At 43.5% G+C, this 72,089-nt stretch overlaps 2 protein-coding genes across 3 annotated transcripts in view; both read left to right on the forward strand.

Moving 5' to 3' along the window:
- Positions 1 to 24,505: 24,505 nt before the first annotated feature.
- On the forward strand, positions 24,506 to 57,021 carry LOC141110014 (phospholipase A2 inhibitor gamma subunit B-like). The gene is made up of 5 exons (XM_073601261.1): positions 24,506 to 24,664; positions 29,504 to 29,626; positions 39,141 to 39,290; positions 42,279 to 42,425; positions 56,457 to 57,021. Exons 1-5 carry the CDS (start codon positions 24,613 to 24,615, stop codon positions 56,588 to 56,590), a joined length of 606 nt encoding a protein of 201 aa, XP_073457362.1. The 5' UTR covers positions 24,506 to 24,612; the 3' UTR covers positions 56,591 to 57,021.
- A 6,487-nt stretch (positions 57,022 to 63,508) lies between these two features.
- LOC141110557 (phospholipase A2 inhibitor and Ly6/PLAUR domain-containing protein-like) overlaps positions 63,509 to 72,089 on the forward strand; it is a 22,304-nt gene continuing 13,723 nt past the window's right edge. Inside the window, exons 1-2 of one of the 2 annotated variants that reach the window (XM_073601956.1) lie at positions 63,509 to 63,716; positions 71,568 to 71,687. In XM_073601956.1, the coding sequence (XP_073458057.1) occupies positions 63,665 to 63,716; positions 71,568 to 71,687 (172 nt within the window). In that variant the 5' untranslated portion in view covers positions 63,509 to 63,664. The remainder of the gene's footprint in view (positions 63,717 to 71,567; positions 71,688 to 72,089) is intronic. The other variant, XM_073601955.1, reaches the window with a different exon arrangement.

Raw genomic sequence — 72,089 nt, forward strand, 5'->3', positions numbered from 1 at the left:
TTATTAAAATTACAACTTTGTGAAAACAAAAACAAATTGTATTTAAATTTCTTTATTTTCCAAAAAATGTTTACAAAATATTACTGTGACACACCAACTCACTATGCCTCTTACTAAATACCTTGAACTGTCTACTTTCCAAAAAATGGGGTACGTGCGGGGGGTATTTGTACTGTCCTGGCGTTATAGGGCCTCAAGAAATGAGATAGGCAGTCAGTACATCACAGCTGATCAATTTTCAAACATATATATACACCATAGTTTGTAGACTGTATAACTTTCAAACAAACTAAATAATATACACACATTTTTGATTAATTTTACCAAAGAAATGCAGCAGGACACATTTTGGCCTAAATTTATATTTATTTACAAAATTGTATAACAAAAAACATTTTTTTTTTTCAAAATGTTCTATCTTTTTTGGTTCATTTATATAGCATAAAATAAAAACTCAGTGATGCCTAAATACTGACAAAAAAAAAAATGAAAGAATAACTCCAGGTTTTCACACAATTTACATAGCTGGCCCAAAGAAACTATGTCCCACACTTACCTGTGAGGCCTACATACAGCATACCGCACTACGTTCTGGGTGTGAGCGGAGACTTTCCTGTCTCATACCTGGAACACAGGAGACTCTATAGCAGCGGCGCTCAGCCATTCACAGGGAATGATGTATTCTATCAATAAATTCAAATCTTCCTTTTATTTGATTTGAGTCAGAGGTGTGACATCATCAGCCCGCCTCTCTGACTCAGCCAATCAGAGGAAGCTTTGTAATTTAAATTATGTGAAAACCTGGAGTTCTTCTTTAATAAATAAAATTCAATTGGGTACAGTGTTCCATGACTGAGTAATTGTCATTCAAAGTATGACAGCATTGAAAACTAAAAAATGGCCTGGGCAGAAAGAGGGTGAAACAGTCTGGTCATGAGTAGGGATGAGCCGAACACCCCCCTGTTCGGTTCGCACCAGAACATGCGAACAGGAAAAAAGTTCGCTCGAACACGCGAACACCGTTAAAGTCTATGGGACACGAACATGAATAATCAAAAGTGCTAATTTTAAAGGCTTATATGCAAGTTATTGTCATAAAAAGTGTTTGGGGACCTGGGTCCTGCCCCAGGGGACATGGATCAATGCAAAAAAAAGTTTTAAAAACGGCCGTTTTTTCAGGAGCAGTGATTTTAATAATGCTTAAAGTCAAACAATAAAAGTGTAATATCCCTTTAAATTTCGTACCTGGGGGGTGTCTATAGTATGCCTGTAAAGGGGCGCATGTTTCCTGTGTTTAGAACAGTCTGACAGCAAAATGACATTTTGAAGGAAAAAACTCATTTAAAACTACCCGCGGCTATTGCATTGCCGACAATACACATAGAAGTTCATTGATAAAAACGGCATGGGAATTCCCCAAAGGGGAACCCCGAACCAAAATTTAAAAAAAAAAAATGACGTGGGGGTCCCCCTAAATTCCATACCAGGCCCTTCAGGTCTGGTATGGATATTAAGGGGAACCCCGACCAAAATTTAAAAAAAAAAATGACGTGGGGTTCCCCCTAAATTCCATACCAGACCTGAAGGGGTCTGGTATGGATTTTAAGGGGAACCCCGCGCCAAAAAAAAAAAAAAAAACGGCGTGGGGTCCCCCCAAAAATCCATACCAGACCCTTATCCGAGCACGCAACCTGGCAGGCCGCAGGAAAAGAGGGGGGGACAAGAGTGCGGCCCCCCCTCCCTCCTGAACCGTACCAGGCCACATGCCCTCAACATTGGGAGGGTGCTTTGGGGTAGCCCCCCAAAACACCTTGTCCCCATGTTGATGAGGACAAGGGCCTCATCCCCACAACCGTGGCCGGTGGTTGTGGGCGTCTGCGGGCGGGGGGCTTATCGGAATCTGGAAGCCCCCTTTAACAAGGGGACCCCCAGATCCCGGCCCCCCCCCTGTGTGAAATGGTAAGGGGGTACTTACCCCTACCATTTCACTAAAAAACTGTCAAAATAGTTAAAAATGACAAGAGACAGTTTTTGACAATTCCTTTATTTAAATGCTTCTTCTATCTTCCTTCATCTTCTTCTTCTTCTGGTTCTTCTGACTCTTCTGGTTCTTCCTCCGGCGTTCTCGTCCAGCATCTTCTCCGCGGCGTCTTCTATCTTCTTCTCCTCGGGCCGCTCCGCACCCATGGCATTGGGGGGGAGGCTCCCGCTCTTCTCTTCATCTTCTTCTTCATCCTCTTCTCTTCTTCATCTTCTTCATCTTCATCTTCTCTTCTTTTCTTCTGCGGGCCGCTCCGCATCCATGCATGGAGGGAGGCTCCCGCTGTGTGACGGCGTCTCCTCGTCTGACGGTACTTAAATAACGGGGGGCGGGGCCACCCGGTGACCCCGCCCCCCTCTGACGCACGGTGACTTGACGGGACTTCCCTGTGACGTCACGGGGAATGCCACAGGGAAGTCCCGTCATGTCCAGAAGATGAAGGAAGATAGAAGAAGCATTTAAATAAAGGAATTGTCAAAAACTGTCTCTTGTCATTTTTAACTATTTTGACAGTTTTTTAGTGAAATGGTAGGGGTAAGTACCCCCTTACCATTTCACACAGGGGGGGGCCGGGATCTGGGGGTCCCCTTGTTAAAGGGGGCTTCCAGATTCCGATAAGCCCCCCGCCCGCAGACCCCCACAACCACCGGCCACGGTTGTGGGGATGAGGCCCTTGTCCTCATCAACATGGGGACAAGGTGTTTTGGGGGGCTACCCCAAAGCACCCTCCCAATGTTGAGGGCATGTGGCCTGGTACGGTTCAGGAGGGGGGGGGGGCCGCACTCTCGTCCCCCCCTCTTTTCCTGCGGCCTGCCAGGTTGCGTGCTCGGATAAGGGTCTGGTATGGATTTTTGGGGGAACCCCACGCCGTTTTTTTTTTTTTTTTTTTGGCGCGGGGTTCCCCTTAAAATCCATACCAGACCTGAAGGGTCTGGTATGGAATTTAGGGGGAACCCCACGTCATTTTTTTTTTTTAATTTTGGCCGGGGTTCCCCTTAATATCCATACCAGACCTGAAGGGCCTGGTATGGAATTTAGGGGGACCCCCCCACGTCATTTTTTTTTTTTTTAATTTTGGTTCGGGGTTTCCCTGGGGGGAATTCCCATGCCGTTTTTATCAATGAACTTCTATGTGTATTGTCGGCAACTACGCGGGTAGTTTTAAATGTGTTTTTTCCTTCCAAATGTCATTTTGCTGTCAGACTGTTCTAAACACGGGAAACATGCGCCCCTTTACAGGCATACTATAGACACCCCCCAGGTACGAAATTTAAAGGGATATTACACTTTTATTGTTTGACTTTAAGCATTATTAAAATCACTGCTCCTGAAAAAACGTCCGTTTTTAAAACTTTTTCTTGCATTGATACATGTCCCCTGGGGCAGGACCCAGGTCCCCAAACACTTTTTATGACAATAACTTGCATATAAGCCTTTAAAATTAGCACTTTTGATTTCTCCCATAGACTTTTAAAGGGTGTTCCGCGGCATTCGAATTTGCCGCGAACACCCCAAATTGTTCGGTGTTCGGCGAACTTGCGAACAGCTAATGTTCGAGTCGAACATGAGTTCGACTCGAACTCGAAGCTCATCCCTAGTCATGAGGTAGTTAAAGATACAACGTAACATGTACAGAGGACAGTGGGAAAGATTATAGTCTGTAAGAAGGAAGATAAATCTCTGTTCTTTATATTGCATGTTCTCTGTTCATTTTGTGTTCATCTCTCTAAAGCATATGTTAGTAAAATATAGTGTATCAAAGTCGATAAAATCTTCCATTTCTTCCACAGCTCCTGCATACTCCATGATCACTTGTAATATTGATATTATTGGTCACATTATAAATCACTAACATTTTTCAATGTCTCCACAGCTCCTTTATTAATGCATGGTCTTCCTTATATTACAGAGGCTCTGATCTGCCATTTCTGTGAGAATCTCTCAGGACCGGACTGTAAACCCACGAAAAGTGAGATCTGCCACAAGGATGTCAAAAAATGCTACACAAACCTTATGATGGAGAAATTTGGTAAGCTAGAGAATAGTTCTTTTTAACATCCACATCAGCTTAATCCACAGGCAGCTTAAATAGGGTTGCCACCTGTCCGGGATTCCCTCCGGACAGCCCGGGTTTTGAATCATGTGTCCGGGTTTCAGTCCGCCTGAACCCGGACACAATATTCAGACAAGAATGTAGCTTGCAACAGGGTCTGACAGGCGCGTGAGGGGGCACTATGTGCACCCCATTACTATTACCTTTGGAGCACCCATAGGTGTCCCAGGTCTGTTACAATCCTACAGTGTATGCTAAAAATAAAAAAAGTGTTCAGGTTTGGCTTGAAGAAAAAGTGACAACCCTAAGCTTAACATTTCAATGAGACAGAAGTTGAATCTAATGCAATTTTACTCCAGCTAATTGAAGTACAGAGGATGTTTTTTCCAGTCTTTTGAAGTGTAAGATGACAATGACTTTCCCAAGCTTCGTCTCAGCAAATAATGAACACCGACTAAAGGAGCATGGAAGAAGTGGGGAGGTTCTAGCTAGAGGAGGGGAGGACAAAGGGGGCTGCTAAAATCCCATCGGTAAACAGGTTGCAGTGGGTCAAAGCTGCCACTAGATGTCAGCATATTGCAAAATAATAACAACCTCGTGCAGTTCAATACAACACAGAAAAATGACATGAAAGCGGGACAGAACATGCTCACTCTTGAGATTGGCTAGGGACAATGAACGATGGCATGTGCTGTGTACATGATCACAATTAACGTGTACTGCTCATTCAAAACAAATGGGAGTAGGATGGAAAAGGAGAAGTTTGGGCGCTCACAGAGGGTGTAACAAAGAGGCAGAAAATAAAAATTCATTAGGTGATCTTACAATTTTTTTTTTTTACAAGTAGGATTTTACGATCTTTTACAATAAATCAATACTTTCATCTAGAAAATTAATCATCTGCACTCCTGCTGTAGATAATTATCCAGTGGCGGTGCGTTCATTAAGGGCACATGGGCGCCGCCCCCTCTCTCCAGCCACCCCCCTATATGAATAATGGATAGATTCATGCATAGCAGGAATCCATCCATGGCCGCCACCCTCACCCCCCAATGAGGCGTTCGTTCCCTTTTCAAACGCCGGGCACCTGAATTCCAGCAGCGGGGAGGGGGGTGTATTTTTGAAGCACCTGATTAGAGCCATAGGCTCTAATAGGCTTCAAAAAAGGTGAACTGCGAGCACAGAGCATTGCGTTCGGACTCCACCCAGGTGTGTTAGAAAAGTGAACGAATATTCGCTTTTCTAACACTGAACTGCCTCTCTGCCAATCAGGAAGCGTGGGTGTGTTACCCGTCACCTGCACAGTGACAGCATTTGATGGGTACAATAACAGCATTTGATGGGCACAGTGGCAGCGATTGATGGGCACAGTGGTTGCAAATGATGGGCACAGTGGTTGCAAATGATGGGCACAGTGGTTGCAATTGATGGGCACAGTGACTGCGTTTGATAGCACAGTGGCTGCATTGATGGGGCATAGTGGCTGCATCTGATGGTACAGTGGCTGCAATTGATGGGTACAGTGGCTGCCTTTAATGGCACAGTGGCTGCAATTAATGGGCACAGTGGCTGCAACTGATGGGCACAGTGGCTGCGTTTGATGGCACAGTGGCTGCAATTGATGGGCACAGTGACTGCATTTGATGGGCACAGTGATTGCAATTGATGGGCACAGTGGCTGCGTTTGATGACACAGTGGCTGCTTTTGATGGGGCACAGTGGCTGTGTTTAATGGTACAGTTACTGCAATTGATGGGCACAGTGAGGCTGCAAATGATGGGTTTTTTTCTGAATTTTTCAGTTTGCGCCCACCCAAACATTCTGAGCACCAGCCGCCACTGTAATTATCCAACCATAAATCACCAATCAATCAATCAATCCTTATGTGGCTCCATTGTGTTCCTAGTACATTTATGTGCTTGGGGGTCTATTTTTTTAAAAAAATACGCACAGCATTTCACCCAGTTAGCATGCACATACATTCGTTCTATGCAAATGGGGCAAAAGATAAGTGTATTTTATTTGTACTGTCTACCCTCACGTTATGAAGCGCTGCGTAAACTGTCGGCGCTAAATAAATCCTGTATAATAATAATAATAGTAATCTAATGTTGAATAGAAATTGCAACTTATATTCAGTATGACTTAGGACTTCCACCTTTTTGCTGGCTGTTTTGGTTTTGTATTAGCACAGTCTCTTATGATTTTATGTTTTAAAAAAAAAAATAATGTTATTAGGCTATTTCCTGTGTTGATTCAATGTATTCCACTGAATTTTATAAAAAAAAAAAAAATTACTGCATTGGCCACTAGATGGTGCCAAGTACCATATAGGAAATTCTTATACTACTTAGCTCCATCTGTTGGTCAGATGTGGTATTTTCTGTTTTATGTTTATGAAAAACATTATTTCAGCCCATGAAATAGCCTAATGACATTCGTTTTCCCCCATTCACACAGACAGAATATGCACTTTCACTGAATAGATTGCTATCCATTTTTTTATGTTATTTATTTATTTATTTTTAGAAATAGACCCCTTGGTGTTTGTTCTAGGTGTGGGGGGATATAGCACTGTACTGAGCATTTATGCAACCGCATTCAGCTCTTTTATATGATTTTTTTATATTAAAAATATTAAATTATATATAGGTTCTGGTGCTAGCAGAGTGCTAATTTCCTGTTGTCTGTGGGCTTTTTTCCTTTTTGTTGGAGTATTTATGGATGATGAAGCACCCACCTAATATCCACTTGCCGTCCACCCACAGTACATTCACTGCAGGTGGGCGGCAACTCCAGGCTACATAATGTACGGGTACGTCACACCTTACACCCTGGTTTTTGGGCACGCAGTTCGCGCCCCTTGCTGATCTGTGCTGTGATTAGCCACAGCCCGACTCTGTCAGCAGGTTGCAGCCAATGATTTTGGCTGTATACCTGCTGATTGTGGCCAATCACAGCACAGACCTCTGTGTGTTTGTAAACAGAACACACAGGATCTGGCTGGCTCTATTCGTTCAGGGAGAGATGCCAGCCCAATTCTATGTGAGTACAAGCAGCACATATACACTTGTTGGGCACATTTAACCCCTTGATTGACTTCCACAGTTAACCCTTTGATTGAGCAGTCATACAGCCAGTGTCATTAGTACAGTGACAGTGTCCAGTATTATCACTGATTACTGCATTATTATCACTAGCAACTTCAGTGTCAGCTAGTCAGCTAGAGTCCCTCCCAGCCAGTGTCAGATAGCACCAGATTGCACGCCACACTATCACACGCCATCAAGCTATAAGTTACTGATCACCGCTATTACTGTATAGTGCCTGTATGGTCAGAACTAGTGTCCCCAATATAGTATAGTGTCCCCAAAAGCGCAGTGTTAATTTTTTTTTTATACCATGTAGCAGAATACATTTTGGTCTAAATTTATGAAGAAATTTGATTTTTATTGGATATGTTTTATAACAGAAAGTAGAAAAGATTTTTTCAAAATTTTTGGTCTTTTTTTCATTTATATAATACACAATATAAAAAAAAAACAGTGGTGGTCAAATAGCACCATGAGAAAGCTCTATTTGTGGGGAAAAAAATTATTTGCATACAGTGTTGCATAACCTAGCAATTGCCCTACTTTAGTAGGGCAGTGCCGAGTAGCAAAAAATGCCCTGGTCATGAAGGGGGTAAATCCTTCCAGAGGTCAAGTGGTTAAGGTGAGTCCAAACTGGTTCCTAAAAAAAAAATAAAAGGACTCAAGGTATATTTTTAGCTTTAATAAAAAGAATAGCAAGCAAAATCTAAAACAAAATCTTCACATTTCCCTCCTTAACCATTTCAGCCCCGGAAGATTTTACCCCCTTCCTGACCAGAGTACTTTTTGCGATTCGGCACTGCGTCACTTTAACTGACAATTGCGTGGTCATGCGATGTTGCACCCAAACAAAATTGACGTCCTTTTTTTCCCACTTTCTTTTGGTGGTATTTGATCACCTCTGCGGTTTTTATTTTTTGCGCTATAAACAAAAAAAGAGCGACAATTTTGAAAAAAAACGCAATATTTTTTACTTTTTGCTATGATAAATACCCCCACAAATATTTTTTAAAAAATTATTTTTTTCCTCAGTTTAGGCCGATATGTATTCTTCTACATATTTTTGGTAAAAAAAAATCGCAATAAGCGTATATTCATTGGTTTTCGCAAAATAGGGGATAGTTTTATGGCATTTTTATTATTAATTTTTTTTTTACTAGTAATGGCGGCGATCTGCGATTTTTATCGGGACTACGACATTATGGCGGATACATCGGACAATTTTGACGCATTTTTGAGACCATTGGCATGAGTACAGCGATCATTGCTATAAAAATGCACTGATTACTGTAAAAATGTCACTGGCAGGGAAGGGGTTAACACTAGGGGGCGATCAAGGGGTTAATTGTGTTCCCTGTCTGTGTTTCTATCTTAAAGGGGGGAGGGGACTGTGTAGGGGAAGAGATAGATCGCTGTTCATACTCTGTATGAACAGACGATCTGTCACTTCTCCCCTCAGAGAACCGGAAACTGTGTTTACACACACAGATCCTGGTTCTCAGTGTCTCAGCGGCGATCTCGGGAGCCTGGCGGTGATCGTGACTGCCGGGCACTCGCAACGGATCAGGGGGCGTGCAGTGGGCATGCAGCAGGCGCACGCACGCCCCTAGTGGCCACAGGGCGAAGCGACTTAACATAACGTCGTTTCGCCCAGCTGTGCCATTTTGCCGCAGTAAAGCTGCGGCGGCTGGTCGGCAAGTGGTTAAAGGTGCCCACAATAGTAAAAATCAGTCTGTCTATGCAGTAAAGCATGCTTGTTATACTCCTGTGGAACGTAAGGGGTTAATCCTCCGCAAAAAGTAAAAAAATGGTGCTTGATCCTGTCTTCTCTAATCCTCCTACTTCCACTGTCCCCAACCCATCTCCTTATATGATAGAGCCTTCGGAGTCACTTGGCACATGCTCAGTTTGGTGTGTATAGTTAGAGAGTTTTTCTTTTTTTTTTTTTCTTGGGAGGGTGCATGTGATCAGCACAGGGCCAATCAGCACTGTCCAGACAGAGGGTCAGGGGTCCTGCAGCCTCATAGGACAGTCAGAGGAGAATGAAAACTCCTCCTATAAGCTTTAACCAGACACTGATGGAAGTCACAAGACTGCTACATACTGCTGATGAGAAAAGGTATTTAGCAGTTTATATTTACTAAAAGAATTGCATTTCCATGTTCTGTGTACTGTGGGAGACCAGATATAGAGAATGCAGAGTCCAGGGTTTAATAGCACTTTAAGATCGTAATATATCGTATTAATACGTATTGCTTACTTGCTTCTCCACCAGGATCTCTTTCCGTTTACCAGACTACAAGAGGATGTCAAAAGGGAAAAGATTTGTGCGCTGGTACCTTTAACATGAGCTCGGGGAAAGCGGAGGTACATAGCGTGACTAAGTGCTGCGAGGGAGACCACTGCAATACTGACCAGCTGAAAAGTAAGTTGGAAAACCACAGGGAAAAAATAAAGTACATACAAGGGTGCAACCAATGAAAAATGGAAATCAGACAAAACCTTTTTAAAGGGAGTCTAAATAAATAACATAAATAAACGTTAAAGCTGAAGTTTAATCTTCTTAATTTTTGCCTTTTATTGGTCCCGCCTTTCTAGCCACATCAACACACTAATTATTTAAAAAAAAAAAAAAACTTCCCCTGTTGAGTGCATGTTATTTATTTATTTTTTTATAGCGTGTGTTTCTTTATATACAGTACATATCCACATTTATTTTAACAGTGATAAATGTTTGCTTTTCTCTTTATACATTATTCAGTGTACTATTTTACTATTCTCCTTAATGGTTTTGGTCATGGGTTTTGATTAAATCTTTTTTATTCATTTTAAATAGTTAACAAACAAATATCCAAAAACACAGATTTGTATAACCATTAAAAACTCGTGCTCGCCACACAGAGGAAAATAAAAACAAAACAACAAAAACAAACAAACATATAAAAAAGGTGTATATCCCAAATCCCCATTCTATTTTCATAATCCCCCACCTCGTTCCCCTTACCCGCTTCCATACCGGGCCATTTCTGGCATTCCTCTCTTACATGTAAAAATCATCATTGCTAGAAAATTACTCAGAACCCCCAAATATTATATGTATATATATATATATATATATATATATATATATATATATATATATATATATATATATATATATTTTAGTGAGGGCCCAAGGGAATAAAATGGCAGCCATTGCAATTTTTTATGTCACATGGTATTTGCGCATCAATTTTTCAAATATGATTTTTTGGGAAAAACACACTTTCATGAATAAAAAAAAAAAATAGAAACACTAAAGTTACCGTTGCCTAATTTTTTTGTATAATGTGAAAGCTGGTGTTACGCCCAGTAAATAGATACCTAACATGTCACGCTTTAAAATTGTGCACACTTGTGGAATGGCGCCAAACTTCGGTACTTAAAAATCTCCATAGACTAAATGTTTACAGGTTACATTTTTAGAGTTAGGTCTTGTCCTAGAATTATTGCTCTTGTTTTAACATTCGTGGTGATACCTCACATGTGTGGTTAGAACGTCGTTTACATATGCAGACACGACCTACGTATGCGTTTGCTTCTGCGCGTGAGGACGAGGGGATGGTGGCAATTTAATGGGTTCTTTTTTATTGTTTATTTTATTTACTTTTTTTTTTTTACACTTTCCCTTAATTTTTGATCACATTTATTTATTTATTTTTTAATCACATTTATTTAATTACATCCTACCCAGTAGACTTGTGCACAACGGGAAATTTTGTTTAGTTTCGGTGAGTTGTCATTCATAAAATACATAATTTCGTTCTGTTATGTTAATTAGTTTTCGGATAATTCGTTCTTATTCGTAGAGTGTCGATATTCGTTATACTGAATCTCGAATCATGTCAAATTCATTTGTTATATCTGCTATAATTTCTTTCGTATTAGTTGAAATTCGATACTTATGTTTATATATTCGTGATGATCCGTAGTTTGGAAAGTCGTTTGTGTGTGTTAATAGATTCAATAAACAATGACAATATCTCTTCTCCTCTGCTCAAATACAATTCAACACCCTTCTCACTCAGTTCTCAGGAATGCACTTTGCCAGTAATCCAACCTCCAGCATAAAAGTAATCAGCTGATTGGACTGTAAGATTTACTTTGAGTTGACCTTTTGTTTCATTAGATCTTTACCGAAATACCGAATCATGTCGAATTCATTTGTTATATTCGCTATAATTTCTTTCGTATTAGTTGAAATTCGTTATTTTTTTTAAGACATTCGGATGCATCCGAATGTCCGAAGGATGCAAAATTCGGCCGAATTTTGATTCATTACAAAACGGATTGCACATGTCTACTACCCAGCTAATCAAGGGGGAAAGACAAAGGAGAGCTTCAGCTCTCATGCACATTGCTGAATCAAGATGAGGCTTAGATAGTATTAGGTGGGCTGAGGGGGGAACTGCACACATAGAATGCATGAAGTTAAAAAACCTTGAACCTTTACAACCACTTTAAAGTACATCTAAAGCCAAAACTTTTTTATTATTAGTTTGGATTGGGTAGTGAATACTTAGAACCCCGTCATGTTTTTATATGGGGGAAATCAGTATCTGGATGCCCAATTACTAAAGAGGGATTCTGGATTCTGATAAGCCCCATGCCCACAGACCCCCACAACCACCGGCCAGGGTTGTGTGGAAGAGGCCTTTGTCCTCATCAACATGACCCTCCTATGTTGAGGGAATGGGGTCTGGTATGGTTCAGGAGAGTGAGGAGACTTCTGAACTGGACTTACTTTCTTCTTAATGTGGTGGCCCATGCCTGGGGAACTGTAAGTAGTAGGCCTCTTGATCCTTCAGAAGAGGGGCGGAAGGTATTGGTGCTTTTACTTTGCTGGCTGGTGCGTTATAAGAGGGCTGGCTACTCCCTCTGGGAGTGTAGGCTCACATTAGAGCACATTGGGCCTGAAACTGGCTAAAGGAGCCCAGAAATCTAAATGTTATGCCAACTTTCACCTTACCCCACTTACACTGTCTTGCTTGTGTTTTAAGATATAAGCTAGCTGGGGCAATGATAAATCTTGGAGGGCATGTCTTTCAAATCCAGTAACCATGCTGGCCAGTAGTTATAGTGCAAGCTATAGCAATATTTCAAAACAGCTGGAAAACATGGGGAAGATCTAATCAGTGTTGATCCTGTCATACTTCAAGGCTGCAAAAAATAAAAAAATATCCTTGTACATAACTTAAAACCTAAATTGTATCTCTAGCCAAAACATTTTTTGATATGAAGAGAGTAGCGAATGGTCAGGAACTTTGTCAATTTTTTGGTATTTTAGATTAGGAAGAGAGATTCTTGGGCTTTTGAAATGCTTGAGAACAATGGTATTGTGTGGGATTTGCCCTTAATATTTTTCATGTAAAATATATTTGCTGTAAAGAGAGTACATCTTTTATAATGCACCAAATATTCTGTCCTCATAGTTGTGACCCCGGTAGACTTAAAGGAGAATAAGGTGGAGTGTCCGGCGTGTGCCGAGAAGGAAAAGAAATGCAAACCAGAGATCTACAAATGCACAGGAACTCAGAATCGATGCTTCGAATTCTCTGGTGGACTCTATAATGGACGTAAGAAGTGACCTTTAATTATTCATTAGCTAAAAATAATATTAATTATGGATGAGCAAAATTGATAGCTTTTTTAAAATTTTTCCTAAATTTGGGTGGAAATTGTGTGATTTGGGCCTAGTTTCACTATTTTGGGTAAATTCATTGTTTCCTAAGGTCAGGGTGAAATTGAAGGGGGATTTGGTGCATTTTAGGGGTGCAATTGGCTTCAAATTGTTCCTCTGGATTACAAAAGCTCCTTTCAGCTATTCTGCCAAGAAGATTCCCCCTGGAAAGCTACCCCCCCATGTGGCCTGCTTAAATCAAGACGAGGCAACGCGTTTGTCTTCCTCCTATACTGGCCTGTCAAGCTGAATGCTGTGGCAAAGGTCATATGGATATTGGGTGGGACCCCACACAACAAAAATAGGAAATTAGAAGCATGGAGTCCCCCTAAAAAGACTCAAAGAGGTTGATTTACTAAAACTGGGGAGTGCAAAATCTGGAGCAGCTGTGCATACAAAAAAATCAGCTTCTATTTTTTTCTGTCAAAGTTTAACCAGCTCACGCAAAACGACGCACCCGTACGTCGGTACTTTGACGCTAAATACCGGGGTTATGGCAGCAGCTAGATCACTTTTATTAGTGGTGGAAGAGGAGCACACCCCCCTCCCGCTGCGCTCCGGTTGTCTCCGCCACTTACCCAACCCGCCGGTAGCAGCGGAGATGAACGCGTCCTTTTCCGTGGATGCCTGACTGCCAACTGAGGGGAAGATGGCCCCCACTCGGCTCCATAGCATGGGAGGGCGGAAGCGACGTCAAACGTCACTTCAGCCCATAGCTCTTAGGAGACATTTTGACCCCAGATCTCATATTTAAGAGGTCCTGTCATGCTTTTTTTTCTATTACGAGGGATGTTTACATTCCTTGTAATTGAAATAAAAGTGACCTGAACATTTTTTTTAAAAAAGACAATGTCAAAATAAAAAAGAAAAAGAAATAAGAGAAAACAAATAAAAAAAATTTCAAAGCGCCCCTTCCCAACAAGCTCACGTGCAGAAGCGAATGCATACGTGAGTAGCGCCCACATTTGAAAACGATCATTAGAGCGAAAGTAATAATTCTAGCCCTGGACCTCCTCTATAACTCAAAACTGGTAACCTGTAGACATTTTTAAACGTCGCCTATGGAGGTTTTTAGGTGTAAAAGTTTGTCGCCATTCAACGAGCGGGCGCAATTTTAAAGCGTGACATGTTGGGTATCAATTTACTCGGTGTAACATTATCTTTCACAATATAAAAAAAATTGGGCTAAATTTACTGTGGTCTTAATTTTTAATGCGCAAGTGCGCTTGTAAGACCGCTGCGCAAATACGTTGTGACAGAGCCATTTTAATCTCTAGGGTGTTAGAAAAAAAATATATAATGTTTGGGGGTTCTAAGTAATTTTCTAGCAAAAAAAAATGATTTTAACTTGTAAACAACAAGTGTCAAAAAGAGGCTCTGTCCTTAAGTGGTTAATTGAACAAGATGATGTTACGAGCTGATCGGTAGACGGTTGCTATGCACAGCTGTACCAGATTTTGCACTTTCCAGTCTTAGTAAATCCACCCCAAAGGGTCTGGTATTGAATTTGGGTCTTTTTTTTTTGTTTTTTATCTTATTCTTGTGCCCCTCTCTACTACACCTGAAGGATCTGGCGTAAATTTTGAAAAAGGAGGGGGGGAGGGTTACACTATTCCCACCCTTTCTTTACAATTCTTTGTCAATTGGGAATCCCAGGCTGACATATGGGCCGTTTGGAGATGATACCTATAGTTGCCAACAGTCCTGGTATGCCTGGTACATTCATGGAAATCAGACCGATGTCCCGGTCTGAGCCTGTCTCGGGCAAAATCCCTAAAAATAGCCTTTGTCATGGGCAGAGGCCTAGAGACTGTACCAAGGGGGGGGGGGGGGGGGTGTCTGATCCCCCATACAAAGCCTGCAGCACTACCCCGTATGGTGCATGGGCATGGTCGGATGGTTGCCAAAGGTGTCATCCCAGCCCGCCCACATAGTAAGCTGGGTGGGCTGGAAGTCAAGACTCGGGAGATTCTGGATCATGTAAAAATGGAGGGATGTAACCACAAACTTCAGCTTCCTATCAGCTGAGGAGGTAGCAGGACCCACGGAAGACTGGTGTGCATGGTGTATGTGTCCACTACTGCGGGAGTACCAGCAAGGGAGTGGAGGTTGTTCTTGCTCCTGTGACCACTGGAGAGAGGAAGGAAGGGATCCCCGATTCCGCACATCCATGTGAGTGGTGCGATGGTAGGAAAGATAATCTCAGCCTGGGCTCCCACCAGGCCACGTCTCCAACGCGTTTCGCTACGCCCCTCGGAGCTCAGTCATGGGGAATTTAGTCATCGGCTGAGGCGGGCTGCCCCGCTTTCCACCCCGCTTTCCATTACTTTCAGCTGGCTTCCTGTGCTGTGGCATGGAGCTGCTTGGCAAAGAAGCTACATTAGTGATTGAGGTGAGGAAGGAGAAAGAGTATAATGCCAAACTGCCATGTACTCAGAAACTGTGCCTGTCCCCTCCACTGTTCTGTCCCAGTGGCTTCCCTCCCAGCAGATAGGAACAGCCCAGCTCTGATCATAACCCCCCCTCTACTTCATCCCCACCCCAACTCTGCTCAACCCCCCTCTTCTCCTTCCCCCCAACTCAGTTTAACCCCCTCTTCTCCATCCCCACCCCAACTCTGCTCACCCCCCTCTTCTCCATCCCCACTCCAACTCTGCTCACCCCCCTCTTCTCCATCCACACCCCAACTCTCTCTCTCTCTTCCCCCCTATAGTTTTTTTCTTCCTCTCTTCCCGTATCTTTTTTCCTTTCTCTCTCCCTCCATCTTTTTTCTTTCTCTCTCTCCCTTTCTCTTTCTTTCTTCCTCCCTCCATCTTTCTCTCTTCCTCTCTTTCTCCCTCCCTCCATCCCTAGTTTTCTCTTTTCTTTCCCTATATATTACCACATTCTCCACTATGTAAGTAATCTCAGACTCTATTTAACCACACCATCTTTAAGCCACGCCCAATATTTAACGTGATTTAAACCACGCCCATTTTTCAGCACATCGCACTTCACATGCCGCATTTTTCCTCTCCTGCTAGACCATGCCTGCAAACGAATACCCCACCCGCTAATTAAAATAATACTCCGCTTACAGAAAAAAAGTGTCCCTAAAAAATTTTTGAGAATGTTGGCAAGTATGTAATACCTATAATTTAATTTTACAGATGGATATGATGACTGGACATTCAAGGGATGTACCACCAAACAAGTCTGCGATTATCTTAAGACCCATGGTGGATATGAAGTACATTTCATGAAGAAAGGCTCCGAGTTAAAATGTACTAACCCTAGGCACTAAAGGCCACATACAGGAGATGTGCTAAAATGATGTCATTAAAGGAGAATTCAGATTAAGGAAAAATTGCCTTATCTCTACTTGTCTCTTAAACAGCATTGTAAGAGTGGGATACTGTTCACTCCCATTGAATACCTGTGTTTGCCAGATAAAATTTCCATCCAAGATACACATTTTTTGTAGTGAAATTTCCGTGTGTGTGTTTAAAAAAAAAATATGTGCATGAATTTAAATCAGGGGTACATGGCAGTAAGGTTACGTCTGTGGGTGCAGGTATAAAGGTAATTGGTCCAGAAGGGCTGTGTTATGGCTGCAGGAGTCCAGAGGTAAAAATTAAAATGTATCAGTTCAAGCAGGTGGGTAAGGCTTAAATATGTAACTATTGAACTATATAACATTACCAGGTAAGTAGCATAATATATAAATATATATCGTAGAAATGGGCAAACTGTTCGGGCCGAGCATTGGTTTGGCCCCGAACAGCACCCATTTTGCAGGGCACTCGGTGGGATATTGGCCTGCCGAGCCCCCCACAATGCACTGCGTGCTGCACAGTGCATTCTAGGGCCCTGATTGGCTGAAGCAATGGTGCAAGGCTTTGCCCAATCAGGAAACAGAGCACAGTGAATAGCTGGGTGTTAAGGAGCAGGCCGGGAAACCACTGCGTCTTTACCAACGGATGAGCCATCAGCTGTCAGCGGACTTCCCCGCTGACAGCTGAGTGAATAAAAAATAAAAACGTTGCCAGCAATACAAAAATGTGAAAAAAAAAAGATGTGCGGGTCCCCCCAATCTATACATGTTGATGGGGACAAGGGCCTCTTCCCCACAACCCTGGGTAGTGGTTGTGGGGGTCTGCGGGCAGGGGGCTTTTTGGAATCTGGAAGCCCCCTTTAACAAGAGGACCCCCAAATTCTGCCCGCCATGTGGTGAAGATGGGGTGAAGACACGGTGAAGAGGACTTGCTGCAGGTGACTTGCTGAAGTTCAAACATCAGATTGGGGAAGAAAGGGGATTTAAGTGACTTTGAACGTGGCATGGTTGTTAGTGCCAGACGGGCTGGTCTGAGTATTTAAAAACTGCTGATCTACTGGGATTTTCAGACACAACCAACTCTCGGGTTTACAGAGAATGGTCCGAAAAAGAGAAAATATCCAGTGAGCGGAAGTTGTGTGGATAAAAATGCATGGTTTATGTCAGAGGTCATAGGATATAGGGCAGACTGGTTTGAGATGATAGAAAGGCAACAGTAACTCAAATAGCCACTTGCTACATCCAAGGTATGCAGAATACCATCTCTGAACGCACCACACATTGAATCTTGAAGCAGATGGGCTACAGCAGCAGAAGACCACATCGGGTGCCACTCCTGTCAGCTAAGAACAGGAAACTGAGGCTACAATTTGCACAGGATCACCATAATTGGATTTAAACAAAATGGTGCAACACTTAACAAGTATCACAAAGAGAGTGCAAATAAAGTCCTTGCCAAGTAAAAATTATCCTTAATTGAGTGAAAAAAAACACAGATGTGTAGAAAAAGTTCCAAACAAAATGAAATCCAGGTAACTGGTAATGAATCCATATGGTGAATCCCAAAAGGGACAAACATACAAATCCCAGTGGATCCCAGTGAATCACCACAGTGAGGACAAAATGGAAGCTTACCAGATGAAAATGACCCCCATTACAGAAAAGTCATAAAGGCTTTTGCAGATATAAGCTGGTTCCATAAAACCTCCAGTTTTCTCAGTACAGCCTCAGCAGGTCATAGTGTATGAAACATGAAAGAATGGATCCATCCTGCCTTGTATCAATGGTTCCGGCTGGTGGTGGTGTAATGGTGTGGGGGATATTTTCATGGCAAACTTTGGACCCCTTAGTACCAATTGAGCATTGTTTAAACTCCATGGCCTACCTGAGTATTGTTGATGACCATGTTCATCCCTTTATGACTACAGTGTACCCATCTTCTGATGGCTCCTTCCAGCAGGATAATGCACCATGTCACAAAGCTCCAATTATCTCACCACTGGTTTCTTGAACATGACAATGAGGTCACTGTACTCCAATGGCCTCCACAGTCACCAGATCTCAATCCAATATATTTTATTCTATCTTTTCATGTGACAACACTGAAGTAATGACACTTTGCTACAATGTAAAGTAGTGAGTGTACAGCTTGTATAACAGTGTAAATTTGCTGTCCCCTCAAAATAACTCAACACACAGCCATTAATGTCTAAACCGCGGACAACAAAAGTGAGTACACCCCTAAGTGAAAATATCCAAATTGGGCCCAAAGTGTCAATATTTTGTGTGGCCACCATTATTTTCCAGCACTGCCTTAACCCTCTTGGGCATGGAGTTCACCAGAGCTTCACAGTTTGCCACTAGAGTCCTCTTCCACTCCTCCATGATGACATCACAGAGCTGGTGGATGTTAGAGACCTTGCGCTCCTCCACCTTCCATTTGCCCCAGAGATGCTCAATAGGGTTTAGGCCTGGAGACATTCTTGGCCAGTCCATCACAGTTTTCACACACATAGGTTGGACTTGATGGTCTTGTGTCTTTTTTCAACCTCACCTATTATGTAACTATGTAACTATATATCACCTTTACCCTCAGCTTATTTAGCAAGGCAGTGGTCATCTTGGAGGTGTGTTTGGGGTCGTTAATATGTTGGAATACTGCCCTGCAGCACAAGTCTCTGGTGTCTCAAGGTCTCTAACATTCACCAGCTCTGTGATGTCGTCATGGAGGAGTGGAAGAGGACTCCAGTGGCAACCTGTGAAGCTCTGGTGAACTCCATGCCCAAGAGAGTTAAGGAAGTGCTGGAAAATAATGGTGGCCACACAAAATGTTGACACTTTGGGCCCAATTTGGACATTTTCACTTAGGGATATACTGACTTTTGTTTGCCCGCGGTTTAGACATTAATGGCTGTGTGTTGAGTTATTTTGAGGGGACAGCAAATTTACACTGTTTTCCAAGCTGTACACTCACTACTTTACATTGCAGCAAAGTGTTATTTCTTCAGTGTTGTCACATGAAAAGATAGAATAAAATATATTGGATTGAGATCTGGTGACTGTGGAGACCATTGCAGTACAGTTACCTCATTGTTATGTTCAAGAAACCAGTGGTGAGATGATTGGAGCTTTGTGACATGGTGCATTATCCTGCTGGATGGAGCCATCAGAAGATGGGTACACTGTCACTGTCACAGTCATAAAGGGATGGACATGGTCGGCAACAATACTCAGGTAGGCCGTGCCATTTAAATGATGGTCAGTTGGTACTAAGGGGCCCAAAGAAAATATCCCCCCACACCATTACACCACCACCACCAGACTGAACCGTTGATACAAGGCAGGATGGAGCCATGCTTTCATGTTTCATACACTATGACCTGCTGAGACTGTAGTGAGAAAAGTGTAGTGTAGTGTTTTTTATTTCTGTTTAGTGTCGTATAACACCTCTAGTCATAGCTTATTACATTGTACACTCCATAGCGCAGTTTTTCTCCTTTTACTTTTAAATCACAATTAATAAATGAGGGCAAATAAAGTCAAGTCATATTAAGTGTGATCATTTATTTAAAGGGTTGGTTCACCTTTATCAAAAAATTGCCTATACAGGTAATAGGCACCTGTAGATAAAAATAACCTCTGCAGCTTTAACTTGCGTAGGATAATGCCCTTGCTATATTTGTAGGCCATTAACCAAAATGCCCCTCTTACAGCTATTGGTATAGACCTTTTATCTACCTCACGAAGCCTGACTGGAAAACGCCCAGAGATGGCATCACCCCATCCTGCCTTATTGCTAGAATTTTGTCAAGACACCCCCAGCTGATTCAAACCCCTGTGCATGTGTTTTCTCCCCTCCTTCGCAATAGCTCTGAACTCAGTAATGCCACAATGGATGAGAAGGTGAACCACCTGCATGCAATTGTTTAAGAGCTCGCTCCTGTGATGGTGGATGTGAGCAGTATAGGCTGGGAGAGTCTTCACAACATCATAGCAACAAAACAGGACAGGATAATACCATCTCTGGGAGATTTCCAGCCCTTCAGGAGGTAGTTAAAAGGCCTACACCGACAGCAAGGCCATTATCCAACGTCAGTCAAAGCTGCACTGTTTGTTTTTATCTATAGGCACCTCCTACCTGCATAGGAACTTTATTGGTTAAAGTGAACTAAACCTTTAAATATATATATTCATTTCAAAGTCGCCCTACAGGAAGCTCCCCATTGCAACAGAAAAAAAAATTGTATTCATTCCAGATATGGAAAATGGGGGATGCTATTGGTTTGACAAAGGGGCGGGTTCCTAAAACGCAAAACCACACCCCATTTACAGAGTTATGCCATCACCGAGTGGAGCCAATTGTTGCCGAGTGGGCAGAGGAGACCCAGAAGCCATCACACAAGCCGGACAGCTTGCTTTCTAGCTCCCAGCACAACGACGGTTCTCTCCTTCATCCATTCAGCAGCTTCCCAGCCAAACTCTTTTATGCCCATCAACAGTTCACACTCAGATGGAGGTACCCTCTCCCTCTTGTTCTTATATGTGCATTAGGTTGACTCAGGACCTTTTCTAGGGGAGCTGCTACCATTTTCATTAGTGACTTTTTCTCTAGACTGCCACTCTCTATTTGCTACCTACTCTTGGCATCAGAGGGGTCACATCAGTGCTGGTTTGGACAAGTCAGGTCATTGAGGGGCTGATTTACTAAACTCAAGTAGATTATCCACTTTGCAAGGGAAGTTTCCCTGTCCAGGCAAATAGCATGCACTGTTCTCGTTGTGCCTCCTGGGATATGCACGTCACATATCACAGGAGCATAGTCTTTCATTCACAAGAGAGGAGGGGGTAGACCTAGCAGCACATCGTCAGGAGGCCTACTGACTGAACCTGGAAGAGCCAGCAGCCTCCCGATTATGTCACAAAGAACATAGCAGTGCAGGACCAAACTGTGGCAGAAGACAAGAGGATCTCAGCAGAGGCGTAACTAGAACCATCCTGGCCCCAGTGCAAGAAACCATGTATGGCCCCCCTGACCTCTGGTTCTAGGGCCTTTCCCACTGATCCCGGGGTCCTTTTCTTCCATAACAGGGCCCTTTATTATGGTCCTGCAGCGGGACCCCTTCCTACCATCTTGAGTAGGGTTGCCACCTTTTCTTCAAACCTAACCCGAAGTGGCACACAGCAAATTCTTTTTAGTAGTATACACTATACATATATTTTGTGATTAAATAACCATTGTAATTATATTTATTCACAAGAAATCCCCCCCCCCTTACACCAGAGTCCACAGAGTTCCATTTTACATCTGAATACGCAAAGTTTCCCATTTACGCCTGAATCCACAGAGTTCCTCTATACATCTGAACTTGCAGAGTTCCTTTACACTGTAAGAAGGGACTGTAAGGGGGGATTTCTGCAGACCCTGATATAAGGAAGAACTCTGGGGACTTTGATTTAAGGAAGAACCCTGAGAACTCTGATGTAAGGGGGAACACTGAAGACTGTGGTATAAAGAGTAACTCTGATATAAGGGGGTCTCTGATAACTGGAATGTGGATGGGGCCACAGACACACACAAGAGGAGAGGGGCAGGAGGAGGAGGAGCAGATCCTTCTCTCTCTCTTTCCTCTCCTGTCCATGCGAGGAGGGGGGTGGGCTGTCAGCGCTGGGTCTGGGCAGTGTGAGAGAGAGTGTAATAGACACACTTTGCTCATCACTCGTCATCAACTTCAGCAAGCAACCCTGGAGCAGATTTCAAAAGGGTCCTGTGCGTGTTTGGGTCCGGTTCAAGTGCAAATTCAGGCAAAAATGCGGACCTGAATCGCACCTGAACTGGTGAACAGACACTCACTGGACCCCAGACACGAACCCACGGCTGCACATATGTGAACCCGACCTAAGTATGACGTGTTTGTTTGTAAACGTTAAATTAAAAAAAACAATCACTTTAAGAACACCTTATTAGACACAGCAATCCATGTATCCGGAGTGGGGTCACTGATATATCCAGTTAGATGTAAGGACATCACAGACTGCTCCCACTCCACGTGTTTCATCAAAAAACAACTTTCTCAGGAATGGCATCTGTGCTGTCATCAGGGGAACATTATATCTAACAAAAAGACCTCCTCCTTCCTGTCACAATTAACTCCTCAGTCTCCCAATAGAATTTCATACTTCCAATGGAAGAAACCTTGCAATCATTTGAAATGAGCTGGGCTATACTGTTACAGCTATTATAGCGTATAACCTTTTTTACTGCTTCAGGGGGTTAATACACGTTTCCAGCGGCTGCAGCTTCCGGATTGCTTCCACACACCCCGATATGTGCTGACCCCCCCCCCCATGCGCATGCTCTTCCGCCATGCCTCCTGGGCTCTGCATGCATCAGTGGACACAGAACCAGCATGGTAGGTACCACTGTGTATAGGGGAGGGAGAGCAGTGAACATCCATCTGCTGATCTCTCCTTCCTGTTAATGCAACATTTAAAACATTACTTCCAGGTCTTGGTGTCACTTTCCCCACCCAGTGTGGCCAGGAAAGAAGTTAACGGAGTACGATCTGTGCATTGAGTTAATTGGAGGACAGGTTTCTTTGAGAACCTTATAGTCTCATTAACAGAATCTGGCACCAAAAAAATGCATCACATAGGGGACATTTTGTCCCCTATCTCATGAAAAAAAAGTTTAGCAAAACTTTTTAGTAAAAAAAGTTTAGTAAAGATTTTTGGTGCCCCAACCCCATACACAAATATACGAATGTAAATGCACGCCTTGGGGGCGCCTACCCCTGAAAACATCAATTGCGCTACACAAGTTGCACACTGTTGCACTGATATTGTGTGACATAAAAAATTGCAACTAGCACTATTTTATTCTCCAGGAGTCTAATGCCCCGTACACACGATCTTTTTCTGACAACAAATGTTGGATGTGAGCTTGTTGGCTGAAAGCCCGACCGTATTTACGCTCCATCGAACATTTGTTATCGGACTTTCCGCCAACAAATGTTGGCTAGCAAGTTCTCAAATTTTAGGCCAACAAAACTTTGTTGTCGGAATTTCCGATTGTGTGTACACAAGTCTGACGCACAAAAGTTCACGCACGTTCGGAATCAAGCAGAAGGAGCCGCACTGGCGATTGAACTTTTTTTTTCGGCTCATCGTAACGTCTTGTACGTCACCGCATTCCCACGTTTGTAATTGTTGGCCAACATTTGTGTGACCGTGTGTATGCAAGACAATTTGGAGCCAACATCCTTCGAACAAAAATCCACGGTTTTGTTGTTGGAATGTCCGATCGTGTGTACGGGGCATAATGCCATGTACACACGGGCGGACTTTTCGACCGGACTGGTCCAACGGGACGAATCCGTCGGACGATCCGACTGTGTGTGGGCTTCATCGGACCTGCAGCGGACTTTTTCAGTCGAAAATCAGAGGGACTTTATATTTGGAACATGTTTCAAATCTTTCAGACGGACTTGAGTCCGGTCGAAAAAAATCCGCTCGTCTGTATGCTAGTCCGACGGACGAAATCCGACGCTAGGGCAGCTATTGGCTACTGGCTATCAACTTCCTTATTGTAGTCCAGTCGTACGTCATCACGTACGAATCTGTCGGACTTTGGTGTGATCGTGTGCGTGCAAGTCTGTTCTTTCGGAAGGCCGTTGGAAGTCCGTCAAAAAGACCGTCGAACCTTTGATGCCGAAAAGTCCGCCTGTGTGTACACGTCATTAGAGTGTCTGCTTTCATATAGCATATTTGGGGGTATTATGTAATCTTCAGCCCTAAAAATTGTTTTTTAAACATGCAAAAAAAAAAAAAAACAAAACGCAAAAACGGCTCTGGCAGTGAAAGGGTTCATATATCCTTAGATAACTGTGTCCACCTGACAATTATTTTGTACTTGCACACCCATTTTCTATTGCAATGACGCATTTGAAATGTCCCAGAATAAATGCACTGCCTTATTATTAGGTACAAATAGGAGCTCTAGTGAGAATGAATAAGCACACCGAGTCCGGTGTTCTCTCTCTTACATTTTTGGTCGCAACATGACAAAATGTTGGAAAATGGCAAGGGGTATGAATACTTTTTCAAGGCACTGTAAGTAAATGGTCACCTAAATCTCTTCTCCTTTCACTGAACCAACTGCACTACCTGTATTGTTTTACATAATTATTATAATGTTAAATATAGCTTTAGATAATTGCGTCCACCTGTCCCTGACAATTATCTTGTGATTGCACACCCACTTTTTAATAGAATTCTTCATTTCAAATGCGCCAGTTTTAAAGGTTATTATTAGGTACAAATAAGTGCTCTAGTGAGATTGGATAAACATTCTGGGTCCAGTGTTCTCTCTCCAGCGCCATCGGGATCACATCGACCATGAAGACTCTGCTGAGCCTTATACTGGTCATCTTAATCTCTGTTACTACAGGTGAGACTTACTGGGGGGTTCCACATGACCATGCATGATTTTCCTTACGACCTTTTTCGAAAAATGTTTCTATAATGCAAGGAGCAAATTAAGCATAAAGAAAAAGAAAATAGTTTTTTAGCTTTACTACACAGCAAGTGTATTTTCAAGTATTCCAAAGAAGAGACAACCATAAAATGAACTTGCAAAGTAATTCTAGAACATTCTACTCAAACCTAATGCCGCGTACACACGAGCAGACTCTTCGACCGGACTGGTCCGACAGTCTATCCGACGGACTTTCGACGGACTTCCAAAGGACTTTCTGAATGAACGGACTTGCCTACACACAATCACACCAAAGTCCGACGGATTCGTAGGTGATGACGTACGACCGGACTACAATAAGGAAGTTGATAGCCAGTAGCTAATAGCTGCCCTAGCGTCGGTTTTTGTCCGTCGGACTAGCATACAGACGAGCGGACTTTTCGATAGGAACTGGGTCCGGCGGAGTTCCGACGTAAAGATTTGAAAAGAGAAAATCATTTATTGGTAGCTTTTCAGCTGAGTTGTTTTTGTTGGTGCTCCCAAGGAGCAATAACCTAAGAATGAACAGAATGCATGCAGGTTGATTCAGCTGTTTATTTCAGCAGTATCTCTAAAATCAGTTTCTACTGTTTTTAGCAGAAACTGCTGAAAGGATTTGTAGTAAAAAAAATGAAAGGACTTTTATTTTCTTGCCTATCCTTTAGGGATACAATGTAACAGGTACGGGGGACAGCAGGGTAGGTTATAGTCTGTAAGGAGGGGGTGAAGCACTGTTCTTGGATTACAAGCTCCCTGTTCATTTTGTGTTTATTTCTCTAAAGCATACTGTAGAACGGGTAAAATAAGTATTGAACATGTCACCATTTTTCTAGGTAAATATATCTCTAAAAGGTGATATTGACATGAAATTTTCCCCACATGTTGGTAACAACCCATAAAATTACTATTATTATTTTACACAATTTATATAGCGCCAACAGTTTATGCAGCGCTTTACAATGTAGAGGGGGGGTTAGCACAATTACAATACAGTTCAATACAGAAGGGACAGGAGGGACCGGCTCATAATGCTTACTTTCTAAAGGGAGGGGGTGGTGGTACAAAAGGTAATAGATGCGGGGAATGATTTGATGGGGGTGACTCAGGGACAGTTGTTAGGTCGATGTGGGATAGGCTTCCCTGAATAAGTGAGTTTTCAGGGATCTCTTAAAGGTGGACAGGTTAGGGGCTGATCGGATATACCGGGGCAGGGAGTTCCAGAGGATGGGAGAGGTTCTGGAGAAGTCCTGAAGACTAGCATGGGAGGAGGTAACAAGGGAGCTAGAGAGCAGGAGGTCCTGGGAGGAGCAGAGGTGACGATTTGGGCGATATCTGCAGATGAGGTTGGTGATGTAGCTGGGGGCGATGTTGTGGATGGCCTTGTATGTTGTGGTTAGTATTTTGAATTTTATACGGTGGGGTAGGGGAAGCCAGTGAAGGAATTGGCAGAGAGGGGCAGCAGTCACGGATCGTTTAGTGAGGTGTATTAGTCTAGCAGCAGCATTCATAATAGACTGAAGGGGAGACAGCCTGCGTAAGGGTAGGCCATTGACAGAGTTGCAGTAGTCAAGGCGGGAAATAATCAAGGAGTGAATAAGTTGCTTTGTGGTGTCGTTAGTCAGGAAGGGTCGAGTTCTGGAGATGTTGCGGAGGTTAAGATGGCAGGATTTAGCCAGTGATTGGAGGTGGGGGCTGAAGGAGAGGTCAGAGTCAAGGAAGGATTACACCCAGCACCCTGGCATGTGTGGAGGGACCAATGGTTATGCTGTTCATCTTAATGGTAAAGTCATGGGGGGGGGGGGCAGGAAGGAGGAAATATAACAAGCTCAGTTTTAGAAAGATTGAGTTTGAGAAAGTGGTGTCACATCCATACCCATATGTTATTCAGTACGTTTGAGATACGTGAGGAGATCGAGGGGGTAAGTTGAGGAGCGGAGAGAAAATCCATACATACAAAGAAACCAAAACAAATACATTCAGAAATTAAGTTATGTGTAATGAAATGGAAAAAATATTGAACACGCTAACTGAAATTTATTTAATACTTGGTACAAAATCCTTTGCTAGTAAAGACAGCTTCAAGACACCTCCTGTATGGAGAAACTAGTCACATGCGTTGCTCAGGTGTGACTTTGGCCCATTCTTCTACACATACGGTCTTCAAATCTTGAAGGTTCGGTGGGCCTCTTCTATGAACTCTTTTCTTTCCACAGATATTCTATTGGATTCAAGTCAAGTGATTGGCTGGGCCATTCTAGCAGCTTTATTTTCTTTCCTTGAAACCAATTGAGAGTGTCCTTGGCTTTGTGTTTGGGATCGTTGTCTTGCTAAAATGTCCACCTTCGTTTCATCTTCATCATCCTGATAGATGGCAGCAGATTTTTATCAAGAATGTCTTGGTACATTTTTCCATTCATCCTCCTTTCAATAATATGAAGTTTGCCAGTACCGTATGCTGAAAAACAACCCCACACCATGATGTTCCCACCTCCAAACTTCACTGTTGGTATTGGGGTGTTTTTGGGGTGATGTGCCGTTTGACCTCCAAACAGGGTGTGTATTATGGTATCCAAAGAGTTCGATTTTGGTCTCATCTGACCAGACTATATTCTCCCCAGTATATCACAGGCTTGTCTAAATGTTGTGCAGCAAACGTTAAACAAGCTTCAACATGCTTTTTCTTCAGCAATGGAGTCTTGCGTGGTGAGCGTGCATACAGGCCATGGTGGTTGAGTGTCATATTTATTGTTTTCTTTTAAACACTTGTACCTGCTAATTCCAGGTCTTTCTGAAGCTCTCCACAAGTTGTCCTTGGCTCTTGGACAACTCTTCTGATAATTCTTTTCACTCTTCTGTCAGAAATCTTGTGAGGAACACCTGGTTGTGGCCGGTTTATGGTGAAGTTATGTTCTTTCCACTTTCAGATTATGGCCCCAAAAGTGCTCACTGGAACATTCAGAAGTTTAGAAATCCTTCTGTAACCAATGCCATCAGAATGCTTTGCAACAATAAGGTTGTGAAGGTCTTAAAGGAGCTTTTTGCTTTTACCCATTATGAGATGTTTCTTGTGTGACACCTTAGTAATGAGACACCTTTTTATAGGCCATCAGTTGAGACTGAACCAGATGATATTAATTTGCACTGACAAGGGGCAAGATTTCTTTCTAATTACTGATAGATTTTAGCTGGTGTCTTGGCTTTCCATGTCTTTTTGCACCTCCCTTTCTTCATGTGTTCCATATTTTTTCCCTGTGTCATTCCATTTTATTACACAACTTCACTTCTGAACTTATTTGTTTTGGTTTCTTTGTATGTATGGATTGCATCGGTTGTTACCGACATATGGTGAAAATTTCATGTCAATAGCACCTTTAGGCCTCATGCATACTGGACATTATAAAAAAACCCAGTAGCTTTAGCTGTAAAAAGCTGTAGCTGTAGAATGAGTTTTTCAGCATTTTTGCAGCAGCGTTTTTCAGCGTTTTTTAGGTTTTTTTTTAAACAAAACTATACTCCCACAAAAGCTTATGTCTCAAAAACACTGATAAATGATTTCCATGCCAGAAAACGCCCCTGCCAAAAACTGTTGATAACAGCCTATGTGTGCATGGACACATAGGATAACATGATGGGGAGTTTACTGGCTGCAGGAAAAAATACCTGAAGCCAAAAACAGCAGCTGTGTGCATGAGGCCATAGAAATATATTTACCTAGGAAAATGAGTGACGTGTTCAATACTTAGGGCCTCATGCACACTGGACATTTTTACAGCTGCTGTTTTTGGCTTCATGTCCATGCAGCCTTAGGCTGTTATCAGCGTTTTCTGGGTGGAAAAAAAACCCAGAACTAGTGAGTTTTGAGAGGAGTTTTTCAGCTGTAAAAACGCTCTAATGCCCCGTACACACGGTCGGATTTTCCGACGGAAAATGTGTGATAGGACCTTGTTGTCGGAAATTCCGACCGTGAGTAGGCTCCATCACACATTTTCCATCGGATTTTCCGACACACAAAGTTGGAGAGCAGGTTATAAAATGTTCCGACAACAAAATTCGTTGTCGGAAATTCCGATTGTGTGTACACAAATCCGATGGACAAAGTGCCACGCATGCTCAGAATAAATAAAGAGATGAAAGCTATTGGCTACTGCCCCGTTTATAGTCTCGACATACGTGTTTTACGTCACCGCGTTTAGAACGATCGGATTTTCCGACAACTTTGTGTGACCGTGTGTATGCAAGACAAGTTTGAGCCAACATCTGTCGGAAAAAATCCTAGGATTTTGTTGTCGGAATGTCCGAACAAAGTCCGACCGTGTGTACAGGGCATAACTCTGAAAAAAGCTTAAAACCGCCAAAAAATGCTGAAAAACTTGACTATTCTGCATTTATCAGCATTTTTGAGCCATAAGTTTTGTGGGAGTATAATTTTGTTAAACAAAGCTAGAAAACGCAACAGCTAAAAAACGCTGCTGCAAAAACGCTGAAAAACTGCTTCTACAGCTTTCCACAGCTACAGCTTTCTACAGCTAAAGCTACTGGCTTTTTTATAATGTCCAGTATGCATGAGGCCTTATTGTACCCACTGTGTATTAGTGAAATATACCCTATTGAAGTTGATAAAGCCTTCTGTTTCTTCCAAAGCCCCTGCATAATCCATAATCACTTGTGATATTGATATAATTTGTCACATTATAAATCACTAACATTCTGTAATGTCTTTACAGCTCCTTAATTTCTAGAAATGATTAATACACGGTCTTCCTTATATTACAGAGGCTGCTCTTGTCTGCCATCATTGTGAGAGTTTCCTGACATCGACCTGTATCTCCTTAACCAGTGAGACCTGCCCCACAGATGTCACAAAATGTTACGCTAACGTTATAATGGAGAAAATTGGTAACCTAAATAAGATCTCTTTCTTAAAGTGACACTAAACTCTGATTAAAAAAAATATATTCTGAATAATAAACTGACGAGGGGGACAACCTTGTGGACCATACCTCTACCTTTCAACCCTTTTTCTTCTTTCTCTTTCCTTTTCTCCACCTTACGATTAAAGCTCATTATCAGAATTTATTTGACCTATATACACTCTACTTGTAAACAATATGTATAGTAGGTATAAATCATTTAAATACCTACAAAAGTAACTAAGGAAATGATATATATCTTTAATTTAGGTTTACGTGAACCCAACGTTTAATATTTGAAATTTCATGATATTTACCTATATAAACCCTACTGTAAAACAATGAGCTTACTTTATAGATCCTTGTAAACTTACTTTATGTATCTTTATAACATTGTATACTCAATAAACTTCTTTTGACAAGAAAAAAATATATTCTATTCAAGTATGCTTATTCAAAAAAGTATTTTCTATTGCTCTCAACCTCCTGCAAATCTCCAAATTCCTTCTTTTTTTTTTGCCTCTACTATCTGACTTCCTGTTAGGTGGCTACGTTCATTCTCCATGGTCCCGCTCATAAGCGTGCACACTGGGTGGGCTGGGTGGGCGTGGGAACACCCTAATCACTCGTGCACATCGCTATCAGGCTCTTCTAAATTCAGCAGGGGGGGGGGGGCGGCAGTAGAGAAAGGAGTCGGACTAACACATTTTGGGCACCCTCCGCCCTGCAGCTAAAACTTCCCAGGTCCCATTTTTCAGCTAAGGACCTGTGTGATCTACAGCACTGCAGTTCTGATAATTAAAATAAAGTCCCGGTCTCTTCTATATCAATCCTCCAAGCAGGCCAGGGCTTTAATATACTTGTCTGAACTGCAGTGGAGTAGATCACTCCGCCTGTATCTAAAAGTGTTTAAATAGTCCTCTTTCTGCCATGGAACACGTTGCACAGCTCGGTTCCCAAGTAGAAGGGACGCTACTGGTCCCGGGCTCTCAGCTCAGGAGGATGCTTCCAAAAAGGCACTGCACCCTGTTCCTGGGCCGCAGGTAAAGGGAGCCAACTGGACCAGGTGCTGGTGAAGACAGCGGGTTACCGCCTGTCCAGCATTCACCTGCGAGGGCTCCCCGCCGGGCTACCGGCTGCTCTACTTTCCCACCAGCTGCTGAGGGGATTGTTTCAGGATGGAGAGCGAGGAAGGGCCCTTCTTTTTCTGAAAGAACAGAGTGAGTGATCAGTACCGATCACTGACTCTGTTCACTCATAACTGAGCACAGTAAACTGTGTTTACTATGCATCAGTTTATGAATGGACAGGAGCCTCTGTCTCCCGTCCATTCATCTGCAGTGCAGCTGGGGCTACAGAGGAAGGAACTGAGGAATGTTTCCTCAGTCCCTTTCTCTGTCTAAAAGGTGAAACATCAAAGGTCTGATACTTCATCAAAGCCCTCCCAAAATATATATATTGTAAAAACTACTAAAAATAAAATTGTAAAACAATAAAAACTACTGACACTGTGGAAAAAGCCCTGGTCCTGGTGGTTTCACAGCTCATTATAATAAAACTTTTGTTAATATTTTGACTCCACATCTTTTGAAAACTTTGGAAATTTCTGTGAGCGGATAAAAGACCACGTATTAATCTCCAAAAACTTACACGCCCAAAACAAATTGGGGGAATTGGGTTTCCCAATATTAAGAATTATCATTTTGCATCTCATCTCACGAGAATTATTAATTGGCACTGTAACGCAGCTATTAAAGATTGGGTAGATTTAGAGAATTTTTAAAAAAAAGATTGCCGCGCTAATAACTTGTGAACAATATCATAACTGAATAATAATGATCAGTCCATAAAGTGTCCAAAAATGAAGAAATCCTTGAAATCGTGTCACGTGGGGTAATAGATGACAGAAACACCCAAAGTGCACCTTCCACTGTGAAAACAAAAGATGTGCCCTTACCGGATAGCTAGACTCCACGGCATAAGAGCCTAGTAAGACATAGATTCACACATTATGGAGGATCCATCCAACGGAAACACCTGGTGCAGAAATGGCTACAGCCGGAGTCCCTGTCTGCGCCACAAATAGTGGAGCGTGTGGTCAGGGACCGATTCATGAGGTCGTTGCCAATTCCGCTGCAGAAGTGGGTGAGTCAAAGAGACCCCAAGTCAGCAGACAACCAGGTGGAGCTCATTGAGAGATACTTTGCTGCAGAGAGCCTGGTCACCATCCCTACACCTGCACGGACTTTCCACCCAAAGCCACGCTCCCCTCATGCAACCAGTAAGACTGTTCCAGGGGAAGTGGGTGGTAAGCATTGCACGGAGATAGAGGGAGGATTTTTGGTGCCAGGAGTGAAGTTTGGCGACATCAGGTGTTTCCGTTGCCAAGAACTGGGACATGTTGCAGCAAAACTGTCCATTGACAGATGAACCCATGCAGTGTGACGTATCTATTAGAAAGCAGTCTTTGTTTGATGCTGTTTCATGCATTGCAGCCCCAAATGTAGGAAAACACATGTGCCAAATGACTGTTAATAATAAGCCTATTATGGCCTTGCTGGACTCTGGAAGTCTAATGACTTTGGTTAAAGCTGAGATGGTTGAAACTGAATTTTCATGCTAAAAAAGTTGCTGTGATCTGTGTAGATGGGGATACCCAGGAGTATCCTATAGCCACTGTTCACTTTAAAATTGACTTAGGTACAGTGACCCATCCGGTCAGACTTCTGCCCCACTTGGTGCACGAGGCCATCATTGGTAGGGATTTCCCTAAGTTTTGGGAACTGTGGGATTGTCCCAACTCGGTCAAAGTAACTGACTCAGTGGCAGAGCCAGAACTCTTGACCAGCACCAACAATGTGGGTTCAGGAGACTCCTCTCAGGATTCCCTGGGTTTTCCTTTCTCAGTTATGGCACGAGAACTGGAGGAGCCTGAGGAAGTCCTCACAACCAGTGAAGGTGGACAGCCGTCTGCTGACTCTGAGGATACATTAGAGTTTGCTGACCTTAATGTGCACAAGGAAAACTTTGGTACCGAGCAGAGAAAAGACCCTACTCTTGCCAGGGCCTGGGAAAATGTAATAGTGATTAACGATGTACCTGTCGAACCAGGGGACAGGCCTTGTTTTCCTTATTTCAGCAGCAATGAGGATTTACTATATTGTGTCTATAAAAAGAATGATGAAATTGTTGAACAGTTGGTGGTCCCTAAGCCATACAGACGGGTGGTGTTGGAACTTGACCATGGACACTTGCTAGGAGGTCATTTAGGGGTTGAGATAACCACTGAAAGGGTGTTACACAGGTTTCACAGAAAGATATTGAGAATTATTGTCAATCCTGTCCTGTGTGTCAGATGTTAGCCTCACTACCCCACTTCCGAAGTCCTTTAGTGCCCTTGCCCATTATTGAAGTGCCCTTTGAGAGGATTGCCATGAACCTTGTGGGTACACTCCCCAAGTCTGCCCGGGGTCACCTGCATATCCTTGTAATCATAGATTATGCTACCCATTACCCCCAGGCAGTTCCCTAATGCACCACATCTGCTAAGAACATTGCCAAAGAGCTGTTCATGGTGTTCAGTAATGTTGGCATCCATAAGGAGGTCCTTACGGACCAGGGCACACCATTTATAACTAGGGAGCTGTGCAAGTTATTTATGGTGATGCAGTTGCGAACCTCTGTGTACCACCCTCAAACTGATGGCTTGGTGGAACGCTTCAATAAAATATTAAAGAGCATGTTAAAAAAGGTTGTTGACAAGGATGGGAAAAACTGGGACTTTCTGATTCCATACTTGATGTTTGCCATCAGGGAGATTCCCCAGTCTTTTACGGGGTACTCCCCATTTGAGTTGCTTTATGGGAGACACCCTCAGGGACTCTTAGACATAGCCAAGGAAACCAGGGGGAGCAGACACCCCACTAAAGTGTCATTGAGCATATCACTCAAATGCAGGACAGGATTGCAGCAATCTTGCCTATGGTAAAAAAACACTTACTGCAGGCCCAAGCAGCCCAACAGAGAATATACAACAGGGGGGCCCAACCCCGTGTTTTCTCACCTGGTGACAGGGTCCTGGTGTTGGTTCCCACTGTTGAAAGCAAGTTCCTGGCTAAGTGGCAAGGTCCCTTCAAAGTAATTGAAAGAGTTGGGGAGGTCAATTGCAAAGTATATCAACCAGATAAAAGGAAGCCCGAACAGATTTACCACATAAACCTGTTAAAGCCCTGGAAGGATTGACCAGCATTAACTGCGAGGTCCCTCCAGGTAACGTCTAAGGGTACTGAGTCCCCTATGATCCCTTAGGTCACGATTCCAAACACCCTGTTGTATTCCCAAAAACAGGAAGCTAGAGAGTTCCTGATAAGGCATATAGAGAAATTTTCAGTTACCTGGCATGACTTCAGCAGTTCAGCATGATATAGTTACTGAACCTGGGGTCCGTGTCAAGCTCAAATCCTACCGATTTCCTGAAGCTAGAAGAAAGGACATCAGTGATGAAGTTAAAAGGATTTTGGAGCTAGATGTCATTGAGGAGTCCAAAAGTGACTAGTCTAGCCCCATTGTGTTAGTCACAAAACCGGATGGCACGTGGAGGTTCTGTAACAACTTCAGAAAGCTTAATGCAGTGACAAAGTTTGACACATACCCAATGCCCAGGGTAGATTAACTTATAGACTGACTTGGCAAGGCCCGCTATCTGACCACTTTGGACTTGACAAAAGGTTATTGGCAAATATCCCTGACTGATAGCGCCAAAGTGAAGACTGCATTTGTGACCCCGGAGGGTTCCTTTCAATATAAAAAAAATGCCTTTTGGGTTGCAAAATGCCCCTGCGACATTTCAGAGGGCCATGGACCGGACTCTAAGACCCCACAAACGGTATGTAGCAGCCTATCTAGACAACATAGTGGTACATAGCACTGACTGGGAGTCTCACCCCATGTCCAGGCTGTCCTTGATTCCCGATTCAAAGAAGGTTTTACAGCAAATCCAAAAAAATGTGTCATTGGTTTAGAGGAAGCCAGGTATTTGGGCTACACTATTGGCCGTGGAATCATAAAACCTCCAGTGAATAAAACAGAAGCCATCCAGGAGTGGCACGTGCTGCAAACAAAAAGTCTTGAAGAAGGCTCTTTGTGCAAGATTTTTTGGTTCAGATGGATGCGTCTGATGTAGGTATCGGAGCAGTATTGTCACAAGTACACAATGGGGAAGAACACCCTGTGGTGTACCTAAGCAGAAAGCTCAATGACCATGAGAAAAGTATGCAGTCATCGAAAAGGAATGTTTAGCCATAAAGTGGGCTGTCGCTGCACTCAGGTACTATTTGTTAGGGCGCCAGTTTAAGTTAATAACTGACCATGCTTCCCTGAAATGGATGGCCCAAAAGAAGGAGACAAATAGACGGGTGAATTGGTGGTTTTTGGCTCTACAGGATTACTCCTTCACTGTAAAACACAGGCCAGGCGTTGAGATGGGGAATGTAGATGACCTGTCCCTAGGTTTGCCACATCATCCCTTTAATCCTGGACACACATTAATAACACAGATTCTGTGGCTGATTAAGGTGGTAATTAAACTCACTTGGTGCCTTATCTGCATTAAATCAGCCTCAGAACCTGTTTAATTAATATGTGTCCTGGATTAAAGGGATAATGTGGCAACCTCACCTGTCCCGTGTTCACTCCTGTTGGGCCACAGGTGTTCCAACCCCGCGGTTGAAACAAGGGGGAGAATATGTAGCAAAGCGTCCCAGAGAGAGCCAGGAAAAGTCCTGTTCGGGGGTTTATACGCCTCCCAGGCTCCTCTCATAAACCTTCAGGGATCTTTGATCCACAATCCAGTTCGGACCTTGGTCCTCTCCCCCAGGCCAATTTAAACTCACCTGTGACAGACAGCCAGTGCTCTCTGCCTGGGAAACACAGACAACACTGGTCTGTGAGAGCAAAAGGTTGGTAAAAAGTTGTTAAGCTGTATCTGTGGAAGCTGACAAGCTGTAGGCTTGCTCAGCCTGGTAGTTAGGGCCTTTATATATTGTGTAGTTAGTGTCGAGACACGGCTAGATTTTTGTTTGACTATTTTTGTTCTGTTTGTTTTCTGAAACACTGTACAGCACTTGTATATAGACTGTATATATCACCAATAAACACCGCACTGTTTGTCACTACCTCCCTGTATTTGGTATCTGCCTAAAATGCAGTCACCCTCTCTTGCTCACTCCTTTGATGACTTATGGGATGCAGTAGAGAAGATCCCATGAATACAATGAATGTTCACCACTCATTCCAAGCAAATAGATGTGAAGGGGGGAAAGGAGAAGTTTGGCGACTCATGGAAAATGTAACAAGGAGACATTAAACTACCATAATTACATTTAAAAATTTCTTTGATGATCCTCCGATCTTTTACGATAAATCAATACCTTCACCTGTTGATAATTATCCAACAATCAACCACCAATTCACCAATTAATCAATCCTATTGTGTTTTTTATTACGTTTATGTACTTTGGGGTTTATTTATAAAAAAATAGGCACAGCAATTTGCCCTAGGAAAGTGCACATACATTCGGTCTTTGCGAATGGGGCAAAAAATGTAATGTTGAATATGATTTGCGATTTATATTCAATATGATTTTGGACTTTCTATATCTACATTTTGCTGGCTTCTTTGGTTTAATATTAGCACGGCCTTTGATGATTTTATGCTTTCAAAAATAAATGTTGTTAGGCTATATCCACTATTGACTGAATGTTTTCTATTGATTTAATACAGTGCACTGGCCACTAGATGGTGCTAAGTATCATAAAGAAAATTCCTTTACTACCTAGCTCCATCTGTTGTCCAAATGCAGTATTTCAATTTTAAAACAATAAAAAACCTTCACTGAACACAGGAAACAACCTAACAACATTAATTTTTTCCCCCGTCCCATATACTGAATGTATATGCACTTTAAAGAGGTTATAAAAAAAAAAGAAAAGAAACCCTGCAAGACAAAGGCATAATGAGCTAGTATGCATCGCATACTAGCTCATTATGAAACACTTACCTCAGAACAACGCCCTGAATTTGCATTGGCACTCCAAGTACACAGCCGACATCTTCCACCAGAGTTACTTCCAGGTTCGCGGCTCTGATTGGAAGGAGCCACGATGACGTCATGCATGAGACCCGCCGATCACAGTGCGGCTACTGAAAATATGGCACTAGTGGTCCATTTTTTCAGTGCGCATGCGCCAATAATGTCGGCAGCATCGCATATACTGAATATCTCCTAAACTGTGCAAGTTTTTTATCATGAGTGTGACATTATGGCGGACAGATCGGACACTTTTGGCGCTATTTTGGGGCCATTAACATTTAAACAGCGATCAGTGCGATTAAAAATGCATTGATTACTGTGTAAATATGACTGGCAGTGAAGGGGTTAACCACTAGGGTGCGCTGTAGGGGTTAAGTGTGTCCTAGGGAGTGATTCTAACTGTGGGGGGGGGCTATGTGTGACACGACTCTGATCACCGCTTCCCATTACAGGGAGCTGTGATCAGTGTCCTGTCACTAGGCAGAACAGGGAAATGCTTGTTCTTCCTCTCCGTGAGATGATCGCGGGTATCCCTGCGGACATCGACCCGCGATCACACTCACGGAGCTCACGGCGGGTGCGCCCACAGGCCGCCTCTTAAAGGGCAACGTACAGGTATATGCTAATTAGGTTAATATGCTTGTACGTGCCCTTCTGCCAACGTATATTGGCAAGTGGTTAATATACAAATTTTTCATCAACAGACCTAAGCCTCGTACACACGGTCGGATTTTTCCGACGGGAATTGTGTGATGACAGGCTCTTGGCGGAAAATCCGACCATGTGTACGCTCCATCAGACAATTGTTGTTGGATTTTCCGTGGACAAATGTTGGATAGCAGGCTTTAAAATTTTGGGCGGACAAATGTCTGTTGTCGGATTTACACAAGTCCATCGGACAAAAGTCCAAAGTACAAACACACATGCTCGGAAGCAAGGTCGAGCCAGAAGCGATCAGTCTTGTAAACTAGCGTTCGTAATGGAGAATTAACATTTGTGATGCGGCAAATTATGAAATCTCCAAATGCAGCGCATAATTCTCTTCTTCTTTAATGGGATAATAATGAAGCTGCTTTGCTGGTGATACTGATGGAGTTATTGCAAACTAATTTTCAAAGGCTTTTTTTTTTCTAATGATATCAAGAATAATATTATTATGCTTATTATTTTTTTTTTTTTTTGGGTGCAAGTTACCACATCACCATTATCCTGTAGTTTATAAAAAGATCAAAGATACAGCTATGTTGGTGTCCCTTGTCAATGTTACATTGTATTTTTTAAAATATAACTGCCTACTCCCAAACTATCATTTGAAGTAAAACACATATCCAAGTATTATTCTCCACAATTTTTTTTATTGTGCATTAAAAAAAAGAAAACAAATAAAATTAGACATGCTATCTGCCAATAGAACTTAACCAAAAAGTACATTCTATGCATCCAAAAATATAGAAAATATACCAAATCAAATCATTATTATTCAACCAAAAATAAAATAAAAGCCTCATGCATGTGTCCTGCTTCTTAATATAGGGGATCAACAATGCCAAGAGTTGGTGAAAGCAGGGGTCAGTCATCCAGAGATAATTCCGAAAATCATCTGGATTATTCTCCTGGAGCTCCCGCAGCAAAGGCATATGACATAATTGGTCATAATTAATAAAGCATCCAATTTTTGGTCCAAGAAATCCTCCTCCTCCTGTTCCTGGACTGGACTTGGGTCAAAGCAATAACTCCAAGGCCAATAATAAATAACACGTTATCTCCTCCGATTCCGCAACATGGCTGTTTGATGAACGGCCGCTCAGAAACAAACTGAAAAGTGCGAAATGAAAAACGCAAAATGAAAAGCGCGAATCAATACTCACCAAACTTCTACTAACACGAAATTAGCAGAAGGAGCCCAAAGGGTGGCGCTAAAGAGCTTAAAAACCACGTAGTACATCACTACGCTTATGTTTATTGGCCGACAATTGTGTGCCGTTTGTATGCAAGACAAGTTTGGGGCAAAAGTCCGAGGTTTTGTCTGCGGAAAATCCGATCGTGTGTACGAGGCTTAAGTGTTGTAGGCGTTGTGACTAGAACACGGTAGTTTGCATTTATGCATTAGCATTCAGTTCTTTGATATTAATGCTTTCTGATATGAAATAATACGGTAAATGATATTTGTATGTTCTGGTATTAGCTGTGTGGTCATTTCCTGCTGTCTGTACACTTTTCTCTCTTTTTCTGTATTTGTGCTTGAAGAAGCACCCACCTAATTATGTGAATCAGCAATGGTTGCAATTAAAATTATAAAAAGGACTCACAGTATAATTTTAAAAATAAAATAAAGGTTAACGATCAAAATAGAAAACAAATCTTCACATTTCTCTCAATAATACTAACCTATATGTCTTACTTACCTAGGACCTCTTACCCTTTACCAGAGCTCAAAAGGATGTCAAAGGGGCAAGGATTTGTGTGCAAGTAACTACGATATGGCCATGGGGGCCATTGAGGCGCATAGCAGAGTTAAGTGCTGTGAGGGAGACAACTGCAATACTGAGTCACCACAAAGTAAGTTGGGGGGGGGGATAATGGGAATCGGACAAAACCATTTTAACCACTTCAATACCGGGCACTTTTAACACCCCCCCACCCCCACCCCCCTCCTGCCCAGGCCAATTTTCAGCTTTGAGCGCTGTCACATTTTGAATGACAATTGCGCTGTCATGCAAAACTGTACGCAAACAACATTTTTATAATTTTTTTTTAAAACAGATAGAGCTTTCCTTTGGTGGTATTTGATCACCACTTAGTTTTAATTTTTTTGCTAAACAAATGAAAAAAAGGCTGAAAATGTTGAAAAAAAATTTCTCCTTCACTGATGGGCACTGGTGAGGCTGCACTGATGGATACTTATGAGGTGGCACTGATGGGCCCTGATAGGCAGCATTTATATGCAGCACTGATGGGCACTGATAGGTGGCGCTGATGGGCAGCCTTTATGGGCACTGATAGGCAATGATGGGTAGGCACTGACAGGCATCACTGATGGGCACTGAAAGGCAGCACTGATGGGCATGGGTGGTCATCACTGGTGGGCATTGCTAGTGGGGCTGCACTGATAATCATTGCAATGATTATCAGCACCAACCCCCCCTGTCAGGAGAGCCACTTCCTGCTCTACTCATATGCTGTCAGTGAGAGTAGAGGAATGCCGATAACCGGCACTTCCTATTTACACTTTGATCAGATGTGATTGGACAGAGCTGATCACATGGTAAAGAGCCTACGTCATAATGCTCTTTACCGTGATTGGAGATGCAGTGTATCCTAGCGACACACCGCACCGCCAATCGCCACACTGCTCATGAGCGGCATGTTGTGACGGACATCATATAACGTCTAGTCACAACAATTAAACCACTGCCCGGCCATCATTTTGCTATAGGTCGGGTGGGATGTGGTTAAAGGGGATCTAAATCAAATGAGCTATTAGCCCAGAAAATTAGCATTTTGAATTTGACAGATTCAACGACCATTGGTTTCAACAGGGTTCGACATCCAAATTTCTTTGAAGTTTGCCAAACCCTGCTCGAACTGAACCCAGGGCAGTTTGGCTAATTACTAGAGGTGATAGAAAGTGGAAGGAAGTCTCTCCAAAGTTTGGGGAAATCCCCTCTTAGATATCATTGGAAGATCACTTCCCATTGGAAGATTTCCCTGTTCTCCTGTTCCAGTGAGAACCATAAATGTTTGGATTTCCCATCACTTTCTGTCCTCATGACAATAGTCACCAGAGTAAGTAAATCTATCCAGTAGGGACAGAGACAGCGGTAGAAACCTGACAGTTCTAATTCTTCCACACATTAAATTATTCAAAATTAAAAGTATAACTAAAGGCAAAACTTTTGTTTTTGTTTTGGATAGAGTGGAGAGGGATTCGAAAACCCACTAGATTTTTATTGCTGTCTGTGTCTCCTATTAGTGAGATTCACCCTCTCTATCTGTCCTGTTTACCGTTATTGGTGAAAGAGAAAGTAAAAGATAATCCTAAATTTTGGGTTGTCCCCAGAAAAGTAATAGGGGGGGGGGGCAATGTATTCCATTATTTTGCAGGGATTTCCTCTTACTTTCTATTTGGCTTTGGGACAGGAAGTGAAGGGAAATCTACCCAATGGGACTATAGTTTTGCCTATAGTTCTACTTGAAGTTTTGTATTTAGATACATGTGTACTGTTTGTTGTAACAATGATGTATTTAAGGGAATAAATGCTGTCCTGACATTGGTGCGCCAAATGCACAGTTGCTGTAGGCCATATGACCTAATGTCAGCATTGGGTCTCTTTGTTACAGAAGGGGGTTGAGTTATTGGTGATGGTAATTCATAACTTTGGCCTCCCATAAAAAAAATAAATAAATAAAAAATAGCTGCAGCACCTTATTCTAAATCCATCTGCAGATTTCGCCCTCTGCAAATTCCCACAAAATATATGTTGATTCTGCCAGTGAATTCTACCTAATGCGGCTACCTGTGATGGGGTGGCAACAATGCTGCACTGCTCCTGAATTTAAAGCAGAATTGCCACTCATGTGAGATATGCCTGATTGGACTACAATGGCAAGTGAGGGAAGAAGAGATAACCCCTGTGGGAAATCTTGGGGCTCTCCGAAAATGAGTAGGCTTTCCCCAGCTGGGGATCTTCCTTCCTCGTGGGCTGAGCCATAGAGACAGAAGATGTTAAGCACCCCAGAAGCAAGGCAAGAGGGGACATCACTAGACTCATGTGTTGGAACATGTTGGTTGACAGTGATTTATACCAAAGTTGTTTGACTCCCCTTGTTGTTTTGTAAAGAATATAAGAAAGGCCTTCTGGATGGGCTCACCTTATTCCTATCCTTCCAGAGGAGTTTCAGAAGGTGTCTGTAATTTTACATTGCTGACTGGAATGTTGTAAGAGTTGGGATACAGAAACTACCTCCGGGAGTGTGTGCTCACATTAGCACAAGTTGGGCCCGAAACTGGCTAATGGTGCCCAGGAAGCTAAACATTGTACCATTTACTTTGCCCCGTCTACACTGTCATACAGGAGCCTCTGCTTGTACTTTAAGGTGCGAGCAAGTTTGGGCAAAGATAAATCTTGGAGGACACTTGTTCCAAATCCAGTAATGGCAACCAGGAGTCAAAGCTTTATCTATGGCAACATTTCAAAACAGCTAGACAAAATAGGAAGATCCGATCAGATACGATTCTGTTATACTCCAAGGCTGCAAGAATTAAAAAATGATCCTTGCCCATAATTTACCTTATGTTAAAACCTTGTATCTCTAGACAAAACTTTTTTTTAAATAGAGTAGAAATGGTCAGGAACATTGTCAAGATTTTTTTAATTATTTAGGAGAAAAAAATTCTAGTGCTTTTGAAATGCTTGAGAACAATGTGGTATTATCTGAGATTTTCAGAAAATATATCTTTTTTGCCCTTTATACTATTCATATAAAATATATTTGCTGTTAAGAGATTGCATACTTTATAGTACCCTATATATTCTGTCCTCATAGTTGTGATCCCAGATAACTTGAAGGAGAATGGGGTGGAGTGTCCGGCGTGTGCTGAGAAGGGAAAGAGCTGCACATCAGAGAAGATCCACAAATGCACAGGAAATCTGGATCAATGCTTTAGTCTCATTGGTGGAATCTATAATGGAAGTAAGAAGTCACCTTCAATTATTCATTAGATTGTGTTAATACTAATAATGGATGAGCAAAATTGAGAGCTTTTCTTTTTTTATGTCCCCAAAATATGGGTGGAAGTTGTGTGATTTTGGCATAATTTCACTATATTGGTGAGATTCATTCTTGCCCAAGGCGAAGGTGAAATTGAAGGGGGATCGCATGCCGATCACCTACTAGCATCTTTCTTTTAACACAGCTAAGCAATTAAAATATTTTCTATGCTTTCTAAATGTACTATGGCTTACAATACAAAAATACAATATTAAATCCAGCACTAACAATCTAGCACAATCCTGCCACTACACATTCTAGTATTCATATCTCTAGTTTACACAAATCAAATACCCCACTTCTGGTACCAAATATTTTATCACAGTTAAAGTGATTGTAAAGGTTTGTTTGTTTAAAAAAAAAAAATAACAAACATGTTATACTTGCCTGCTCTGTGCAAGGGTTTTGCACAGAGCAGCCCCGATCCACCTCTTCTGGGGTGCCCCGATGGTGCTCCTGGCCCCTCCTCTTTATCGGGTGCCCCCATGGAGAGCTGCTTGTCTGTTTCCATTGACACAGACAGCAGGACTCAGCCCGCCCCACGCTCTCGTGTCACTGGATTTGATAGACAGCAGCAGGGGCCAATGGCTCCTTCTGCTATCAATCCAATAAAGACAGAGACAGCGGCTGGAGCAGCTCGGCTCATGCTCGTCGCTGAAACGAGCAGGTTAAGGTAAGAAAGGGGGGGGGCTCTGGGGGGCAGTTGCAGCACAGAAGGTTTTTCACCTAAATGCAGAGAATGCATTAAGGTGAAAAACCTTGAGACTTTACATCCCCTTTAAGCGGTAGTTTTACATTTTTGGGGTTGTATTCAAGATGTGCAAAGAGAGATCACACATATACTTATAAGTATAATATAACAAATATGACAATATTAGAAAATATAACAAGAATACTTACCGAAAGATGCTGTCCACTATGACTCCCCCCATTTTGTATGGCATAGCACAGATGATCAGAATCAGACATATGCATGAGGCGAGCCAATTATTACAAGTATTAGCTGTAGTATATACATGTCAAGTTGGCAGGATTTAACCAATCGTAAACAACATTGCCTTCTATGGAATACAGCACATTCCAAAAAGGGAGTTGGAGGGCTGGCTTGTCCATATAGTCATTTTACAATGACATTCCTATAGCATGAAGTTATCTAAGGTAACTAGATATTTTGAGGCAACTTTAATAAGGAAATATGACATATGCAATTTCCCTATCAGAGTGCAATGGGCTTCAAATGGCTCCTCACAACGTTTCTTTCGGGTATTTTGCCTGGTAGGTTCTCAATGTAAGCTTCCCTCCCTATGTTGAGGGCATGTATCCCTGGTGAACAAAAATAATCTCAATTTGGAATTTAGTTTTGATAGTCATAAGGATGCCATCAATTTTTTAGATCTTACCTGTGCAGCTCAGCAGGGCCGGTCCTAGACGGGGTGCACGGGGTGCAGTGCACCCGAGCGCCAGAGAGGTGGGGGCGCTGAAGCGCCAGAGTGCTCCCCTCCCTCCTCCTCCTCCTCTTGTTTGTGTCCAGCGGCGCCTCTCTGCCGGTGTTCTAAGAAGAAAGGCGCCGCTGTATTAACTGCTCAAGCCGGAGATGAGAAGGGAGGCAGAGCGGCTGGTCTCTGTGTGGAGAGAGACCAGCCGTGAGTGATGTCGCGCGCGGGGGGAGGGGGGGAGGAGCGGTCCGTGCTGACACATTCTCCTCCTCTCTGTGTCTCTCACTCCTGCTGCCTGCTGTGTACACTTCTCTTCTCCACCCGGGCGGCGCGGCTGCACACTGTCCTCTCCTCTCCAGCTGCCGCCCAGGTGTTTTTATGTACTGTACCCTAATGGAGGGGGGGGGGGGTCTGTACTAATGGAGAAGGGGGGTCTGCCCTGGGGGGTCATTACTAATAGAGGGGGGTCTGTACTAATGGAGGGAGGGTCTGTCCTGGGGGGTCTGTAGTAATGGAGGGAGGGTCTGTCCTGGGGGGTCTGTAGTAATGGAGGGGGGGTCTGTCCTGGGGGGTCTGTAGTAATGGAGGGAGGGTCTGTCCTGGGGGGTCTGTAGTAATGGAGGGAGGGTCTGTCCTGGGGGGTCTGTAGTAATGGAGAGGGGGTCTGTCCTGGGGGGTCTGTAGTAATGGAGAGGGGGTCTGTCCTGGGGGGTCTGTAGTAATGGAGGGGGGTCTGTCCTGGGGGGTCTGTACTAATGGAGGGGGGGTCTGTACTAATAGAGGGGTGTCTGTCCTGGGGGGGGTCTATACTAATGGAGGGGGGTCTGTCCTGGGGGGTCTGTACTAATGGAGGGGGGTCTGTCCTGGGGGGGTCTATACTAATGGAGGGGGGTCTGTCCTGGGGGGTCTGTAGTAATGGAGGCGGGGTCTGTCCTGGGGGGTCTGTACTAATGGAGGGGGGTCTGTCCTGGGGGGTCTATACTAATTGAGGGGGGTCTGTCTTGGGGGGTCTGTACTAATGGGGGGTCTGTACTAATGGAGGGGGGTCTGTCCTGGGGGGTCTGTACTAATTGAGGGGGGGTCTGTACTAATGGGGGGTCTGTACTAATAGAGGGGGGTCTGTACTAATGAAGGAGGGGTCTGTCCTGGGGGGTCTGTACTAATGGAGGGGGGTCTGTACTAATGGAGGTGGGGGTCTGTCCCGGGGGGTCTGTACTAATGGAGGGGGGTCTGTCCTGGGGGGGCCTGTACTAATGCAGGGGGGTCTGTCCTGGGGGGGTCTGTACTAATGGAGGGGGGGTTTCCTGGGGGGGGGTCTGTACTGAGGAAGGTCTGTACTGAGGGAGGGGTTTATACTTAGTGCGGGTTCTTCACTGATGGAGGGGGTCTATACTTAGTGGAGGGGGGTCTGTACTGAGGGGCGACTATAGTTGGTGGAAGGGGGAGTGACCCCAACCCTAGTGATGCCAATGCAGCTGCGGGCTCTTCTTTCCCCCCTCTCCCCCCTCCCTCTCCCCCCTCCCTCTCCCTCTCGCGCACGCTGCTGTACTAGTGAGCAGCGCTTGCCAGCACAGCTGCCCACTATGTATCTTCCCCCGCCTTCATATGCCCAGGGAAGAAACAGAATAGAAAAAGGAGCAGAGAAGAGGATTGTGGGACATGTAGTCCTGAGGACTGGCAGCCCCACTGTAACACGGAAACTGGAGCTCACACAGCATGCTCAGCTGAATGGGAGAGAGAGAGCCAGGAGTCCGGGAAAGCTTTCAGGGAAGTACACCCAGGACTCCAGAGGGAGAGGACATTGCTGAGGGAACCCCATCAGAGAGAGAACACCGCTGCCCTGCGCCACCAGAGGGAAAGCCACACAGCCTAGCACCATCCCTGGTGGAGAAAGGAATGGAGTCATTGTCAGAATACAGATCTGGGTGCTATCCAGCGGAGTCACCATGGGCAATTCAGAGTGAGCTGACTCCTGATCAGAGGAACCGTTGCTGTATCGCTGGGTCAGGTGAGAGGGTCCATTGGCCATTATTTACTAACGTCCATAGGAAATGCAGTCTCTGACCATCTCCTGTACTATGTCTGCAGTCTCTGACCATCACCTGTATTATGTCTGCAGTCTCTGATCATCTCCTGTACTATGTCTGCAGTCTCTGATCATCTCCTGTACTATGTCTGCAGTCTCTGATCATCTCCTGTACTATGTCTGCAGTCTCTGACCATCTCCTGTAATATGTCTGCAGTCTCTGATCATCTCCTGTATTATGTCTGCAGTCTCTGACCATCACCTGTATTATGTCTGCAGTCTCTGATCATCTCCTGTATTATGTTTGCAGTCTCTGATCATCTCCTGTACTATGTCTGCAGTCTCTGATCATCTCCTGTACTGTGTCTGCAGTCTCTGATCATCTCTTATATCCTGTCTGCAGTCTCTGATCATCTCCTGTAGTATGTCTGCAGTCTCTGATCATCTCCTGTAGTATGTCTGCAGTCTCTGATCATCTCCTGTACTATGTCTGCAGTCTCTGACCATCTCCTGTACTATGTCTACAGTCTCTGATCATCTCCTGTACTATGTCTGCAGTCTCTGATCATCTCTTATATCCTGTCTGCAGTCTCTGACCATCTCCTGTACTATGTCTACAGTCTCTGATCATCTCCTGTACTATGTCTGCAGTCTCTGATCATCTCCTGTACTATGTCTGCAGTCTCTGATCATCTCTTATATTCTGTCTGCAGTCTCTGACCATCTCCTGTACTATGTCTGCAGTCTCTGATCATCTCCTGTACTATGTCTGCAGTCTTTGATCATCTACTGTACTATGTCTGCAGTCTCTGGCCATCTCCTGTAATATGTCTGCAGTCTCTGATCATCTCCTGTACTATGTCTGCAGTCTCTGATCATCTCCTGTACTATGTCTGCAGTCTCTGATCATCTCCTGTATTATGTCTGCAGTCTCTGATCATCTCCTGTATTATGTCTGCAGTCTCTGATCATCTCCTGTACTATGTCTGCAGTCTCTAATCATCCCCTGTATTATGTCTGCAGTCTCTGATCATCTCCTGTACTATGTCTGCAGTCTCTGATCATCTCATGTACTATGTCTGCAGTCTCTGATCATCTCCTGTACTATGTCTGCAGTCTCTGATCATCTCCTATACTATGTCTGCAGTCTCTGATCATCTCATGTACTATGTCTGCAGTCTCTGATCATCTCCTGTACTATGTCTGCAGTCTCTGATCATCTCCTGTATTATGTCTGCAGTCTCTGATCATCTCCTGTAGTATGTCTGCAGTCTTTGATCATCTCCTGTAGTATGTCTGCAGTCTCCGATCATCTCCTGTACTATGTCTGCAGTCTCTGATCATCTCCTGTATTATGTCTGCAGTCTCTGATCATCTCCTGTACTATGTCTGCAGTCTCTGATCATCTCCTGTACTATGTCTGCAGTCTCTGATCATCTCCTGTACTATGTCTGCAGTCTCTGATCATCTCCTGTATTATGTCTGCAGTCTCTGATCATCTCCTGTACTATGTCTGAAGTCTTTGCTCATCTCTTATATCCTGTCTGCAGTCTCTGATCATCTCCTGTACTATGTCTGCAGTCTCTGATCATCTCCTGTACTATGTCTGCAGTCTCTGATCATCTCCTGTACTATGTCTGCAGTCTCTGACCATCTCTTATATCCTGTCTGCAGTCTCTGATCATCTTCTGTACTATGTCTGCAGTCTCTGATCATCTCCTGTACTATGTCTGCAGTCTCTGATCATCTCTTATATCCTGTCTGCAGTCTCTGACCATCTCCTGTACTATGTCTGCAGTCTCTGATCATCTCCTGTAGTATGTCTGCAGTCTCTGATCATCTCCTGTACTATGTCTGCAGTCTCTGATCATCTCCTGTATTATGTCTGCAGTCTCTGACCATCTCCTGTACCATGTCTGCAGTCTCTGATCATCTCTTGTATCCTGTCTGCAGTCTCTGACCATCTCCTGTATTATATCTGCAGTCTCTGATCATCTCCTGTACTATGTCTGGAGTCTCTGACCATCTCCTGTATTATATCTGCAGTCTCTGATCATCTCCTGTACTATGTCTGCAGTCTCTGACCATCTCCTGTACTATGTCTGGGGGCTCTTTCTAACAGACTCTCTAACAGAAGCCCTCTCTGTGTGCATCAGAGAGACCCCCCTCCAGGTCTCATTAGTGTACTCTCTTCCTGTATTTTCTTTATTAAAAGATCACAGGAGGATCCCAGGGTAACAAAGACTTCTTAGGGGAGCATCTCTGTGTTTGAGTCGTTGCCATAGAAACATTTGTAAAGGGGAGGAGTTGGTAAGATGACCACGCCCATGTGGGGGCGCCAAAAATATTTCTGCACCCAGGCGCCGGTGACCCTAGGATCGGCCCTGCAGCTCAGGGCTTGGTTACAACTTGTACCTATCGTAAGGCATGTGCAGGCAATGCCTGGCTACTAGTTGCCACACACCAAACAATCCATTCCGATAGGGGAGTTCACCAGGGCCAGACGTAACTGCTCTACTGAGGAAGGTTTTAACAATGAGTGCAACATTATAGCCTCACAACTTCATTCACGAGATTACGACAAAAGGAATATAGATAGAGCAGCCCGTCTTGCCATGGAGAAAAATAGAATTACCCTCTCCGATAATGCTGGTCGCAAGAAGAGCTAATGGTAATAGTAAGAATTCTAATGACAGGAAAACAAGGTTCAGTTACTTTTGTAACTGCCTTCTCCTTGGCAGGGCCGGTCCTAGACGGGGTGCACGGGGTGCAGTGCACCCGAGCGCTAGAGAGGTGGGGGCGCTGAAGCGCCAGAGTGCTCCCCTCCCTCCTCCTCCTCCTCTTGTTTGTGTCCAGCGGCGCCTCTCTGCCGGTGTTCTAAGAAGAAAGGCGCCGCTGTATTAACTGCTCAAGCCGGAGATGAGAAGGGAGGCAGAGCGGCTGGTCTCTGTGTGGAGAGAGACCAGCCGTGAGTGATGTCGCGCGCGGGGGGAGGGGGGGAGGAGCGGTCCGTGCTGACACATTCTCCTCCTCTCTGTGTCTCTCACTCCTGCTGCCTGCTGTGTACACTTCTCTTCTCCACCCGGGCGGCGCGGCTGCACACTGTCCTCTCCTCTCCAGCTGCCGCCCAGGTGTTTTTATGTACTGTACCCTAATGGAGGGGGGGGGGGTCTGTACTAATGGAGAAGGGGGGTCTGCCCTGGGGGGTCATTACTAATAGAGGGGGGTCTGTACTAATGGAGGGAGGGTCTGTCCTGGGGGGTCTGTAGTAATGGAGGGAGGGTCTGTCCTGGGGGGTCTGTAGTAATGGAGGGGGGGTCTGTCCTGGGGGGTCTGTAGTAATGGAGGGAGGGTCTGTCCTGGGGGGTCTGTAGTAATGGAGGGAGGGTCTGTCCTGGGGGGTCTGTAGTAATGGAGAGGGGGTCTGTCCTGGGGGGTCTGTAGTAATGGAGAGGGGGTCTGTCCTGGGGGGTCTGTAGTAATGGAGGGGGGTCTGTCCTGGGGGGTCTGTACTAATGGAGGGGGGGTCTGTACTAATAGAGGGGTGTCTGTCCTGGGGGGGGTCTATACTAATGGAGGGGGGTCTGTCCTGGGGGGTCTGTACTAATGGAGGGGGGTCTGTCCTGGGGGGGTCTATACTAATGGAGGGGGGTCTGTCCTGGGGGGTCTGTAGTAATGGAGGCGGGGTCTGTCCTGGGGGGTCTGTACTAATGGAGGGGGGTCTGTCCTGGGGGGTCTATACTAATTGAGGGGGGTCTGTCTTGGGGGGTCTGTACTAATGGGGGGTCTGTACTAATGGAGGGGGGTCTGTCCTGGGGGGTCTGTACTAATTGAGGGGGGGTCTGTACTAATGGGGGGTCTGTACTAATAGAGGGGGGTCTGTACTAATGAAGGAGGGGTCTGTCCTGGGGGGTCTGTACTAATGGAGGGGGGTCTGTACTAATGGAGGTGGGGGTCTGTCCCGGGGGGTCTGTACTAATGGAGGGGGGTCTGTCCTGGGGGGGCCTGTACTAATGCAGGGGGGTCTGTCCTGGGGGGGTCTGTACTAATGGAGGGGGGGTTTCCTGGGGGGGGGTCTGTACTGAGGAAGGTCTGTACTGAGGGAGGGGTTTATACTTAGTGCGGGTTCTTCACTGATGGAGGGGGTCTATACTTAGTGGAGGGGGGTCTGTACTGAGGGGCGACTATAGTTGGTGGAAGGGGGAGTGACCCCAACCCTAGTGATGCCAATGCAGCTGCGGGCTCTTCTTTCCCCCCTCTCCCCCCTCCCTCTCCCCCCCTCCCTCTCCCTCTCGCGCACGCTGCTGTACTAGTGAGCAGCGCTTGCCAGCACAGCTGCCCACTATGTATCTTCCCCCGCCTTCATATGCCCAGGGAAGAAACAGAATAGAAAAAGGAGCAGAGAAGAGGATTGTGGGACATGTAGTCCTGAGGACTGGCAGCCCCACTGTAACACGGAAACTGGAGCTCACACAGCATGCTCAGCTGAATGGGAGAGAGAGAGCCAGGAGTCCGGGAAAGCTTTCAGGGAAGTACACCCAGGACTCCAGAGGGAGAGGACATTGCTGAGGGAACCCCATCAGAGAGAGAACACCGCTGCCCTGCACCACCAGAGGGAAAGCCACACAGCCTAGCACCATCCCTGGTGGAGAAAGGAATGGAGTCATTGTCAGAATACAGATCTGGGTGCTATCCAGCGGAGTCACCATGGGCAATTCAGAGTGAGCTGACTCCTGATCAGAGGAACCGTTGCTGTATCGCTGGGTCAGGTGAGAGGGTCCATTGGCCATTATTTACTAACGTCCATAGGAAATGCAGTCTCTGACCATCTCCTGTACTATGTCTGCAGTCTCTGACCATCACCTGTATTATGTCTGCAGTCTCTGATCATCTCCTGTACTATGTCTGCAGTCTCTGATCATCTCCTGTACTATGTCTGCAGTCTCTGATCATCTCCTGTACTATGTCTGCAGTCTCTGACCATCTCCTGTAATATGTCTGCAGTCTCTGATCATCTCCTGTATTATGTCTGCAGTCTCTGACCATCACCTGTATTATGTCTGCAGTCTCTGATCATCTCCTGTATTATGTTTGCAGTCTCTGATCATCTCCTGTACTATGTCTGCAGTCTCTGATCATCTCCTGTACTGTGTCTGCAGTCTCTGATCATCTCTTATATCCTGTCTGCAGTCTCTGATCATCTCCTGTAGTATGTCTGCAGTCTCTGATCATCTCCTGTAGTATGTCTGCAGTCTCTGATCATCTCCTGTACTATGTCTGCAGTCTCTGACCATCTCCTGTACTATGTCTACAGTCTCTGATCATCTCCTGTACTATGTCTGCAGTCTCTGATCATCTCTTATATCCTGTCTGCAGTCTCTGACCATCTCCTGTACTATGTCTACAGTCTCTGATCATCTCCTGTACTATGTCTGCAGTCTCTGATCATCTCCTGTACTATGTCTGCAGTCTCTGATCATCTCTTATATTCTGTCTGCAGTCTCTGACCATCTCCTGTACTATGTCTGCAGTCTCTGATCATCTCCTGTACTATGTCTGCAGTCTTTGATCATCTACTGTACTATGTCTGCAGTCTCTGACCATCTCCTGTAATATGTCTGCAGTCTCTGATCATCTCCTGTACTATGTCTGCAGTCTCTGATCATCTCCTGTACTATGTCTGCAGTCTCTGATCATCTCCTGTATTATGTCTGCAGTCTCTGATCATCTCCTGTATTATGTCTGCAGTCTCTGATCATCTCCTGTACTATGTCTGCAGTCTCTAATCATCTCCTGTATTATGTCTGCAGTCTCTGATCATCTCCTGTACTATGTCTGCAGTCTCTGATCATCTCATGTACTATGTCTGCAGTCTCTGATCATCTCCTGTACTATGTCTGCAGTCTCTGATCATCTCCTATACTATGTCTGCAGTCTCTGATCATCTCATGTACTATGTCTGCAGTCTCTGATCATCTCCTGTACTATGTCTGCAGTCTCTGATCATCTCCTGTATTATGTCTGCAGTCTCTGATCATCTCCTGTAGTATGTCTGCAGTCTTTGATCATCTCCTGTAGTATGTCTGCAGTCTCCGATCATCTCCTGTACTATGTCTGCAGTCTCTGATCATCTCCTGTATTATGTCTGCAGTCTCTGATCATCTCCTGTACTATGTCTGCAGTCTCTGATCATCTCCTGTACTATGTCTGCAGTCTCTGATCATCTCCTGTACTATGTCTGCAGTCTCTGATCATCTCCTGTATTATGTCTGCAGTCTCTGATCATCTCCTGTACTATGTCTGAAGTCTTTGCTCATCTCTTATATCCTGTCTGCAGTCTCTGATCATCTCCTGTACTATGTCTGCAGTCTCTGATCATCTCCTGTACTATGTCTGCAGTCTCTGATCATCTCCTGTACTATGTCTGCAGTCTCTGACCATCTCTTATATCCTGTCTGCAGTCTCTGATCATCTTCTGTACTATGTCTGCAGTCTCTGATCATCTCCTGTACTATGTCTGCAGTCTCTGATCATCTCTTATATCCTGTCTGCAGTCTCTGACCATCTCCTGTACTATGTCTGCAGTCTCTGATCATCTCCTGTAGTATGTCTGCAGTCTCTGATCATCTCCTGTACTATGTCTGCAGTCTCTGATCATCTCCTGTACTATGTCTGCAGTCTCTGACCATCTCTTATATCCTGTCTGCAGTCTCTGATCATCTTCTGTACTATGTCTGCAGTCTCTGATCATCTCCTGTACTATGTCTGCAGTCTCTGATCATCTCTTATATCCTGTCTGCAGTCTCTGACCATCTCCTGTACTATGTCTGCAGTCTCTGATCATCTCCTGTAGTATGTCTGCAGTCTCTGATCATCTCCTGTACTATGTCTGCAGTCTCTGATCATCTCCTGTACTATGTCCCCAGTCTCTGATCATCTCCTGTATTATGTCTGCAGTCTCTGACCATCTCCTGTACCATGTCTGCAGTCTCTGATCATCTCTTGTATCCTGTCTGCAGTCTCTGACCATCTCCTGTATTATATCTGCAGTCTCTGATCATCTCCTGTACTATGTCTGGAGTCTCTGACCATCTCCTGTATTATATCTGCAGTCTCTGATCATCTCCTGTACTATGTCTGCAGTCTCTGACCATCTCCTGTACTATGTCTGGGGGCTCTTTCTAACAGACTCTCTAACAGAAGCCCTCTCTGTGTGCATCAGAGAGACCCCCCTCCAGGTCTCATTAGTGTACTCTCTTCCTGTATTTTCTTTATTAAAAGATCACAGGAGGATCCCAGGGTAACAAAGACTTCTTAGGGGAGCATCTCTGTGTTTGAGTCGTTGCCATAGAAACATTTGTAAAGGGGAGGAGTTGGTAAGATGACCACGCCCATGTGGGGGCGCCAAAAATATTTCTGCACCCAGGCGCCGGTGACCCTAGGATCGGCCCTGCTCCTTGGAATGTAATAAATTAAAAAACATTATAGATAAATATTTACCAATACTTTCCATGGATGGAGATTTGGCACCAATACTTAAGTCAGGCTGTAGGTTTTCAAGCCGCCATGCTAAAACGCCAGGAGACCTTTTGTCCCCAAGTTTGTTTGAGTCACAGCAATACAAAAAAAACTTGGTTGAACACTGTGGGCTCTTACATTTGTGGGAATAACACATACTGTTTCTGTAGTAGACACTCCAGACAACACAAGACAGTAATTTCATGTGCAACAGGATGAGAATTCACGATTCGTGAATATATCAACTGTGGCACTAGCAATTGTGTATATGCTGTGGAATGCGATAAATGTAACAAACAATATGTGGGTTGCACCATGAGACCACTGAACTCGAATCAGCAAACATTTTCATAGTGCATCTTACAGTACTGACAAAGGCCTATCTAATGTGTCTAAGCACTATAGGTATGAACCTAACAGCAATATGGCACCCTTCTCGTACTCAGGCTTGGAAAGAGTTAACCTATCCTCACGTGGGGGGGACATCCACCGTGCACTTCTTTCACGCTGTATGGGGCACAGGTCACGCTGCATTGGGCACAGGTCACGTTGTATGGGGCACAGGTCACATTGTATGGGGCACAGGTCACATTGTATGGGGCACAGGTCATGCTGTATGGGGCACAGGTCATGCTGTATGGGGCACAGGTCACGCTGCATTGGGCACAGGTCACGCTGCATTGGGCACAGGTCACGCTGTATGGGGCAAGGTCACGCTGTATGGGGCACAGGTCACGCTGTATGAGGCACGGGTCACATTGTATGGGGCACAGGTCACGCTGCATTGGGCACAGGTCATGCTGTATGGGGCACAGGTCACGCTGCATTGGGCACAGGTCATGCTGTATGGGGCACAGGTCATGCTGCATTGTGCACAGGTCATGCTGCATTGGGCACAGGTCACGCTATATGTGGCACAGGTCACGCTGCATTGACACTAGGGCAGCTGTGGGGGGGGGGGGGCTGTTTGCAGGGGGGCCCCATACAACATTTTGCTATGGGGCCCTGCTATTTCTAGTTACTCCCCTGAATATATGTATTTTCTCACATGTCAAGATAGTCTTTGCATGTTTTGTATCTCATGGGTTGTATTATAGCTAGACTCTTTTCTTCTCACTTGTCACCTTTACATCTGTTGACAATTTGTAACCAATCACCTGATTTCAGTGAACACATTGTTGATTGGAGAGGAGCAGTAGTCATGTTATAGTCTTTTATGTATAAATTTTCATGCTTTTCAACATATATAAAGGGTAAATAAACTGCGCTAATCAAATAAACTAATTGGATGAACCAGTCCCAAAGCGGCAATTAATGTGAGATAAGCACAAATAAAAATGAAAAAGAGAAAATTGCGCTAATTACAGTCCAAAAGATTATTATGATCTATGTTAATCCAAATGCTTGAACAACTGAAGATAAGTTCAAGGACCACCCAGTGACTAAATCTCAAAAGAGTGTACCATCACCTTGTGAAAAACATGCTTACCAGATCGTAAGCCGATTAAGCAAGTGGCTTTAACCCAGCCCGGGCTTTTAATTTTGCAAGAAGACACAATAATACGATACTGCGATGTATAGCTGCAAGCCTCTTAGCATAGGTTGGTGTTGATTCCACAAATCATAATTTCATATCAACCAAAAAAGAGAAAAAAGTGCACCATAGCGTAATATTGTCAAAAATAATGAATAAATGTACAATATATGAAGTTGCACTTACAGTGTGAAAAACAAAAAATGCACGGACAGAAAACCACCCAGTGGATGAATCACAATTGAGCGTACCGCCACCACACAGAGGGCCTCCTTACCAGATGCCAAACCAAAAAAGCAGATGTCCCTTTAAGAAAATAAATCCTCGGCTGGAAACAGACATGCAGCTTGATTGATGGAAAGAAAACTCCCAGCAGAGAACCAAGTAATCCGTATAACTTGTGGGTATCGGTTCGTATTAACCCAAAGAGAGGATACAATACACCATAGCGTAATATCAAAACTTAGTTTAATATAATAAAAAAAAGCATGCACTTACAAACAACCGTTAAAATCTTGCATATAAATACGAAGCCGGCCGGCTACAATACAAAAGCTCCCGTTCTCCTCAACGAGACGGCGTGGTGATGTCAGCACGTACCTCCTCACACGCGTTTAGTATCCCCCATTGATAATGTTAGTTAAGATGAAACGCGTCTGAGGAGGTACGTGCTGACGTCACCACGCGTTGCTAAGAGGCTTGCAACTATACATCGCAGTATCATATTATTGTTTTTCACAAGGTGATGGTACACTCTTTTGTGATTTAGTCACTGGGTGGTCGTTGAACTTATCTTCAGTTGTTCAAGCATTTTCAACATATATGTGTGCTGTGAACAAGGCTTATCGCCGAAACTAGTCTGCTGTTGACTGTACTGTGAAGGCTTTACAATAAATACGCTTGATGTTATGGAGTTGCCGGCTGCTTCTTTTTCTTGATGACCGTATGTTGAGGGCATCTGGCCTGATAAATTCAGGAGGAGGCAACACGTTCATCCTTTTTTTTTTCTGCCCAATTTGCAGGCTCTGGTAATAGTTGTATGGATTTTGGGTGGCCCCCCACAAAAAAAAAAACTGAAAAAAAAAGCATAGAGTCCCCCAAAAAAGACTTGAAGGGTCTAGTATTGAATTTGGCTCTTTTTGCCCCTGGAAAATCTATACATGATCTGAATGATCTGGGGTACATTTTGAAGGGGAAAGGGGGGGGTTTACACTATTTCTGCTCTTTTTTTTACCATTATTTGTGAATTTCAGGCTGATAACTGAATGGGCCAGGTATAGATGGCTTACTGGTTGTTAAGACGCTGATGGTCATTCTGAACTGGAAGCTGTCATATTTATTAGCAGAAGTACTTCTCACTGCAGTTGCAAGTTCAGCTCTGCTAAACACCCATTTGGGTTCAAATAGATCATCACTAATAATAATACCTATAATCTTAGTTGCAGGTGGATTTTCTGATTGGACATTCAAGGGATGTATCAACAAAGAAGTCTGCGATTACATTGAGACCCATGGTGGATTTGATATACCTTATCTTGATAAAAGCTCCAAGTTGCAATGTACTAAAAAATAAGCACTAAAGGCTAAATACTAGAGGAATTCTGATTAAAATAAAATTACCTTACCTCTACTTGTTTCTGATTGTAGAATTATAGGAGTGTGATACTGTTCTATTATCTATACAAGGGAAACAATAAAAGTTTAAGAGTGTGCATGTTTAAAAAAAACTGTGTTTGTAGGGATAAGGTTACGTATGAGTTTAAATAAGGGGTACGTGGCGGTAAGGTTACATATATGGGTGCAGGTTAGTAAAAAGTTGGTCCAGAGGGGCTGTGGTATGGCTGCAGGTGTCCAGAGATTAATATGAGAGTACATCAGTCCAAGCGCTTGGGTAAGGCTTGTGAAGAATTTGAAGTATGGTGCATTGGGGTGTGTAAGTGGCCTTGTGGTAATGTTGTTGGTGATGATGAAGGAGATTCATGAGAATGGTAGAATCAACTTTATTAGCCTAAAGTAGAATTACAGGCTAAAACTATCTAATCTTAAAACTGTTCCCACTCCCCTTCTATCACCTATACCAGTGGTCTCCAAAGTGTGGCCCGGGGGCCAGATATGGCCCTTTACTTGGTTTTATCTGGCCCTTGGGACACATTTAATTCACTGATAACAACAATGGGGCATAATTCCCCCTGCTGACACCAATGAAGGGGTTACATTTCCTCCCAATGGCACCAACGATGGGGCATAATTCCCCTCACTGACACCAATGAAGGGGGAACATTTCCTCCCAATGACACCAACAATGGGGCACAATGATATCATGGATGGGAAACAATTCCTCCCACTTGAACCAATAAGGGGATGCAATTACTCTCTGAAACTAACAATGGGGAATTATTTTTCCCCACTGTCGTTGGGACCTTTTCTACTCCCACTTGCCACAGTGCGTCCCTCCTGAAGTCTGAAGGACAGTAAACTGGCCCTTTGTTTAGAAAGTTTGGAGACTCCTGACCTATACTATCTACCGTATAGAAAGATATAAGAAAGATCTGTATACTTACCTATTCTCAGGGGGCTCCTGTCCAGTCACATGATCGGCTCCCAGCAGTGGCTTCAAGGGAGAAGAGGGAGCACTGACAACAAATGCCCCATTGTAAGCCTGTGGGTGATGAGGACTCCAGTGGCAACCTGTGAAGCTCTGGTGAACTCCATGCCCAAGAGGGTTAAGGTAGTGCTGGAAAATAATGGTGGCCACACAAAATATTGACACTTTGGAACCAACTTGGACATTTTCACTTAGGGGTGTACTCACTTTTGTTGCCAGCGGTTTAGACATTAATGGCTGTGTGTTGAGTTATTTTGAGGGGACAGCAAATTTACACTGTTATACAAGCTGTACACTCACTACTTTACATTGTAGCCAAGTGTCATTTCTTCAGTGTTGTCACATGAAAAGATAGAATAAAATATTTACAAAAATGTAAGGGGTGTACTCACTTTTGTGAGATACTGTGTATATATATATATATATATATATATATATACAATATAAATTTGAGTTGTTGACACACAATGCAAGTATTGTTGAACCTTACCTGTGTAACTATATGGTTATGTAGCATGTCAGGATGGTGTTAAACCTTTCCACAATGTGATGTGTACACTCACATCACCAGGAAGCCTAATTAACTTGCAGCATTGTGAAACAGAGGCAATTATTCACAAGAAGTCATGGGAAAAAGTAGATTGGAGTTATGTGTTGTGAGTAAGAAGTAAATTTGTTTTAATTAGCTGATCCTTGCTTAAACCATCAAGAAAACTGAACTACTAAAGTAGGTAGTAAGGTAGTAAGGTAGTAGCTTCTTACTACCAGTAGACTATTACTTAAACCATCAAGAAAATTGAACCAGTAGACTACTACATCTGGGAACACATCTCTAAAGGCTTTGTTCACACATGCAGTCAGGGGGCAGTAATACTTGGCATTGAGCCATGGTTTTACCACCTACCCGAACCTAGGCATGCAGCTGCTCAGGGTAGAGAAAACATGCTGTGGCCACTATGCTGTGATTAGTGGCCACAACATAAATTAAATGTTACCACCACCAAACACAGCCAAAGTAATTCCTTGGGGCCCTGCATACATGCCACCCACATGGTAGTGAGTCATTTGCAGGGTTAAATCAGGTGGCAGGGAGGTAACATAGCACCACCTCACCACCTGTCAAATGCCCTCTGAAGAGTGACCTAACACGGATCGCTTATCAGAAGGCACTGCATGTGTGAACAAGCCCTTAATGTGAAACCAATGTGTTGCCCATGCAGGGCAAAGCAACAGATTTTACAACATCTTACAAACATATATTTGGAATCAAATCCTTATTATTTTGTGGAAATAACACGGTGTGGGCGGAGTTCTTCCGTCACAGGCCTAGAGATGTGAAGGCCCAGAAAAAAGGCTTTTTTGTTTTTTTCCCAAAAATTGAAAAAAGAAAAAAAAAATTTGTGGAATATTTTATTTTAACATGATGAATAAAATATTTTAAGCCAGGGTGTTCAAATATTTTCCAAATCATTTCTAAAAAAAATGTATAATATCAGATTATTCTAATTTCTGTGCACTGAGGACAAGCAAGTCCTAGGTAACAATCTGAACCCTCCAATGCAAGAACAGTATGCATTTCTTCCTTTAGGAGGCGCTGTGCTGCTATTGTAAGAAGAAAAAGGTTTCAGTTTTGCTTTTGCATGTTAGTGGGTGTGTTTGGTTTGTTCTGTCCTCTTTACTAGGCCTCAAAAGCATTGGAAGGAAATACAGAGCAACAAAAAGGACCTGAAAGTATATACTTAATTAAAAAAGGTAAGAGTTTACATTTATCTGATTCTGAATCCAGAAAACTGAATCATTTAGCTACATATGGAGGCATTTTCACATTACAAGTTCTTCTGAAAAGAAAAATGTGATTTGCAAATATTGTCAGATGAAATATGCATTTACAAATGCTACCAGGATGACAAAACACATTCTTATATGTAACAAGTATCCTGTAGATATTAAAAAATCTTTCATGGATCGAAGTGAAGGGGACAACAATGATGACAATGCACATAGTTTTTCTCAACGTTCTCGTAATAGAATGACTTTCAATCTTAAAAAGACAAAAAAGTGCTAATGTAGCATTTTTTTCAATTTTTCCGAAAATTTCTGTTTTTTTCCCCCAAAAAACAGGTTTTTTTCCGAGCTTTTAGAATTTCCGGAAATTTTACATCTCTAGTCACACCTCTCCAGCCTGTGTCTTAGAATAACAGGGAGGTGAAGCCTCCATCATACTACATGTAATATACCGCCTCCATTGTTTTAGCTGGTTAGTAAGCACGGAGGAGGAGGAGGGAGTGGGTTGTCATTCACCACTGTATAGTCACATGGGCTACTCAAGTGTGATAGGGAGGGAATGTACCGGATAGAAACTCACTGAAAACTGAGCATGTGCAGAGTTGCCACCACAGCTGCAAAATCCCTAGCTGAATAGGGGACCTGGACAGAAGGGGGAGATGGAAAGTAGCAGGATCAAGCAGGTTTTTTGCAGAATACAGAAAACGAATCTCATAGTGACTGAGTGAGTATGAACAGCATGTAATACACCGTTTATTGATCGTTTTTATGATGTGGGTTTAATGACACTTTAAGTCAAATGCTTCCCACATCCAGATGTACCAAATACAGTATTTTTCTGCTGCCGGTTTGATGAGAGCCTGTTACTTTAATAAACTAAGCAAAAGTTAATTTTGAGTTAACATTAGGCAGCCTATATAAGTGATTTTGAATGTAATATCAGTTTTCCCAAAAAATACTTGCAACCATTTGGCAGGATTTTCAGACTTCTTTTGTGCAGCACTGTGGGCTCTTGCCAATTATTCTATATTGCACCACCTCCCAGCTTCCAAGAGACGGCTGTGGAGTCAAACCAGTTCTGTGCATCATTTCTTTCTATCAGGCTTGTACAGTGGGGACGGAAAGTATTCAGACCCCCTTTAAATTTTTCACTCTTTGTTATATTGCAGCCATTTGCTAAAATCATTTAAGTTAATTTTTTTCCTCATTAATGTACACACAGCACCCCATATTGACAGAAAAACACAGAATTGTTGACATTTTTGCAGATTTATTAAAAAAGAAAAACTGAAATATCACATGGTCCTAAGTATTCAGACCCTTTGCTGTGACACTCATATATTTAACTCAGGTGCTGTCCATTTCTTCTGATCATCCTTGAGATGGTTCTACACCTTCATTTGAGTCCAGCTGTGTTTGATTATACTGATTGGACTTGATTAGGAAAGCCACACACCTGTCTATATAAGACCTTACAGCTCACAGTGCATGTCAGAGCAAATGAGAACCATGAGGTCAAAGGAACTGCCTGAAGAGCTCAGAGACAGAATTGTGGCAAGACACAGATCTGGCCAAGGTTACAAAAAAATTTCTGCTGCACTTAAGGTTCCTAAGAGCACAGTGGCCTCCATAATCCTTAAATGGAAGACTTTTGGGACGACCAGAACCCTTCCTAGAGCTGGCCGTCCGGCCAAACTGAGCTATCGGGGGAGAAGAGCCTTGGTGAGAGAGGTAAAGAAGAACCCAAAGATCACTGTGGCTGAGCTCCAGAAATGCAGTCAGGAGATGGGAGAAAGTTGTAGAAAGTCAACCATCCCTGCAGCTCTCCACCAGTCGGGGCTTTATGGAAGAGAAGCCTCTCCTCAGTGCAAGACACATGAAAGCCCACATGGAGTTTGCTAAAAAAACACCTGAAGGACTCCAAGATGGTGAGAAATAAGATTCTCTGGTCTGATGAGACCAAGATAGAACTTTTTGGCCTTAATTCTAAGCGGTATGTGTGGAGAAAACCAGGCACTGCTCATCACCTGTCCAATACAGTCTCAACAGTGAAGCATGGTGGTGGCAGCATCATGCTGTGGGGGTGTTTTTCAGCTGCAGGGACAGGACGACTGGTTGCAATCGAGGGAAAGATGAATGCGGCCAAGTACAGGGATATCCTGGACGAAAACCTTCTCCAGAGTTCTCAGGACCTCAGACTGGGCCGAAGGTTTACCTTCCAACAAGACAATGACCCTAAGCACACAGCTAAAATAATGAAGGAGTGGCTTCACAACAACTCCGTGACTGTTCTTGAATGGCCCAGCCAGAGCCCTGACTTAAACCCAATTGAGCATCTCTGGAGAGACCTAAAAATGTCTGTCCACCAACGTTTACCATCCAACCTGACAGAACTGTAGAGGATCTGCAAGGAGGAATGGCAGAGGATCCCCAAATCCAGGTGTGAAAAACTTGTTGCATCTTTCCCAAGAAGACTCATGGCTGTATTAGATCAAAAGGGGCTTCTACTAAATACTGAGTAAAGGGTCTGAATACTTAGGACCATGTGATATTTCAGTTTTTCTTTTTTAATAAATCTGCAAAAATGTCAGCGATTCTGTGTTTTTCTGTCAATATGGGGTGCTGTGTGTACATTAATGAGGAAAAAAAAGAACTTAAATTATTTTAGCAAATGGCTGCAATATAACAAAGAGTGAAAAATGTAAGGGGGTCTGAATACTTTCCGTCCCCACTATATATACACTATATTGTCAAAAGTATTGGGACGCCTGCCTTTACACACACATGAACTTTAATGGCATCCCAGTCTTAGTCCATAGAGTTCAATATTGAGTTGGCCCACCCTTTGCAGCTATAACAGCTTCAGCACTTCTGGGAAGACTATCCACAAGGTTTAGGAGTGTGTCTATGGTAATGTTTGACCATTCTTCCAGAAGCACATTTGTGAGGTCAGGCACTGATGTTGGATGAGAAGGCCTGGCTCGCAGTCTCCGCTCTAGTTCATCCCAAAGGTGTTCTACTATGTTGAGGTCAAGACTCTGGCCAGTCAAGTTCCTCCACCTCAAACACAAGGGTGGGTCAACTCAATATTGAACCCTATGGACTAATGCCCTGTACACACGGTCGGACTTTCCGACGGAAAATGTGCGATCGGAGCATGTTGTCGGAAATTCCGACCGTGTGTGGGCTCCATCAGACTTTTTCCATCGGAATTTCTGACACACAAAGTTGGAGAGCAGGCTCTAAAATTTTCCGACAACAAAATCCGTTTGCGTAAATTCCGATCGTGTGTAGACAATTCCGAAGTGCCACACATGCTTAGAATCAAGCAGAAGAGCAGCGTTGGCTATAGAACTTCATTTTTCTCAGCTCGTCGTACGTGTTGTACGTAACCACGTTCGGAATTACTGACCAACTTTGTGTGACCGTGTGTATGCAAGACAAGTTTGAGCCAACATCCGTCGGAAAAAATCTGATGGATTTTGTTGTCGGAATGTGCGATCGTGTGTACAGGGCATAAGTCTGGGATGACATTAAAGATTATGTGTGTGTAAAGGCAGGCGTCCCAATACTTTTGACAATATAGTGTACTTGAACTGAGCTCCAGAAAAGGAATTAAATTAAAGCACAAAGACATGGACCTTTTAACCTGCCTAAATTTTACAATTTTGCTCCCCAACTCTTGGCACCATTGCCAGACAGCAGCTTGGTGACCTCACTTTTTTTTCTGAGGGAGTTAAAGAATACAGCTTGGTCACCACCAATCTTCCACTACCCAGTGGCTGGACAGAGGAGTAGCGGAAAACTGACAAGGTCATAATTTTGCTCTCTTTCCCTATAAGTATATTTCAGCAAACCAGTCCTGATTGCCCCCTCTCCCTCATTCTGGGTACTACAGTGCATGGGATTAGATTAGGGTTGTACCAGAGGGTCGTCTCTTTATTATGCCTTGCATGGGAAAAGTACAGGTTCACTTTCATATCTGATTATCATATTATTTATTATCTTGTCACTGAAACAAATAGAGTGACTATTTTTAAAAGACAATTAACATAATGTTTGCTGTATCATTAGATGATTGTGAGAACCTGGTAATCATATAATAATTGCACTTTCATACCTACTCATTACTGCATTTCTGCATCTCAAGTGTTTGTGACTTCAAGGCACTTCCCTAAGTGAGAGTCATAAATAAGAGTTTTATTGAGTCTGAATAAACATTCGTGGACGGGTCAGTGTTCTCCGATCACATTGATCATGAAGACTCTGCCGATCCTGATATTGGTCCTCTGGATCTCTGTTGCTACAGGTAAGAATTCAGTTATAGCTTTATCATTTTATACTTGGTTTCCCATAGCTGGTTATTTAACCCCGGAAGATTTTACCCCCTTCCTGACCAGAGCACTTTTTGTGATTCGGCACTGCGTCGCTTTAACTGACAATTGCGTGGTTGTGCGACGTGGCTCCCAAACAAAATTGACATCCTTTTTTTCCCACAAATAGAGCTTTCTTTTGGTGGTATTTGATCACCTCTGCGGTTTTTATTTTTTGCGCTATAAACAAAAAAAGGCTGACAATTTTGAAAAAAAAGCAATATTTTTTTACTTTTTGCTTTAATAAATATCCCCCAAAAATATATAAAAAAAATATTTTTTTCCTCAGTTTAGGCCGATACGTATTCATTTACATATTTTTGGTAAAAAAAATCGCAATAGGCGTATATTGATTGGTTTACACAAAAGTTATAGCGTCTACAAAATAGGGGATAGTTTTATGGCATTTTTATTATTATTTATTTTTTATTAGTAATGGCGGTGATCTGCGATTTTTATCGGGACTGCAACATTATGGTGGACACATCGGACACTTTTGACACTATCTTTGGGACCATTGTCATTTATACAGCGATCAGTGCTATAAAAATGCATTGATTACTGTGTAAATGACACTGGCAGGGAAGGGGTTAAACACTAGGTTAAGTGTGTCCTAGGCAGTGATTCTAACTGTAGGGGGGATGGGCTACTCCTCACATGACAGAGATCACTGCTCCCGATGACAGGGAGCGGTGATCTCTGTCATGTCACTAGGCAGAACGGGGAAATGTCTTATTTACAAAGGCATCTCCCGTTCTTCTGCTCCGTGACACGATCGCGGGCACCCGGCAGATATCGAGTCCGTGGGACCCGCGGTCACGGAGAACAAGGCGGGCACGTGCCCACAATGCCGCTTCTTAAAGGGGATGTACCTGTACGCCCATTTGCCCAGCCGTGCCATTGTGCCGGCGTATATTGTTGTGCGCTGGTCGGCATGTGGTTAAAGGATGTGTCGTGCCCTGGACAGATGATTTACTTTGTAACTCTTAAGTGTATAGGAGCACACCAGTGCGACTTGTCATGCAACTTGAGAGTTTAAAGTCACATCAAGACAAGTCGCACCCCATTAGCGACAATGGAAGCATTCAAATCGGTGCGACTCAACCTTTGAAAAAGGTTCTTGCGCTATTTTTGTTCAAAGCCACACTGGTGTGAACCAGGGCTAAAGGAGAAAAATCTTTTTATTAGCTCTTCCACACAGCAGCATATTATTTTTGTTAAGCATTCCCAAGGCGAACCAACAGCAGAATGAACAGGATGTATACAAGATGATTCTAGAGCATATTGCTTAACCACTTAAGGACCAGTTTAGGCTGATATGTATTCTTCTACACAATTTTGGTAAAAAAAATCGCAATAAGCGTATATTGATTGGTTTGCGCAAAAGTTATAGTATCTACAAAATAGGGGATAAATTTATGGCATTTTTATTATTAATTTTTTTTTACTAGTAATGGCGGTGATCAGCAATTTTTAGTGGGACTACGGCATTGCGGCGCACAGATCTGACACTTTTGACACTTTTTTGGGACCAGTGACATTTATACAGTGATCAGAGCTAAAAATATCCACTGATTACTGTAATATGTCACTGTCAGGGATGGGGTTAACACTAGGGGGAGATCAAGGGGTTAAATAAGTTCCCTCGAGTGTGTTCTAACTGTGGGGGATGGGACTGCCTGGAGGAGGAGACCGATCGCTGTTCCTAATCATTAGGAACAACAGATCTGCCTCTCCTCCCCTGACAGAAAGGCGATCTGTCTGCTTACATTGACAGATCTCTATAAAAGATTATCAGAGCTGAATAAAGGTTCTAATCCTAGCGCTCAAGTTGGAAAACAATATGTTTGTGCACTCTTAGCTGCTGTTATAAACTTAAACAATAATGTAATTAATATATATACTTTCTTAGGAGAAGAAAATATTAAAACACCTTGATAGAAATATTCTTTCATAAATATGAAAAAAAAATTTGGTTTGCTTTTAACATTTGATTTTGAAATGATTGTAGTTACCCAAATGAAAACCATATACACTTTTAGAAATCAGAAAATGTTTTCATCCCACTCCTTCAAATTGTCAAAAATGAACATTGATTTTACTCCACTAAAGATTAGAAAAATCAAATGACCCCCCCCCCCCCCTCCCTTTTTCTTTTTTATTTTTTATTTTCTTGTTGTTTTTTTTTTTGGTTTTTGTTTCTGACCTGTTTTTATCCTCCATTTTTCGGTTACCTTAGAGCAGGGGTGTCAAACCCCTGATTCTATTGCTGGCCATATCAGCCTTATGGTTGCTCTCTTAAGGGCTGGGTGTATCTGTAAGACTAGATGTACAGAGCACCTGACTCCCCCTTACATCAGATGTCAAGACCCCCCACCATCAGAAGTCAAAAGTCCCCCACCATTCCTTACATCAGAGTGCACCCCCCTTATCTGGTGCTGCTGCCGGAAAGAAGCAGGGGGCAGACCTGGGTAGCAGAAATTGCAGGGTCTGGAGGAGGACCAGAGGAGGGCTGGAGTCAGCTGCCAGAGTTTGCTAAATGCTGAAACTAGGGGAGGAGATGAGGGGGTTCTGCAGCTGCATGGAGAGGTGCAGGATCTGTGGGGGGGAGTTCTGTCATGGGGGGGGCAGAGAGGACCCTCTCTGCGGATGCATGTTGAAACACAAGATCTGGTCTAGGAATTCTGTCCTCCTCTCTGCTGCCGACTGGTGAGACAAGGCGTGGGTGAAGACGAGGGGGGGTGCCGAAGTTGCAGGAGAGGTGCGATAGCCACATGAAATGGCCTGGCAGGCCGGATTCAGCTGTGTTCGGCACATGTGCTGTAGAGATTTAAGAGCTGGGTGATAGGAGATCAAAATTTGGTACCACGTCCCATTTAGACAGAAAAAAAGGAAAGGAAGGGGCAGGCGGGACTTTTAAGGTACCAGAAAATAGAATAAAAAAACAATTTAGAAAAATATAAATTTTATTTAAGCAATTCTCTAAAATTGCAATAAACATTTAACAAGAATCTCGTATCATTATGTTTGACATGTACAACCACGTCTTACTCTACATGTTTAGCTCAAAAGAGCTTCCTCATTAGTTTTTTGGAAGTGTCGCATGAAGTATTATATACTATAAGAGAAACAACAATTGTAAATGATTATGCTTAAAAATTGCCATGAACAAAATCGCATGCCATGTGCCGGTACCTACCCCCTCTCTTTTTTGTTATGGTGAGTGGTACCTTGATAGACCATCCTTCTTCCTGGCTCTCTTCAGCAATGGAGCCTCTTCTGGGTCTCCTCCTTGGCACAGCTTCCTCCAGACCAGGCAAGACAGCTTCAGTAGCACTTTAGAACATGTTAGGCCCCAAATTAGGCTATTGGACCTAACAGCAGAGCTCCATCCAGCAGCACCCCCCTACGTCTAAGCCCAGAAAAAGAGAGAGAGAGCATGATCTGACCCAAGTATTTATACCCCCCCCCCCCGGCATGCACCAGTAGCATAAACCACCTACTGGATTGGCTGAAGAAAATATAACTATTCATAATTTAGTTTTGTTTGTGAAATCTCATACTATGACCAGCAAAACCAGTGACATCTGCTAGCAACAGTGAGAAATCACAAGCCAACTTAAGCTTAGGGACAAACCAGGTGAAAAAATATACAATCAGTCTGAGCTAACTACAGCCCAACTAAAAACTAAATAAATTTTCAATAAAAAAATTGCATTGAACCAGAAAATCAACCAAACAGTCATAAAACAAAAATTTCCAATAAAATTCTCCTAGAGTATGGCCGGTTTTAGACTATATTTTCTCCATATAGCCTCCCCCTTTTACCTCTTGAGATTTTGGGATGTTCATAGCTGAGGGCAATTCTTGCGGTGATATGAGCCCAACAACTGACAGATTCAAAGTACCTTTGTTAAATGTGGAAAATGGAGCAAGAATAGAAAAAACCTTTTGGCCAACATTATTGAAAAATTCTTAAAACATATACCCAGCCAAACATATTGTTTTCGTTTTGTATAGAGTGGAGAAGGGTTGGAGCCTTAGCCTTGTTTTTCTACTGGTATCTGGGGTTCTGTTGGAGAGATTTCCTTTTAGTTTCTGTACCAGAGGCAATGTGTTTACCAAGCAATAAGTCAGAGAAATTTACAACAGGGACAGAAATAAAAAAGTTACAGTAGGAAGGGGTAGTGGCCTATGCATGGCAGAGTAAGCTTCCTTTGAGTTGAGCTTTGATCTTGAATCTGGGGAAACTGACCTAATACTCATCAACCAGCCGGGAGCCGGTTAATGACCAGCCAGGAGGGAAACAGTTAACTTGGTTTCCTGCACTTTCTGCTCAGTTCTGCCTCTCTCCTTGTGCTTATAATAAAAGGGGGGAGGGCTCTGCCCAGACTCACTTAGTCTGCTGCATGTGAAAGAAGACACATACATTCCACAGCATGTAATCTCCAGCTGCTTACAGAGAAGAGAGAAAGAGGAGCAGTTCAGGGAGTAAGCCGGCCTGCTGTTACATCCACCATGTGGGGGGATTGCTGGCAACGGCAGTCTGCCCTGAAGATACCAGCCCTGGATACTGCCAACATGAACTCTTGCCTGTGCAGGTACACTGAGGCAGCCTAATTTTTTAGGGATTAGGGACATTAGGAAAAGATTGTGCACTTTGTTCTTTTATGCTAAGAGTTTTTAGTAAAGCTTTTGAAGCTTTGTCCTTTGCCTGGTCTGAAGTTTCTAAAGGAGTGTATGTAAGTAACCAGAGTAAAGTAAGTGGTTACCAAGGGTAATGGAGGTTTAAAGCGGTTGTATACCACTGGACATTTTTTTTTCTTCGTCCTGCAAAGTCATAATGTGCTAGTATGCATCGCATACTAGCACAATATGTGAATCTTACCTGAAAACGAAGCTGTTCCAGCGCCGCGATATCAGCGCTGTAGCCACTTCCATTTTCACCTGTCTTGCTTCCAGGTTCGTGGGCTCCGGCTCTGTGATTGGCCAGAGCCGCGATGATGTCACTGGCTGCATGTAATGTAAATATATCCTAAACAGTGCAAGTTTAGGAGATTACTACCTTATTATAGGCTTACCTATAGGCAGTGGCGTCGCTAGGGGGTGGCTTTTGGGGTTATAGCCCCGAATCTGGGGCCCATAGCCCCAAGTCTCTGCAGGACTTTGGTTGATTGTGTGTAGGCAAGTCCGTTCATTCGGAAAGTCCGTCATAAAGTCCGTCGAAAAGTACGCCGGACAAAGTCTGCCATAAAGTCCTCTCATGTGTACGCGGCATAAGACCCCAAATTAGGCTATTGGACCTAACAGCAGAGCTCCATCCAGCAGCACCCCCCTAGGTCTAAGCCCAGAAAAATAGAGAAAGCGCATAATCTGACCCAGGTATTTATATCATGCACCAGTACCATAAACCACCTACTGGATTGGCTGAAGAAAATATAACTATTCATAAGTTTTGTTTGTGAAATCTCATACTATGACCATCAAAACCAGTGACATCTGCTAGCAACAGTGAGAAATCACAAGCGAACTTAAGCTTAGGGACAAACCAAGTGAAAAAATATACAATCAGTCTGAGCTAGCTACAGCCCAACCAAAAACTAAATTGACATAGTAGCCACTTTTTAGGACAAGGGGGAGACACTTAGAATGTAAGCTCCTTAAGGAAAGAGACTGATGTGAATGTGTATGTAAAGTGATGGTGCTATATAAATACCTGTAATTAAATTTCTGTGTGTTTTTTGTTGGAAATCAAGCCTCACTTCCTGTCTGGGGAAACTTCACTTTCAGCAGGATATGCTCACCTTTTCTCACCTTTAGCCCGGGTTCACACTATAACGGGCTGCGGATCGCACAGGAGCGCTGTGCGTCCCTATTCCCCGTTTCAGGGACGAATCAGGGCCGATTCTATGCCTGAATTTGGCCCTGAAACGGAGCCAAAGACGCACAGCGTTTTTGTGCAGTGCGCTCCGCAGCCGCCTCGGAGATATGTGAACCGGCTCCATAGGGAGCCAGTCACATTCTCCTGCTATGCGAATTAGATGTGCGGAAAGTCCATAACCCTGTGTAACCTCATGGGGGCAAGGAAGAAGCCTAAAGACCTGTGTAACCTCACGGGGGTAAGAAAGAAGTCTATAGACCTGTGTAACCTCATGGGGAAGAGAAGAAGTGAAGTCATAGACTTGTGTAACCTCATGGGAGCTAGGAAGAAGTCAATAAGACCTGTGTAACCTCATGGGGAAGAGAAGAAGTCTATAGACCTGTGTAACCTAATGGGGAAGGGAAGAAGTCCATAGACCTGTGTAACCTCATGGGGAAAGGGAAGAAGTCCATAGACCTGTGTAACCTCATGGGAACAAGGAAGAAGTCTATAGACCTGTGTAACCTCATGGGGAAGAGAAGAAGTGAAGTCTATAGACTCGTGTAACCTCATGGGAGCAAAGAAAAAGTCAATAAGACCTGTGTAACCTCATGGGGAAGAGAAGAAGTCTATGGACCTGTGTAACCTCATGGGGAAGGGAAGAAGTGAAGTCTATAGACTCGTGTAACCTCATGGGAACAAGGAAGAAGTCAATAAGACCTGTGTAACCTCATGGGGAAGAGAAGAAGTCTATAGACCTGTGTAACCTCATGGGGAAGGGAAGAAGTCCATAGACCTGTGTAACCTCATGGGAACAAGGAAGAAGTCTATAGACCTGTGTAACCTCATGGGGAAGAGAAGAAGTCAATAGACTTGTGTAACCTCATGGGAGCAAGGAAGAAGTCTATAGACCTGTGTAACCTCATGGGGAAGAGAAGAAGTCAATAGACTTGTGTAACCTAATGGAGGAAGGGAAGAAGTCCATAGACCTGTGTAACCTCATGGGGGTAAGGAAGAAGTCTATAGACCTGTGTAACCTCATGGGATAAGAGAAGAAGTCAATAGACTTGTGTAACCTCATGGGAGCAAGGAAGAAGTCTATAGACCTGTGTAACCTCATGGGGAAGAGAATAAGTCAAAAGACTTGTACAACCTCATAGGGGCAAGGAAGAAGTCTATAGACCTGTGTAACCTAATGGGGAAAAAAAGAAGTCCATAAACCTGTGTAACCTCATGGGGCAAGGAAGAAGTCTATAGACCCGTGTAACTTCATGGGAGCAAGGAAGAAGTCCATAGATCTGTGTAACCTCATGGGGAAAATGAAGAATTCCATAGACCTGTGTAACCTCATGGGAACAAGGAAGAAGTCTATAGACCTGTGAAACCTCATGGGGAAGGGAAGAAGTCCATAGACCTGTGTAACCTCATGGGGGAAGGAAAGAAGTCCATAGACCTGTGTAACCTCATGGGGGAAGGGAAGAAGTTCATAGACCTGTGTAACCTCATGGGAGCAAGGAAGAACTCTATAAACTGGTGGCCCTCCAGCTGTTGCAAAACTGTTGAAAAAAAGTCCCATGAGGCATTGCAAGGCTGACAGTTACAAGCATGACTCCCACAGGCAGAGGCATGATGGGACTTGTAGTTTCGCAACAGCTGGAGGGCCGCCAGTTTGAGACCACTGCTATAGACCTTATTGCATGCTGCCTGTTCATTCTATGTTTATCTCTCTTGATGTGTAGATTAGTACAAAATTAGTGTATAAAAGTTAATATGACCTTCCTTCTCTTCCAAAGTCCCTCCATAATTCCTATGTGTGCTTTATATTAATATTTATGGTCAGATAAAAGAAAAGAGTAACATTTGTAACGTATTTACAATTCTTTTATTTCTAGAAATTATTAAATATTCTTTCTTCCTTATTTGACAGAGGCACTTGTCTGCCAGAAATGTGAGAATTTCCAAGGAAACATCTGTACCAACTACATCAATGAGACTTGTCCCCAGGGCGTCACACGATGTTATGTTAATATTATGATGGAGAAAATGGGTAACCCAACCTAATAAATAGAATCTTTTTTTCTCTGTTACCATGACAAGGTTTCCAAGCACAACATTATACTCAGAAGAAGATGTACGTTCTGAAATATGGAGGATGAAATTATTGATCTCCTTCTGAAAATGCTGGTTGCCTTCCTGCTTCTGGTTGCAGTCCTTTCTGAGTCACTAACCTGAAACATATTAGCAAGTCAGAACTCCAGATCTTCATACTTAAGCCGCCCATTAATGGTTGGAATCTCAGCCAGTTCAACAGGAACCGGCTGAGATTCAAACCATGTATGGGCAGGCTGAATGCACCAAAGTCATTCAATCAATCAACTTGGGTACAACCAGTCTGCCGGTGGAGAACACAATGGCTTATCGGGTGGTTGCAGGAAAGAAATTTGCTCCG

This window comes from Aquarana catesbeiana, linkage group LG10 (assembly GCF_042186555.1).
Source record: "Aquarana catesbeiana isolate 2022-GZ linkage group LG10, ASM4218655v1, whole genome shotgun sequence".
Lineage (NCBI taxonomy): Eukaryota > Metazoa > Chordata > Amphibia > Anura > Ranidae > Aquarana > Aquarana catesbeiana.

What these genes read in the sequence shown, in the direction of transcription:
- LOC141110014 (XM_073601261.1), top strand. Translation starts at nt 24,613, where the DNA reads ATGAAGACTCTGCTGAGCCTTATACTGGTCATCTTAATCTCTGTTACT. An exon ending in CTTAATCTCTGTTACTACAG is followed by an intron (nt 24,665 to 29,503) that starts GTGAGACTTACT and finishes CTTATATTACAG; the next exon opens with AGGCTGCTCTTGTCTGCCAT. An exon ending in TGGTGGAATCTATAATGGAA is followed by an intron (nt 42,426 to 56,456) that starts GTAAGAAGTCAC and finishes CTATAATCTTAG; the next exon opens with TTGCAGGTGGATTTTCTGAT.